The sequence below is a fragment of the Diadema setosum genome, chromosome 7 (assembly GCF_964275005.1).
Source record: "Diadema setosum chromosome 7, eeDiaSeto1, whole genome shotgun sequence".
Lineage (NCBI taxonomy): Eukaryota > Metazoa > Echinodermata > Echinoidea > Diadematoida > Diadematidae > Diadema > Diadema setosum.
In genome coordinates this window covers 23,728,556-23,787,798 of record NC_092691.1, presented here as the reverse complement: position 1 = coordinate 23,787,798, position 59,243 = coordinate 23,728,556, and the positions used below count along the sequence as shown (strand labels likewise).

At 39.1% G+C, this 59,243-nt stretch overlaps 1 protein-coding gene across 1 annotated transcript; it reads right to left on the bottom strand.

Annotated features, from left to right (window-relative positions):
• Positions 1 to 31,552: 31,552 nt before the first annotated feature.
• On the bottom strand, positions 31,553 to 58,660 carry LOC140230459 (uncharacterized). The gene is made up of 6 exons (XM_072310613.1): positions 58,559 to 58,660; positions 54,782 to 56,273; positions 53,540 to 53,656; positions 52,906 to 52,989; positions 52,286 to 52,419; positions 31,553 to 33,562 (listed from the first exon to the last, which is right to left on the bottom strand). Exons 2-5 carry the CDS (start codon positions 56,202 to 56,204, stop codon positions 52,346 to 52,348), a joined length of 1,698 nt encoding a protein of 565 aa, XP_072166714.1. The 5' UTR covers positions 56,205 to 56,273; positions 58,559 to 58,660; the 3' UTR covers positions 31,553 to 33,562; positions 52,286 to 52,345.
• Positions 58,661 to 59,243: the final 583 nt, after the last annotated feature.

Genomic DNA, 59,243 nt, shown 5'->3' with positions numbered 1-59,243 from the left:
TCTCATATGTGTTTCACTTCCCTTGACTAGAATTCGACAGACTGGATGCTTCGGGAATCCTCTGAATCGTCTAAACGGGGTGTGGAGACATCAGACCACCGTAGGGTAGAAAGTACGGGTGATGGTATTCAGAAGGTTCGTTATATTATATATTCGAAAGGTTCATCATTCCAAAACACACAATTCCCTCTGATATACCTTGATGTTCATTAATCCAAAAATGAAATAGGGCTCGTTAACGCGAACATTTATGGCGTTTTATTCCGAATGTTCGTTAGTCTATAAGAATTAAACTTTGTAAGGCTCGGTAATCCGAAAGTGAGCCCTAAAAAGCCCATAATAATGAACCTTTGGAATTATTCCTTATTTCAATTTCAATCTTTGGTTAAACGAACTACTCTCCCGGTGAGAAGAAGAAGTTAAGAAGAAAAAAACAAATACCTCTAGGGATTGATCGCATCTCGCACGTGAGTAGATTAGCTGGTAAAGTGTCAGGACGAATAATTTGGCGAGCATCAAATCAATGTTTTGCTCCCCTTATCATTAATTTTTGTGTGTATTTTTCTAGAGCCCCCCCCCCCGACTTACTGGTAGTACTCGGGCTGCAATGTCAATATTGATATGAAACCGATACCATTTTTGATGAATACCCTTCCCGCATACTGTACATGTCGTTGTTAGCTTCATGTACAGTACAATGTATGTATTTTAGAACTACTAGTGGAATCTTTGTCCCCATCGCGTTTTGAGTCATAATCCAAACTGTTTGATTTGTAAACGTGAAAATGTTTCACTCTATTGTTGACTGTTGTAACTGATACAATATTGTAGAGATTATTGTATCCACAGCGCCTCTACGAGTTGATATTAGTTTATCAAAATTAATTAATATGTTTCGTAAGGAATGTCACTCCTGAACGTTTCGAAAGAAAAGGATGTTCTTGCGTCAATACACGCAAAGTTTGGGATACACAAACATTCGTAGATATTACTCCTGCGTATCTGTTTCCCCATCTGGTTGCGGTTAACAGAGGAATGCGATTGTCTCGTATTCTATTGTGCCCCCTCCGTGGGAGAATTTTTCTGTTATTGTCTCCAGGTTACAGACGAACACAGTACAAAGGGAGCTATTGATTTGCAGCGGTGCGGAGCGGCGCGAATAACTACATTCTCTCTGCATTCTCACAGGTAAAAAATCTGACTCACCCACTTGCTCCACACTGCATGGTATAGGGTTTAATAGAGGAAACTGCGCATGAGCAGATGTAGGAAAAATACTGTATATCCAGAAACTTTCGCGGCATGAAAATTTCGCGAATTGCCACTGCCATTCAGTGCGCAAAAAAACTTTCGCGAGCGTTTTACTTTCGCGAATCTTGATTCTTCTCGAAATTCACGAGCTTCGTGCCTGCGACAATATTTCTGGTTTCACAATACGCGACAGACGGATATAAATGCAAATAAATACATAGGTAGCTAGCAGAAAGATAGATAGATAGATAGATAGATATTGACAGACAAACAGATAGGTTGATATTAGTAGATACCAATAAGTTATGTCCTCATTATATTTCACCTCCAAACTTAAAGGCTGAATCAGATTTTGTAGCCAGTTTCTATTACCCCGACGTCTTTTCTTTTCTTTTTTTTTACTTTTTTTTCTCTATCTCTTTCCCCAACATCCACCTGAACTAATCTTATCAATTGTAAGTTCCCGAGGTCATCATCAAGCGTTGGTCTTTGCGTAAAACATCAACTTAGTCATTCGATATTATATAATGTCCTGATCGATAATACAGGTGTGATAGATACCTTCTATCCTATGATGATTCTATCAAAGAAAAGAGGTCACTTGTTTTGTTTATTTGTTTTTTTCCAATTTTCCTCCAACTACCTTGGGAGCAATTTCCCACATGTACAACCCAGAAGACACCAAATACATGTATTTATGCATATATCAAAATCAATCGGAGCTATAATGACGTCCTCTATCGTTCACTCCACTTAGTCCCATTAAATCAATATAGAAATCATAATCGACCTTACATTTATCTTTCATTTGTGCTGCAATATCATAAAGGTGTCTTTCTTTTGGAAAAAAAAAAAACCCATCGGAATTAACATGTATATAATTTATCACGTTGTTTCTCGCGTTTATATTCTAGATATTCATCCGATTGCATTAAATAACGCAAAATTCAAAGTTACTGACTTAAAACATGTTGGATAGGCATTTAAATAGATAGATGGACATAGTGCTATAAATATATAGAGTACAAAAGGCATTCCATGTGGAACGGAGGGGGAGAGAGAGCCCAGACGTAAACGATATTTAGAGAGCTCGGTCTTATTCAGCCCGAACTTTGCTTATTCACTGGCCATTTTGCATCACATGGACGGTGAATTGAGACAGTGTGGGTCGAGGTAAGTTACTATTTCTGTGCTATTGTCCGTCCAGCCCTTCAATGCTGGACGGCGCATACCTGTACAGCAAAATACAAAGACGACGTTTTGTTGTCAAAACAGACCGAGAATATTCACGTCACAGCACCAACCAGCTAGGGCCTAAGAAATGACGACTAAAGTCCCTCATGATCTTCCCGATGTCTGGACCGTGAATTACCTAACAGCAAAAATCTTGTGAACAATATAAGCACACTGCATTTTAATGTCTGTCTTAAACAATCAAGTCGATCGTTTCATCTCAGAAATTCAAAGAAATGATGTTTAACACCTAATCATCGTCACAACTGGAAATTAACCATTCCTAATTCTTAAAACATGACTTTTTTTTTCCTCCCACACTTACGTTTATCAAGGCAATGCTACGGACGTCCGGTTGGATACCTTTATACACCCGTACTGCTCGTTGTCACGCCTTCTATTTAGGACAATAATGTTGGTAATGAGTAACGGTCGGAAGGCGTAGTTTGGTATGCAATCCTTAGGAACTAAGAGTGATTTTTTTAAGTGATCAGAACTTGAAGATGAAAATCAATGGCATGGGACTTTGGGCGAGATTGAGTGTTCCTTTGCAGCTTCAAGCAGAAACCAAACCAAAATATTATCCATATTTGGTTTATTTCATATGCCATCCTTATGTATAAATTGGGCAAGCAGAATTATATGTTATGTAATATGTATTTTTGAATTATGATGAATTTGTCAATTTGTAATATGTAATTGTATTTTTTTTTTCATTATGTGGACTATATGTAAAAAAAAAGAAAAAAAAACCAGTGAAAAGAGAATTTCCTTTACGGACAATAAAGCAATTCATTCAATTCAATTCAATTCATTCAATTTTCCTTTTCGGAATCACCGAGTCACCTATGCTACGACGTGGCGCATCAAAGAAAAAGAGGAAAATGTTAACATGTATATAACTTTTTTTTTATTGATATGTAAGGGCGGGGTAATGTTTGTAATTTGAACCACTATCTTCTCTATTCTATCTTCTTCTTTTTTCTTTTTTCTTTTTTTACGTTTCGTCTCATATTTTTCTCACTTGATTATTGAGTTTGTACACTGCAAAAAGTCCGGTGTTATATGTGAAACATCGAGCTGGTGTTCAATTTCCGGTGCTCATTTATGGTGTTAGATTAACACCTCCGGGTGTCATTTCAAATATATAAAATTGTTTTTTTTTTTGAATGGTTTCTTAGTTACTGCTCTTCTCGTTGATTTTGAACTTCAACAAGACGATCAAGAATCTTCCGATTAAAGTAGTTGATTAAAAAAAAAGGTGTAAACGTATTTACACCGCAGTAACATCAGTTGGTGTGATCTCCTATTACAGCTGGACGGATGTTATACCATTGACATTAACACCAGCAATATCAAATCAACACCATGCGGTGCCATTGTTGAATTCACACCAGCCCAGTGTCAAAATATCACCAGGTACAGTGTCAAATTAAGACCATGAAGTGCCAAGTAAACAACTTTCAACACCATCACAAGATACTTTCTACACCTGTGGGTGTGGTCCTCTATTGACACTTGATCGGTGTTAGATTTAACACCGATGTTTTGTTTTTGTTTTTGTTTTGTTTTGTTTTTGAATTGTAGCGTGTCCATATGGAAAACAAATCAATAAAAGCTTAAGTGAATTTGAATTCATTTGAGAACCTCAATTCTGAGGTTGCTCTTATTGAATTCTTGACTGGCTTACAGAGACTCGCTGCTCCGGTAAAGAGGAAAAGATTGTTTGGCCCGATTATACTGTGGCTAGTGTGGACATAACCGGGGTTGTCAGCACGAACCCATATGCAACAACGGAGGATGTCTCGGTTAAAATAAGTAAAGGATGAGGTCTGATTAATTCATTTGAAACCATTTAGGGCAGGAAATAGGATGTCCTGTGGATGGGTATTTCAATCTCATAGGTGAACGCCTCACCACAATTTTGAGACGATTATAATCTTCGGTCAAACTTCAGCTTCAAGCGACGTCTGGCCGATCTTTGCAGCCCAGACTTTTGTCGATCGACGAGAAACGATAGCTCGGGGCGCAGCGACGTTAAAACATGATAAACCGATCGATACAAACAAGGTTTCGCTCCAGTTGAAAGCAGTTATGGCAAGATCGATAAAGAAAATAGAAATGAGGATGGCGACGTGAGAGAATTATCAAGTAGAGGCCAGTGACATTGAAGTTAGCTGTGACTGTTTTATACGTATCGGATGTATGGATGATCAGCATCTTTGCATGTGTAGTCTGCTTCAATTTCTCCGCACGTTTGTCACTTGTCACTTAAGTGTAATTCGACATGTTCAAGTAATCTTCAATAGAATTATAGACAAACAAGTGTTTCATCATAATTTTACGTATGATAAAGAGAGTAAATGAATATCAAATTTCGCATGTTTTGGCGAAATGGTGCTATTGGTAGCAAGTACATCTATGCCGATGAGATGAGGTGCACCTTTATAATCAACCTCCAAAGACCAAACGAACAAACAACAGAGCAGAAAATCGCACCCTTCTTATCAAATTTGGGTTGTGTTGTTAATCCCAGCATAGTAACTTTAGGAAGGGGTTGGAGTTGTACAGACGCTAAATTATCAACCCAAAAGAAAATGTTATGATATTTGGCACACAAACCAATTGCAGAGTAATATAGTGAGATTATCATTTTAGCTAATTAGCATACATAGTTGCGACTTATATCACCATTCGTTGAATCCGAGCATTTCAAACTTCAATTCCGTTCGTCTGATTTAACTATGTGGTACAGAAGATAAACCGTCTGGAGAATCGGAATGGGGATTTCCCATTTTCATTCTCTCTTCCCTCTCATCTTACCGTTCTGCTCGGAATATTTTTAACAAATATATATATATCTTACGCTCAAAGTGGATGCAGGGGGGAAGGGTTGAATTCAAAGTGAAGTGTTTCAATTTCGGCTCGAATGTTTTGCGCCTTGTCACGTTGCGCACGTGCAGTATAACAATCAAATTGGACAGACTCAGAAAGCGGTGGTTTTACCAAGGAGGTACTAGGCGAGTACCTCCTTGGTTTTACCCGCTCCCAAAGCCGCGCGCTTGTCGCACAAAAGAATGGAATGCGGAAGAAGTCGACCGCCAAATTCCTTTTGTTGAAACAAGGTCAAGCGACCAAAAATCGAACTTTGCTTGGAAAGAGGGGATTGGCCAACTCCTTGGTTTTGGCATCGAATGGTGGGGACACACGTCTTATGATTATATTTGTTTGGTGTATTCTTTTTTCTTGACTCAAGAGTTGATGTGTAAAACAGCGCAAGGTTTATAAGAATTTTTGCATTCATAATAATTTCGTCAGTTATCGCTTCCCCTTTCTCTCTTCTTGCTTGTCACTCCACATTTTAGTGCCACGTCAAGCACTTGAGGTGGTGCTATGTCAGTATATGGTGTAAGATGAAATTAGGCATTATTTACACATAGTTATTATTGTTTTATCTATGCTGTCTAATCCTTATTTGCAATCATTTACCTCGCTGTTACGATAGTTCTTGCATTTGCTTCATGCCCTGTTGTCACAGTAAATTTTGGCTCATGTAATTAATAACTGATAACATCTCCCGATATATTCGTTTCAATGATCTTCACTTATCATGTTACCCTTGTATTTTTTTCTCCTTTTTTGTCCCATTATCTCGCGTGCTAAAAGTCCATACCTATGAAATTGCCACCTACATTTTAGATCCCTTTGAAAAGAGATGTTGTCTTGCCTTTCTCCCTATTGAGCAAAAATTATTGTTGCAATTTTTATGTTTTTCTTTTTCTTCCCCCTTCATGGTTTGCAATATTCACAGGAGGATTGTAAGTTTAGATCCTTATGCAAGCCGATGGAAATGTTACAATACGTTCTTTTCTTTGGCTATTCTTATGTCCCATTCAATAATGAGTCACGTATCGCATTATACCAGGAGGTATTAGTTTGCCTATGCCATATACCTCCTTGATTCACAGACAAACGCGAAAAATACAACATTCTTTCTAGTTTCGTTTTCGAGAAATAAACAACTGCCCTGCGGATTTTTCCTTCTCATCCCCTCCCCCCGCCCCCCCCCCTCTCTCTCTCTCTCTCTGCCTCCTTTATTTGACAACACTGTTAGGGACAACACTTGTTATTTCCATCGTTAAGACGTGATTTCGCAATCGTACGGTAGAATAATCACACAAAATCAGGTGGAAAGCCAATTATTATGTGGGAAAAACAGAACTTTTCAAACACGCACAAGCACACCCGGACACAACACACAAACACAGACACACAAACACACACCATGAACACACACACACACACACACACACACACACACACACACACACACGCACACACACACATACACATGCTCCTTTATACAAACCGAATCCCCTCTATTTTTCCCATTTTCAATTCCGGGGTTCAGCGCATAGTTTTGGTTACGATATTGCGACATGTAACAATGATTTGAATATACTGAAGTGGCTGGAAATTTACAGCATTTTTTTTTACAATATTCATATACATTACAAAGTCTCAAAACATGAACTACATTTTTTAACTCTTAAAGGCACAAACAGGCATGTTCAGTTAGATTCAGTGCATGAAGATTATACTAGTACTCTGATCGCTTTAATTGCTTCTATCTTCTGGACTATACACAGCTGTCGTGTCTGCATGATATCACTTGATAACATGGAGCTGATCTCTATATCAATTTCATCCAAATTTGGAAAAAGGGGACATCCCATAGTCATATCCCCTGTAAACATCATGCAGCATAGCTCAAGAGGATACAACGCATACAGTAGCTTGATTCGCAAAACATATATTATGTTAAAGGGATAGTACAGTTTCAGCTGAGATGGGGCTTAAGGTTTCTAATGTGTGATTTTTTTGTTGTTGTTGATGGGTTGTTTTTTTTTAGGTAATAAGAAACCTCTTAAGATATGAAAGAGCATATATTCTAAGAGGAATTTACAGTTTATTTGATGAAAATTGGTTTTGAAATGGTCGAGATGTCCAAAACAAAGCGATCATAATAAAGGTAGGACCCATTTTTTTTTTAATAGGATTGCTTTGTTTCACTTTGTTTTTGGATATCTCAGCCATTTCATATAACCGATTTTTCATCAAAGAAAGTTTGAATTCCTCTCAGAATTGTATGCTTTTCAACATTTCATGAAGTATTTTCTAAGTGTCTCGCAAAAAGTTAAAAGCTAAATTCTCACCTCAACCAATACTATATCATCCCTTTAAGAGATATTCTATGCAATTAAACTCGTATATAGGTCTATGTCCGTAATTTTCCTGTTTGGTTGAAAACGATTTTAATGTAAAAATTGATTTAAAAACAACCCATGTTTACATACATTACTGGGCAGACTTATTAGGATTATAGCCTTGTTCATTCCATAACAACAACAAAATCCATAAAGGGATCCACATATTACAAGGCATTGCTTTTTCAGAACATCTTACAGAACAATAACTGTTTCTTTGGTAACATAAGGTCAGGATGATTATTTTGCTTGAATATTTTATGTTGTGTTCTTAGCAAATATCGTGTTCACAAACTTTGCATTTTATCTCCTTTCATTATTTTGATGTTCTATTGAAAAGAAAAAAATCCAAGAAAAGAAAAAAATCAGTCTGATCACAAACACGGAAGAGTTCTCAAACTCATGGTATACGGACTTGTCACACGGTCAAGATGGTAGACAGATCGAGCTGCAACTGGTGCATTGTTCTAAACAGAAGCACCATTATCAGACAGAAGCCGAATTCACAATCCTGTGTCCACTTGCCTTTAATGTACTGAATATATATATGTATATATATAAATTTGATTTTCATGTGTCGTACATTACTATCTTACGTTCAGTCATTAATGATAGCTTCGAGATTTTTTAAAATCTGAAATGAAATGAAAATAGGATAAAATTGAGAAATTATGGAGGATATGTTGTGTTCTGATCATAATTATGACATTAAATCATAATCATCATTTTCGACTTGTTTTTTTTTTTACTCTAAGATTAATGAAATCGACATGAAAATAAAAGCTGACAAATTATGGAAAGTATTGCATCCTTTTTTGTGACGTTGAGCCATATGAACTATCAGCGTGGGTATTTCTAGTTTCATTTCGATATAGAATATATGAAATGAATATGAAATGAAAGTGAACAATCTGAGGCGGGATGTCACATTTATTATATGACGTAGATTCATGAATAATTATTGATAGTTCGGGTTTTTATCGAACATTAAACGAAATGAAACTGAAATGATATGAAATGAAAGTGAACAAACTAAGGCGGGATGTCACATTTATTATATGACGTAGATTGATGAATAATTATTAATAGTTCGGGTTTTTATCGAACATTAAACGAAATGAAACTGAAATGATATGAAATGAAAGTGAACAAACTAAGGCGGGATGTCACATTTATTATATGACGTAGATTCATGAATAATTATTAATAGTTCGGGTTTTTATCGAACATTAAACGAAATGAAACTGAAATGAACACGGACATAATATATGGAGAGGTTACCTCACAGGCCCGGGACACGAATACTGCACTCGTTGTTAAGGTGAAAAAAAAAAGTTTATAATGATACCTTATAGCAATACACGGTGTCTTTTGAAAATGGAAGAACCCTAGATCTATACAGCAGGGTAAATAATGGGGATTTATATCTTGGTCCCCCAAAGCATTCAGTCGTGAAATGCTATTCATAGCGTCTTCTTCATGGTTTCTCACAATTTTTTTGTTCGCCATTCATAAAAAAATAGTTTTTAACATAACATGAGACCAAATCAGTGCTGTTTACCAATAATAACGGCAGCGCTTGATAAGAAAACAGGGGGAAAGGATTGTTTATCCGATAATGATGTCTAGCCAACACTCCTGTCTGAGTCATACGATTGTTCGAAAACGAAAGGTGGAGGTGCTGAAGAATTTTCCACCTGACCTCACAAGGATCTCGATTGGTTTCTCAAACCTTTCAATCTCATCGAGATGGCGCAAACAGCAATCCAGAGGTGCAAAACACATCAAAATGTGGATGATTTCCTTCGCTATCATGTCAAAATCATCAAGCTAATGTCAATGAACCTAAAATTTGTTACCAAGCCGCTCTTGAAATGCTCTCCGAGTTCACGGACCTCAGGCTGTGTAGAGTCTGATATTATGGCCTTGTTTCATTCCGCTTTATTGCAGTGGACTTGAGTCTAGACTTCATCCGTAAAGGAATCATTTCAAGCTTTGAGCAAAAATCCTCCCACAGGTTGACCTACTGAGTTTTGAGGGACAAATTTACGGGGAATGTTCGGGAATTCGGGAATCATATACTACATGAAGAAAGAAAAAAAAGGGTTTGTATAAATCAAATTGCTTTCATCTTCTTTTAGCCGTCGAAAATGTTACACGTAAATCGTCATCTGCGGGGAATGTAAAACAAACACAATGTCAAGGTAGGTGTCGTGTAGTTCAAATATTTATTTCTGGTGATACATTTACACTTATCCTTCATACTTATACTTATTCATACTTATCAGGCCCCAAAATTATAGTAATGATACTACTACTACTACTACTACTACTACTACTGCTACTACTACTACTACTACTACTAATAATAATAATAATAATAATAATAATGATAACAATAATATGAATGAAATTAGATACTTTTTATTTTCCTGTGGAAGTTTGAAGGCACATTGAGCATATACAAGAGGTAATGTTAGAAAATGGTGAGTATAGGTTTAGTCCAGTCTACTAAACCTGTTATTACTGCCTCCTGAATATCAACCTTCACGCTGTGCTGATATCCTATATGCCATCTTCACACAACATTTGACTGACTTCGAGAAGACTAGGCGGACACTGAAAAAATAGAAGGTAGTCATAAAAATGCGAATGAGTCACTGTTTCATGTGCTGGTGCGTGAACCTATTGTTGTCCCAGACGCTTAACAAATCTAGAGCTCAAACTTCCCAAAGTTTGCATGCTTTGGTTTCACTTCAAGAAAGCGGAATGTTCTTCTTGTTTTTCCAACCAATTTCCCTCGAGCCTTGAAGGCGTCGCGTAGGCGATTGCATGAAAGATTCCTTTTCTATAAAGGAATGAAGTGGTACATGAAAATGACGAATTGAATTGATGGTGTGGCACACTCACAATATGTCGTCTCAATCTAAAAACATAAATAGCTACCATCGGTCTCTACAAAAACAAAATCAAGCAAACTTTTTTTTTTTTTTTTGCGTAAAAAGAAAACAACCCGCGTGATTTGCAAGCGTTGGCCTACCCCTTTCGGATGATAGCAAACAACCCCACAATCTTATTACAGATAAGTTTTAATAATATAATTATCATGTTTTACATATTATAACATATTCATCATGAGATATGACTTTCATACGGGTATCTCCACTGGCAGTGAAAGTGACAAGAAATACTTTCAAATATAGCGTCATTTCAGCAGGGATTTTTCAATCCATGATATTTGCGGGCAAATCGGGAAAGGGGGAAATCCCCTTCCGTATGTTATCGGACTTGGTGAATTCGCTTTCAGTTCTATCAAATGGGTGTTGCTTGGAGAGCTGAGAGTTTGTGTCACCATGGGAATCCAGCTCGGTTGGTGATTATGTCAATACGACCACCTGACATGGATCACGTTTTCCTTTACTTTTCTATTTCTCTTTCTCTGTTTTGCGCCTGGTTGAGCTCTGTTGTCGTACTTTTCCCAGTTTGTGATCTGGTTGCTGTAGTTATGATGCAGATTGCGACATCTCGTTCATCTGGAATGTGAGTGAATGTGAGTGACCATGACAATGAGATCCTGCTTTCCCGCAAACTAACGTAGTTGGAGGAGGGGGGGGGGGGGCAAAAAAGGGCCACCTGCTATGGATGACAAAGACTTGTCAAAGATGAATACGTCAATGGCAAGAGCTCCCCTGCAGCGACCAACGGGTCTCGAGATTTGACGTGGGGTCGCAAAGAATAGCTCGTCACAGAACGTTATTAAGCAAACACAAGCGCTTTGACACATGGAAAACTCAAATATGGCATACTTATGTTGTCAATTGTCCCATTGTCGTCACTGTGAACTAGTATATTATCACGAGCTAATTAAGCATGAAACGATGATTTACCATTCAACGTGTCACGGCTGCTTCGGATAAGAATTCAACGTCATTACTATTTTCGTCTGAAGAGGATAGCCTCTTCAATGTTAGTACTAGAACTGCTCTTCCTAAGGCATCTGTCACTCATCCACAGCGTTGCCAATCACCTATTTTTATTCTTTTTTATCTTTGGTAAGAAGGGACATTGTTGCTACAACATCTTATCCGAGAGTGGTAAACAGCTGGTCAGATTTGAATTCAGGACCCCTGTTCAAACTCAAAATCCTGCACAATTATAACGAAATGATTTCATAGGACGATAACATCCAAAGAACTGTATTTATACATGGAAAATACTCAATTATGATCGATCTACTGAAAGTTTAATACAACCGCATTACTGATCGTCTTTATCACTGTCAATTTTCCAATTGCTCAGCGTATAGCGCTTTGCCAAAATTGCACCAAAGTCTTGTCTGTTTTAATCTCTGAATCAAAGTTAATGAATACTAGTACGTGATGAGATATAAGAAAGTGCATATATGTTACAAATTACAATCTATGAATCATTCATCACGAATTCGCTGTCATTTATTCCTTATCACAAGGCCAAGTCTATGTGAAAAGCAAGGAATTGTAGGAATTATGCAGATTTACACGAGAAAAGCAAGATAGAGTATAATAGGTAGGAAAGCATTCCGCTGCTCGAAATCTGTCATGCTAAAAAAAGAATAATGATCATAAACGCCACTTTCCATTTCATAGTTTTTACCATTCACAACGTATGTCCCCTATGCACTTCTCAACGTCACTGCTAGAATCGCGGGACTTATTGGCCCGAATACTAGTACACGAAGGTGGTACAATCTCGTCCATGGCTTAAACCATGGACAAAGACCATGGAACGCCAAGTGTCGCATGGAATATTTTGTTACGAAATCAGTCAGTCATTTCGTCTACGAAATGACAACATTTCGTACACGAAATTACTGATTTCGTAAATATTCCGTGCGACACTTGGCGCCCATGGTCTTTGTCCCTGGTTTAAACCATGGACAAGATTGTACCACCTTCGTGAATTTGGGCCATTGAACTTGAACTTATAGTACACGCTCCCGACTCCATACCAGTCACACAGGCAGCTGCTGGGCAGACACTGATGATCGAGGCACAAACTTTTATGGCATGCAACCGCCATTAAGTGTTTGACTTTGTTGTAACCATTTATACATCTATTGTAGGTTAAGATGAGTATTGTAGCTAAACTGTTTAAAGACATTATGCCCTTAAAGGGTTGATTCGTCGATCTTCTGACATTTAGCTCTGTCACAGCCGAACATAGGCAAGACTTTCATGCGCAGTACTCCTCATGATAGGCGTTCTCTCGAGACAATAATGGTCCTTGTAGATGACCAAACGGTGACACGGTTTTCAGCTCGAACTTGTTTGCCACCATACATGGTTTCAGTAGCAAGGTTAAGAGTGGCGGAGGGAGATATAAGGGTATGATACCCTGGACTTACACACCTACACACATACATGAGCGAACACACACACACACACACGCACACACATGCAAATTTCGAGTTTCATTCGATAATATAAAAATCATATTCACGAACACAAATATACAAAGACACAATGACAGCTATACATTCACTTATATGTTATGATGGCATAAATTTGTATTTGAGTGTATGCAGATTTATACCAAAAAAAATATAAAAAACCTACGTAAAAGTCTGACAGTAAAGCACACACAGCATACACACTTTTTTTTTTCAGTGATCTTTTTATTAATTCCATTTCCTTTGAGAATATAACAATTCAAAAAAAAAATACACACATTCTACATAACATCTGTCATAAATCATGTAGATATTCCTACAGTTATGAGACATAATCCATAATCCATAAAACAAGAATAATCATTCAATTCATTTTAAGGCAGAAATCAAACAGAAGAGAGGAAATAGAATGAATTATCCGATCATTCCTTTTTAACTACAAAACAAACAAGCAGAATTCATATATGCAATTGTGAGCAATTTAGCCAAACACTAAAAAAACAGGAAATGAAATTTCTATTACATCAAAAGAACAATGACAACAACAACAACACAAACCACCCTCATTCCCACCTTTCCACCCAACCCTCAACTCATAACTTTAAACTTTAACCCCCCCCCAAAAAAAAAAAAACGTCCTTCTCATCTCTAAACCACCTCCCCACCCTCTACACCACATCGACCTCCTTACCCGAGACAGACACACTCCCTCTCATCCACCTCTCATCTCATCCACCTTTCATCCACCCACCCATTTACACACACACACACACACACACACACACACACACACCCTCACAGCACACACACACACACACACACACACACACACGCACACACACACTCTCTCTCTCTCTCTCTCTCTCTCCTGACTACGACGACATAAAATGTCATCTATACGAGTCCATCACAAAGTAACTTCAGTTCGTCGCAGTTTACAAGACGATGATGGTATTTTCGATGACCTTTCATGATCGATGCATTCTGAGCGTAACTACGCACTTCGATGCATCGTACTTTCTTCATAGCTGTTCGTAGCTTGGCAGCATCGTATTCTGTGACAGTACCCAATTTCCTTTGCTCGCGATTAGACCTCGTTAAATGGTAACGGTGTCGCTTGGGGTTAAGTGGCCTTTAAGGGAGAAATGCTCTTTTTCCATTTCCTTTTTTTTTCTAAATTAAAGCACAGCAATCATTGAAAAGATGCTTGCGTATATTGAAACTGCTAACATATTATGATACATATTTTATCTTTTGAAATCTTTTGAAATTGGCTTTATTCTAGTTTCTTAATGAGTAATGAGGACTGTGGAGGTCATGTGATCATTACGTCACATTTCTCTTTGCCCTCTTCGCACGGAAGGAGCGTTGTTGGTAAGCAGATTCTTGCCATTAAGTTCACATTTTTCGCTAAATGGTTTGTTTTGTCAACAAACGAAAAGCGATGAATGCAAGTTGCGCTTTACAGGAGTTAATAGGGGCTTATCAATTGGGACCTCTCAGATTAGCGGCTCAATTTCAAATCTGTAACGCATTCTACCAATACAGCTCCAGGGTGAGCAAAAAGTAAACCGACTTCTTTACAAGTGACGCGTGCAAAAGAATTCATGAGATGACATCACAGCCGGTGATATAAGAATTTATACTAATACCATCAATACTTCTCACATGAAATCATATTTATATCCCTTATGAAACCATTTCATAATCAAAGACATTTTTCATAACCATGAACACATTAAAAAATTTACGATCCAGTATACATGATCACTAATGATTCGCTTTCGGAATTTATGTCTTCTCTATAGAGGAGAAGTGATCGAAACTCGGCGGAAATTTCCATCATTGCCATTATTCCCGCGAGGCGTGATATAAACTGGTGTGTTGTCTGATCTGGATTGGTTTGACACGGCCTGTGTTGAATCGAAATTCACAGCCTGCCAGCATAACTTAGCATTTCGCGTTTTGCCAGGTACGCGCTAAGAGTGTGCGTGGGCGGAATAATCGATAACACGAAACGATCTAACCAGACGATATATTTCCTGATAAAGTTAAAGGCATATGTGATGTTTCCTTGCTGTTCCTTTGTTCTTCTTTTCCTCACTCTCTTCTTCTCCCTCTCTCTCTCCCTCTCCTCCTCCCCCCCCCCCCCTCGTGTGTAACGAATATTCACCATTAATGGTAAGTTGACGGCAAGTCATAAAATTTTACAGCTGTACAAACTAAATGAAAATTGCACACTGCATGCTGAATGGGGGTGGGGGTGGTGGGAGGGTGGGCATTTGTGGAAAGAGGGCATAGTTATTGGTGTGAGTGAATTGTCCATTCTTGTGTGATTAAATCCAGCATCGCTGACTGAACTTTGCCAGTATTATCTGCTGATAAATCATAATTGGTTCTGATCAAGCGCATCAAGGGAGAATAACACTAATCAATGTAGCACGCAGCGGAAATTTCACAATAAAAGACGGCGTCTATTGATGAATCGTAGGGTTCATTGATGAGCGTGGGTAGGCCTGTATAGATTTGTCTTGGGGATGATTCACAAGGCGTAGCAGACTAGCCTTTATACTTACATCGCCTGCACACAATAAGAATAGTACGGTTCTCGGAGTTGTTTTCCCTGGCAATAGCGTAAACGACGCCCTCATTGCTAGGTGGAACTACCCCTGACTCAAGTTTGTGTAATATCTGTCTATATCTCTTTCATTGTGAGTCAGTTTTCATTACCTGGTAATATCAACCAACAACGATATCCCATTTGATTGGCCGCACGAGTATAGCTTTCATGAATTGATATGAAGTTCGATATAGGTCTACGCAACCAACATTGTCCCAGAGTTATTTTGATTCTTGGTTTCGTGTTTTTCTTTTGACAAGCATGATATAAAAAAAAATAGAAGTCTCCGATAATTTGCCACATATCTGTACATATCTCAAATGTGTGAGGACTCCGTGAACAGTTAGGCAGATGTTGATGAATATTGTTGCCATGGTACCAGCATCACTGGGGGGCAGCAGTCATACGCCATATGAGTCTCCCAGGTCAGGGAAGGGGTAGTGACTAAACGGCTCCCGCCGCTACAGTTATTAACAAAAAGCGTCCAAGCGTGCGAAGTGGTTGCCGATCACAGAGATATTTTGAAGTGCTCCTATAGTACATCTCTACGTTGCCGATTTACTTTCCCCGTGACTTCGTAGAAACTGTGTTTTATGTATGAGCCGACTTGCTCACGATTGTTCCCCCTATCGTCGCTGGGGTGACAAGGCCTTGTATCTGAAATTTTGGTGAAAATAACTTTTTTGGATTAATGGTCAAATAATGGGTTAAGTGATGTCCTGGCCAAATCCCAACTGTCTTATTCCAAAAATGAAGCCACCACGACATGTCAAAGGAAAGGCTTTCCCATTCCCTATAGTGCTTTGGCCACCATGTTTTTTTTTGTTTGTTTTTTTTGTTTTTTTTTTTTGTTTTTTTTTTTTTTTGCTGTCCTGAACATTAGACTTTTTGTAGATACGAGGTCTTATCGCCTCAGCAACGCTATACGACTTCGATCATTTATTTTCTGCTTGTATCATAAGAAGGGGCAATTTCACTCGTCTGCAGATGAACAGTTGCCAAAGATAGTAAATACGAGCATAGTGAAATGAAAAGAAAATTAGGAATTAGGACAGTAAACTTAGTAAGAGTAGAAGGGAACAAGTCACAATGAGAGACATCGCGGCAGAGGATTTAATGGCATGGGTGCAATGGGTCAAGAGAATAATGTCGCTTGACATCGTAGTGTATTACTAAGAACGCAATAAAAAAGACGTGAAAATGACCAGCCAGATAATAGTATAGCTTAGATATGGTTTGGAATGAGATTGCAACCGCATTTATGTGGAACATTATGAAGGAGGAGATAGTGAGAGAGATATATATATAGTGAGAGATGGAGAGAGCGTCCACTCACTCTACTACAGAGGAAGATGTAAAGAAAGAAAGAGAGGAGGCGCCACAATACGGATCCGGAAAGAGAAAAGCAGTGGGAGCGATGTCAGTACATGAACGAGTGTGTGTGCGTGCGTGTGTGTACGTGTAGTGCATAATGCTTGTGTGTTTCTGTGCCTCTGTGTGTGTGTGCGTGCGTATGTATGTGTGTATGTGTGTAAAGATGGGCGTAAGCACGCGTGACCACAAATGCACACAGGTGGGCGAAGTGGGAATAAGGATGAAGCGCAGTTACCATGGAAACAATCTGATGTGAGGAGATGCCGCCGAAGCAAAAGGTGACGAGCGCAGACGGTGGTTGACTTTTCTGGCGAAGCCCTGGAGATGCTCTATCAGTTTAGCGTGTGGTAAACAACTCTACTAGCCTTATGTCAAGGAGTAGGACATTCTTTGAAGAAGCGATACAGTATATCATTTTGATAGTTTAATTTATAAGCATAAAAACGATTTGTTTTTCAACAACGTGGGCAGGTACATGGTGATGCCATCAATGTTGACTATTGTGTGCTTTAGTTTGATATTATCAAATTTCATCAGTAAGATTTTGACTACGTGTGAATGCTTAAATTTTTACAGTATATGATTTACATTTCGCCTCACCTCCCAGACGGGCGCACACATCCCGCACAACTGTTATGGATGTATTATTTTGTGTAGCAATTGGACATGTTGATTTTATAATCTGCAAATCTGTAGTACAATATCATTTGGTCGGACGTAAAGTGTATTTGTATGAAAAGATGAAGTATTATTCTCATGACTGAGATAGCTTTCATTGATTTAAAAAATGTAACTCAATGGTTGATGGAAAATGTTCTCAATAAAAGTTTTTTTTTTTTAAATATAGACATACAGTTTTCATTACTAATAACAAATATATATATATATATATATATATATATATATATATATATATATATATATATTTCAAAACAAGACAGATATTACAGAACAAGAACAAACTCCACAAACACAGAGACAAATACACATGGCATGACTGCAAAAATGTAAAGGTTTAAAACAAAATTGATGAAACCCTGTCGCAGATGTAAGGACGTATCTCAAAACCAAATCTCCAACAACCAAGTTCGACTTCTCCCTATATGTACAGAAATTTCACGTGCCACAGGCTCCCTGTCTCAGGTACCTGACCGATAGTTGAACTCATCTCATGATACGGGATACCTCGGGCAAGTTTTTTGGCAGAGGAGCGAGCGGATGTCCAGGTAAAAGACGAGAGGCCTCCGAGAAAAGGAGGATGACAGATACAGATCGAAGAACACTTGGGATTTTGAACTCGGGAAAGGAGAGAAACAGAGATGGGGGGGGGGGTGTGGAGAGATATCACGAGATAGTATTGACAAAGTGAGGTGCAGCTGTCAGCTGTTTGTTTCTATGCGAATGCATTGCTGGAACATTTTTTGTTGTTGTTGTTTTTAAAGATCACACGATTTTGTTTTTCTTCACGTATATAGACACCGATGCATTTATGCAAAGCAGTATTGTAAAATTGTGTTTTAGCTTCTTGTTCAAGGAGCAAGGCGCCTACCCGTCAATTCGGGGGGAGGGGGGAGGGGATTGTTATTTTCTTCTAGGAGCGGAATACCAGTGTCCGTTATTTTCGTGAGCATCTCAGTAAACTTATCGCCATTTAGATATGAACAGTTAGTTTCAAATATGAAACAGTGGTAGATCTGATAATCATATGTTAATGAAATAATTTCATGATATGTGCATTGTGACTATGATTCTTATATATCTTTCTCAGCATTTTTGTAATTTCCGCCATCATGTCTGGCAATGTGTTTCGCATTTAGGGCAGTTTCTAGCATATTCGGTGATTAGTCTACACTCCGTGTCATCTTGTTGATCAGGTCAATCCGAGTGGGACTGGAATTCGCCAGTTTCTCAATATCCAACGGCACCGCTGACTGCAGAGCGGATAGAAATTAGCCCGTTGCCACGCTGACCTTTTCTCACATGTCTCGATAAGGCGAATCAATATTGACAATATTATTCAGACAAACATGGGACAGTCCGTCTTTCTGGCTGTATGTTGGAAAAACAAACAAAACCAAACAAAGCGCACGTGTTTATGAAATTCAATATCTTTTGAGTGCAAAGGCACACACAAAGTCAAGATTGTTCCGCGAGGAGCAGTGGGTCATGTTGATCACCTGATGTTTTCATGTGACGATTGGCGAACTTTTGCCACTCTTCGTTATCAGTGGTAAAGATAGGAAAAGGGGGATGGGGGTGGGAGGGGCGAGTCAATATCAGGGCATGAACACTTTCGTTGTGGGCTCTACGTGCTGTTTTGAAGGTTGGAAGCACGTCCGAACATTGGAATTCCACCACACATTGTCTAATGTGTCGAATGTGGGCAAGTTGGCAACACTCGTCGGATTCTTGAATGCCTTGATTATTCTGTACATTTAAACCAATAACAGGATCTAATACAAAACGTTCGTGGTCCAAAGTCGTGAATTCAACCGATTATAACTGATTTCTGCAAGTATTATCATAAAAATACACACAGAACCCCACCAAAGACCAAAGCAATATGTTACAACGATTCTTTGCATCCACGATTGTATTCATGGAGAAAAAAAAAACATGCGCCTTCTCGCATGCATCAAAACGACAACTTGACCATCGGAAACGAGAATTGAGCTAGAGACAATAATGTCGAGAGTTTTCATAAAAAAGATGATTGATTGGAATTGGACACATTCCAGAGGACAGTAAAATAAGCAGGTTGTTTGCGCAATAGTCAGATCTAAACATTAACATTAGCGTCTCTGATTTCCGAATAAGGGTGCAAAACTGAATTAGGTCCGGTTGCAACACATAAAACCATAACCACTTCGTCTTTTGGCAATGTGGATGTTGTAATCAGCAATACGTATATAAATTGAACTCAAGTCACTTTTTTTCCTTTGAAGCTGAACTCTGTGTCAACTTGAAAAGTTAACAGAACATAGTAAACGTTAAACAACTACGATGGCAATCACTATATTAAAAAAAAGCGTGACGATGAAATCAATATTGAAATGAGAATGTCAAACACGCGCTACAAATCAAATAATTGTGTGTGTGTTATCTCTGTTTTTCCACTAATGCTTCCTTACTGCAACAATCACGGATCTACTAAATATCGAATTAAGGGTACGTTTGTTGCTTTAATCTCACATTTGGCGAGCGGCCAAGAAAGACATCTCTTGCTATTTGCACAATATGGCGTTTTCTCTAAGAACGTCGCATGTTGTGTGTTATTCCATGGACGTAGGTCCATGGTTATTCCTGTAAGCAGGTTCTTAAAATGTGGTAACAATAATCAATGTCTCTCACCCTCTCTCTTTCCCTTCCGCATTCCTCTTTTCTGTGTTTTCTTATGTTTTTAACCACAATATTCTCTCCCCCTCTCTCTCTTCCCCCGATCTTGCGTTCCGTCACCCCAGCAGTGATACACTACAAGAAGCCAGATCGCCATGACAACGAATGGATGTTGACGTGAGCGGGAGGACAGATTCGGGAGGTAGAGTTTGGAGAAAGGGGCAGATGTGGGATAAATCTTACGAGAGTGAGAGGAATCAACTATATGTGTTACTATTATGCATGGTGACTGTAGGGAGTTTGGTGTGCGGGGGAGTTTGCTTCAACTGGAGATAAATTTCTTGATTGATGGAGGAGGGAGTCTTCAGTTTTCATTCTTGGGGCTGTTTTATCAGCTGAAACGATGAAAGAAGAGGGACGTTTTCTTTTCTGCTCTGAATGAAAAAGACGAAGACATGTCTGAGGCGCAGATTGGGGTAAAGGCCTGGCTAGATTTCCGCAGCAGTGATGGGGCACGTCGAAAGGATTCTAATCCATAGCTACAACAAACACGCAAAAGACAAAACAAAACTAATACAGCATTTGCGAGATGAGAGAAGAAAAAAACCCCAAGAGCAACAACAACAAATACCACTGTTGTTGTTTAGTTAACTAATCAATAACAATGACAATTGACGGAGATGAAAGATTAGAATCTTGAACGGATATCATAGCCATGTTCATAATGGTCACACCGTTATCGGAGTAAGCTAATCACACGTGAACATATAAAGTCATGGCAGCTCAGTGCAAACCCAACTATCTTCGTGTATGTTGCTATTGATCAGAAGAAAGAAACATGAAAAATAAGCACTTGACATGAAAAAATAATACGCAGAAAAACAGTCAAAAAAAAAAAAGAAATCGGAAAGATCAGGATGTCAAGCTGATTAAGAGGTATAAAAAAAATATCGATGCTGCGTCATCGTCTCACTACGCCGTACGGATATGTGGAATCATGACGCTCCATGGTGGAATCAAAATATATGCACTAATGTTCGTCGACAGTACATACTCCCCACAAACAGAGGAATTTGCCAAGGGTGTATTCAGTGCGAGGACGTTCGCGTTACGTAACATGATAGCTATAAGATATCAGAGGAGTCCATTGTCAGCCATGTTGCTATGAGGGTTTGTATCAATAGCGGCAAGAATGTGCGAAGAATGACTAATCAGGAAGGGGAGATATATATAGCTACGATCAAGGTGTTTTTAAGGTCCACCAAGAACGAATAGAATGTCATTTTCGCGGTCACAAGATGGCGTTTATGCGTCGAATGGAGACCTGTATAGGCACATTTTATTTTTTTTTTTGTTCCGTATTCTATACGTTGTATTTCCGATCTCGTAGAAGTCCACCATTGCAACACATATTTATGAAGATACACCGTGAAATACCCATGTCCCTCCACGGTCTGGTGTTGTGCCGATGATGTTATAACTGGTAGCTTTGAGCGTATTCAACAGCCAGTACGTGATAGTCCTTTAAAATATGAGAAAAAAACTGTTCCCATAGCAACGAGAATCACGTGGGTATTGCTCGTACGATAGTCGGCCCACTCTCACCTGCTTGACACCTGGCTGCTACATACACCACTCACACCCACTCAGTATTTGCACTCTAAATTCGTTGATGATAATTCTGTATGCAAGTACCAGTTGGGGAAAGACAGAGTATGAGTATGATATATATATATATATATATTCAGAGAGATAGAGTGATGTGCTATAGGGGCTTACAGACATACTGACTGACTGACAGACGGTGTTAAAGAGAGAGATAAACTTAGATGAATAATAATAATGAAGAAAATAAGAAAAAAAAACCACACGAACCTCCTCAGTAACATAAACTCAATACCTAGCCCAGCATTCTTTTTAGCATTTTTCTATAAAAAAAAACAAACAAAAAACAAAACAGCAACTTACAATGCAGATGTAAAATATATCCTCATAAACACACAATATTAATGTGGAACATGATGAAAACACACTTGAGAGCGCATGTTTGTGTTGAGAAAAACAGAAATCATTTTTGGCTCCACCAATATAACATAACGGTAATACCTCTCACCCTTTCGCATTTGAAAAAGTAAATACTACAAACTGACTGATTTCCCACCACTCTAAACAAGAGAATTGCCTCCGATCCTATAAAGAATTGTTAAAAAGAGTCCGTGCTTCTCTGCTGGCATGTGGACTAACCATTTGAATTTAAGCGGCAACCATTTAGGAAAGAAAAAAAAAACTAAAGAAAAAACATGTTAGGCTATTTGGCAAATACAATGTTGCTGTTTCTGTCTTACTCGATACTGACTTAATCATTTTTCTCTATGATTAATTCGAAAATTCGATGTGGCATAGTGGATAAGTGCATAGTGGATGTTTTACCCACCATGTCCCTCTCGACCCAGGTGTATATAGGGGTACCTGGCAACGCTGGGTTAATAATAATGGCAGGGCCCTCTGTTAGAGCAGTGGCAACACTGAAGAGGCTACCCTGGGTAAATAAAACCTTATTATTATCATTATTATTATTAAAAACGTATTAAGCAGTTAAAGGTGTGACAGGACATGATATGTCATTGCAATCATAAAAAGAAGTATATAATTATAATTCATGACTCTTTTTTTTTACTTTGCTTTTTAAAGGCAAAACAAAGATCCTGTTTCCATACCTTTCCCTGTCTGTGTCATTGTGATTCTGAAATACGAGGCGGGATGACGCTGATGAACACAAATACAGTACATTGCAGGCGTCATCCACTTGTCATACAGACACCCACAGGTCGGTGTTCGGAAGTAGCAGGCACTTAGCCATCTTAGACACACACACACACACACACACACACACGCACACACACACACACACGCACACACACACATACACACACACACACACACACAGACACACATACACGCACACATACTCACATACACACACACACACGTGTTTGTATGGTTACAACAAGGTGGGCATGCAAACTACTGGTTGCTAATGGAAATCGCTTTCAGAATATTCCTCCTAGTTCATACTAATCTGTTTTCACAGATAGAAATTCACACATGCTTCTGTTAAAGATTATGTCGTGGGTAGTTACTTGTCAAAAAGAAAACAAAATAAGAATGACTCAACAACCAAAAGCATATGTCAGTTGACTCAGACACCTGTAACTACCATTACGAAATTTGATGGTATGATCACATTTTAAGAATGAAAATAAACTCTGGTAAACCAATAGAGATATCATTTGGCATTTCTCGCAATTCCTATGGCTACCTCATGTCTTAAACTATTTTGTAAACATTCGGAATGCATATAATGTCACATCAAATGAATATCACTGGAGAATGTAAATTCACATTTTAATTTGGGTTGAAATTGTTATTTGATTGTAAATTAATGGGTCGCAGGGATTTCTATGTGATCTAGATGAAGATGAATGAACTTTAAGCCATTTTCAGTTCGTATCGGTCGATTGCATGCACATGCAAGGCGGAAAAAAAGAAAGGAACAAAAAAATCCGAGCATCCCTTTTTATCTTTCTAAGAAAGGGAGGATCCGTACTGACACGATCCAAGCCGGGGCGAGTTCCAAATCTATGGTAAATGAATCAACATCAACAGAAAAATTAGGAGCAAGTACAAACGTTGGATTCATTCTGCCAAAGATGTCATCTGGAGAGAGAGAGAGAGAGAAAACCCCGCAAAAACCACGCGGGAATACGATTCAAGGGAACAATCTGTGTAGTTGTTTGCAAAAGCGATTGTTCCGAACTAGTTCTCCTTTGCCAAGGGTGACACCTCCCCCCAAAATCGGGTCGCATTCTCACAGCGGACGTTGCTCCTGGTGGAACACGACCTGTCCGGGGGATAGGAGAGAATGGAGGGGCGTTGCCAAGCAACGAGGGGATGACGTCCTGCTAAAATCGAGAATAATACATCCGACAGTTAGACATTTGCGAATTGATCCTGCATGTGGGAGAAGAGAACATAGTGAGAAGAATCGAAGAAATGCAGCACGAACGTGAGCGTGGAGAGTGTAGCAGACATTATGAGAAGCAAACAAAACAAAACAAAACAAAACAAAACAAAACAAAACAAAACAAAACAAAACAAAGCAGGATTTGTACGCAAAGAAATAATCATTTGAGGGTACTACTGCCTAGCTCGACACAACGGCCAAGAAGAAGAAGAAGAAGAAGAAGAAGAAGAAGAACGAAATATTACATCTCCTCTGCCTAATTACGTATTCAAGTGTTTGTGGGGGGGGGGGGGGAGTGGATGGTTGGTGGGATTACAACACTCGCCGCTTTGAATGTCATGCATGGATATGTGCTCGTGTGCGTTGGTAATATTGAAAATGTAATTGTCTATGAATTTCGCGCAAACGATTTCACTTGCTACTATTTGTTTTTCTTCTCAGACAGTGTTTATACATATTTCACTGAAGTGTCCTCAAAATCAATCCCAACCCACCCCCTTTTTTGTTTGCATATCTTTGTTATTGAATTCATCATGGCTGTATATAGTCGAATAGGATTACCTCAAAACTGCTCTTAAAATGCTAGAGTATGACATCCGTGTCTAGAGGCCCCGGAGCAATTCAAGCAACTGGGGCATGTCATACTCGCTTTACTTCGAAAAGGGAACACTCCTCCGAGCATACACCCATAATTCAAAACATTAATTTTGTATTCGTATACAGTACCACAACATTGACATGCAATATTCCTTTTATAGACTGATTGATGAGCTGGAAAAATGTGAAGACAGAGAAAGCTATGGAACTATGGTAGGATAAACAGATAGTAAGTATGGGAGAATTAGAGAATCAGAAAGCGGAGAGCTCGGGAAGGAGGATGAGATGTGAGTTAGAGCGAGGGGGAGATAGGGGGAGGGGGTGAGAGAAGGGAGGGTACGGGGAAGGACAGATAGGGGATGAGAATATAGAGGAGGAAAGAGATTGCCGTAAACAAAAGAATGAAAAATGAAAGGAGAGAGGGGGGGGGGGGACTACAGAAGGTCAGGCATGGTGACCCCACTTCACTGGCGGAGAGGACTTTGCCAGCTAATGTATGAAGACAGGTTCGGGAGGAGGGGGTGTTACGCTGAAAGGTTAGGAGGCACGCGTTGCCAGATCGCGTTACATTCGTGCACTGACAAGCGCACACACACGCGAAATGAATAGGAGAGTGTATGATAATGAGTGGTTTGTACGTGTCGCGCTTTACTATGCGGCTATACGGGGGCCTTCGTGCACGCATTCTCAAAGCATGCCCATACTACCATTCGTGATCTACGTTAGATGTGACATTTCCGCTTATTTTGTACACTGCAATAACACTACCTAATTCCGTTGAGATTTGTTACAGTATACAGTGGCGGATCATCCGCGGGGGGGGGGGGGGGGGGTCGCACCGGGCGCTTGCCCCCTCTTTATTTTTTGTTAAAACAAAAGAAATAAAAAGAAAAAAATAGCCCCCCCCCCTTTAATTTTGTAGAGGCGCCTCCCTTTTTCCTGAATTCCTGGATCCGCCCCTGATGATATACAGTAAAAGTTTGTAGTGAATTGACGAATGCGATTGCTGTGCGTAGGAAGCACCGACAGAGAATTATTGATGAAACAAATTAACGGGATTCCCTTTTAGTTATTTCTATACGATTCAAAACGTTGTAATGGTCCCGATTTTCACATCTGGACCGGAAGCTTAAAACCTACGCTTATTTAAAGTTAGAACAGATAATGGTTTCATAATTCGCTTATCTTGTTCGTTGATATACACACATAGTCAATATCATTAACAGTAAAGAATCAATAAATAAATAAACTGCGTTCACTTCCGTACTGGTCTAAAAGCAAATGACAAAATAAACAAAATAACGAAAGTACTTTTTAATTGCCAGTTTACAGGAATTGCGATGAATACACTCTAGAATGCTTTCGATTGTGGTTTGACATCACGAATTGCCGAACTCATTTGAAACTGAAACAGTTTTCAAGATGACGTAATCTAATCTCACAACAATTAGTCTGAAGTGACTTTTCGGTTTTATTATTTGGCAATATACCGTCTCAATGAAGTCTCATAAAAAATAGATCCCAATCAATAAACTCCAGACTGTTTGTTTCATTCCTTTCAATATTAATTTTAAGAGGTAACGTTTCGCAGAAGGCACCAGAGTTTTTTTTTATCCAATGTGATTTTGTATGCTGGACACTTCATTGAAGTTGGATCTGAAAGCAACCGGGGCGGGGATAAAGAATCTGTCATTGCGACGTTATTCACGCGATTTGGTTATACTGTGTCCATACGTTGTAACTTTCCTAACATGCACTCTTTTTTATCTCTCTCTCTCTCTCTGTTTTGTTTTGTTTTGTTTTGTTTTTTTGATGGGGAGGGGGGAGAGGGTAGAGGCAAGGGAAGGTTGAGGAGGGTCGTTTCCCTAACCTATAACTGACAGCCGCGTCATAGCGAGTGATCCTTGCGGCGCCCGAGTAATCAACGCATTCAAAATGTTGAGCTCCGGAGGGCTGTGGAAAGCCGATATCAAATTTATTGGATGTAAATCTTGTTTATTCCGAAAAGACATAAGGGGCCACTCGCATAATGATGACAGATTGTGGGGTCTCAGAATATTATAATGAGCATTTAAAGAATACCTATAATATGGAGCGGAATAATCTACGTAATTTTAGTGGTTTCTACACTCTGGAAAAGCGTATTTCATAGCAAAGCGCTCGCACAAGATGATTACTTAAAATTCATCCCATAGAATAATAACTTAAGCAGAAAACAGCCTAATCCTAATGACTGTATCAAACGTTTTGCGCATTGTACTCATCCGTGTGTGGTGTGTTTAACGGTCTTTCAAGCTGTCTGTGAAAGTGCATTAGTTTGTGAAAAACAGATATTTCTCATTCAATTGTTTAATTTCCGTATCTACGTTTCAAGTGCATACAGATTTTACATTTATTCAGTTGATAGCCCACGTATAGCCCAGGCAATAAGTGTATTCTTACCGTAGGTCCTCCGTGAGGTATAGATACGTAGAGCGCTCAAAAGAAATGAAAAACACGATGCGAATCAAATAGGATGGTGATACATCGTGTCGGAAAGGCGCGATACATATATATATATATATATATATATATATATATATAAACCGTTAATTTCATCGTCATTATTACTATGTCATCATCATTTTTACCATGGTACACATTATTATATTAGTAGAAGTACAATGTTGTAGTAGTAGTAGTGGTGGTATAGTAGTGGTGGCATTATTGTTAAGATTATTTAACATCGCTATAATGTAAATATTATGTCCACACACACATACACACAAATATATATATATATATATATATATATATATATATATATATATATATATATATAAGTAACAAAGCTGCAACAAAGTTCATCAGCGTGTGAAGAAATAAACCGTTGGTGAATACAGCATGAACTTTGTTGCGGCTTTGTTATTTATCTTTTTATCTTGCCAACACGTGGACTACCTTATCAACATATATATATATGTATGTATATATATATATATATATATATATATATATATATATATATCTTTATATTCAATTACACACTGTGACGGCAAAAAAATCTCAGAGAGACAGGGAGAGAGAGAGAGAGAGAGAGAAAGAGCGATGGGGAGGGAGAGAGGAAAGTTTCTTGCCCTTAACAGTGTATGCTACGACGGTAGAGTTATACATGTACTAAAGTACTTCATTCAGCAGTGATAGTGCAACGTTTAATCATTGTCTCGATGTTGGAGTAAGAACAGCTGTGATGACCAAGCGAAAGAGAACTTGGTCTACAGGATTCTATACGCGGTACATGACCCCCGCGAGATGCTAAAAATACCTCGGGAGAACACTCGTACCGGGATGTTTGGGATTCCTGGCCTTCTCTGGAGACGACTCACCCCTCACCGGGGATTCCCCGGGCTTCTATATTATCAATACCAGCCGATTCTGGTATTCTATTCATAACAATACGCATTAATAGAAAATATAGATAAAATCTGCTTCCATGTAAAATTTCTAAAGCTTTTTCGTATTTTCTTTTCTGTTCTTCACTCGTAGAAAACATTTTTAAGTTTGTCTCATATCAGGAACCACAATGTATACACGCTATAAGCATGGAAGGCATTCATACTTTGTCTTCTTATGTAAACTTTGGTCTGTGCCGAAGAAAAGCCCCCCCCCCCCTCCCCATGCTCTGTTTATAAATATATAAATATATAAACATATATGTATATATAATTATTATCATCATCACAATCAGTACACAGGATGATCTCCTTTATGGTGACAGGTTAACAAAATGTCACATTTTTTTCCCTTTACGTTTAGATACGACTTTTCCATTTACGTGCCTTGTTGTGCGATTATGATGTCCATAGCTTCAGTGCTAATAGGCTTGTAATTGTGCCGATGTGTGCATCGAGTTGTAGTCTGCCTAAACTGCTGTATATGTAAAAACTTTTAACTACAGCTGTATATAGGAAGATAATTCGTGCATCAGCATGATTTACCTTTACCTCGCATCCCACTTAAGCACCGCAGCATGAACTATGACATATAGTACCTGGGAATACTTGGGAGAACGCAGTCATATTTTATCATTGGTGCTATACACGTAGAACAATGGAGAGTGTCGCTATGAAGTACTCCCCTGCTATCACGGCGAAACGTTTGAGTCGTATACTTCGGTGCAATAAACGTTCTGTATTGTTATCATTATCAATATTATCGTTACTGTTTTTGTTACTATTCTCATTGTTATCATGTCTGCATCATCACGTGAGCGTTAGACACATCACACTTCCTGCGTCTCAATGGTAAAACAAAACTTCCAAAGCACTGGCCTATACAAATATGGATTTTATGACAGCTCATGCTCTAGATGCGAAGTGGATTTTCCTGGAACTAAACCAAACTTCAGCACGCACGCTGAAGATACACGCTTTCTCTCAACTTGCATCCATATAAGGTTGCTTGGTGCTTTTATACGCAACGACGCTACGTTGCTACTCTTCACCGAGCACGTAGTTGCGTACACTGGCCCTTATACTTTTTTTTTTTCTTTTTGTCTACGTGCGGAGTAATCCATCATAAGTCATTACATGCAGAAACCTCGTTACGGACAGCTATATTGGCTTCAACCAATCACCGAACATGGCGAGGGGGACGCCACGCTAATAGGATGCCTGGTGACACACGACGTTAATGAGTCTGATCGAGCCTTAAGTCTTCCAGGAAATGTGCATCATTAATCCGGAGATGAAAGTGATCTCCCTCGTAGGCCGACATCCAGCTAAAACGTTGGCAGGCTGGGGAACGACAATTATTCTTCCCTCTCACGTACAATGTAATCACTGTCATGTCGGAATGAATATGAACATTGTCTGTGAGTGCTCACAACCTTACCTATTAATCTATGCAATTGTCTCCAAGTACTAGTACTACATTCCTGTATTGCACATGTAATTCATGACATATGTTCCCATGTGAGGCTTTTAAAAAAAAGATGGCTACAGATAAGTAAAATCTTCTGAAGATATGATATAATTTCATTGCAGAGAACATTTTTGTGTGACAGTAAGGTTTAATGGTTGATGTCATCACAACCATCTCCATACCCATCATAGCACCACATTTCTGCGATCAACATCCTGTTTGTGTTGGTTTGGGTCTTGACAAATTGCAATGCCTTTATTTTCACCATTACAACTGTTGCTGTTGATGTTGTCCATCTCATCTTCCCCATCATCACTATGGCAACAGATGTCATCACTTGTATCAACATCACCATCATTCATCAATCAGAATCAGCACTGATAATAAAAGTACCATGACCAGGGTCAGCATCATAAATACTCCATGTCTTGCAATTAAAGGCATAATTTACCATTTGCAGATGAAAGCATTAGTGCTTTAAAATAGTTCTAAAATGTGAGTTAGGGATAGAAACAACCACTGTCAAAATTTGAATCCGTATAATCGATGTTAAGTGTTGTTAAATACACGAAATGTGAACAATAGTTATAATAAAAATGTTTCCAGACTAAACCGTATACAGTTACGGTTTATTGAGAAAAACCCTGATATTTCCTTATATTTTAGGTTTTATTACAAATATTTCATATGGTAGGACGTTTTATGATAGCAACAGACCTACACATACGCATCAAATGTGATATCTTGAACATTTTTGAAATCACTGCTCCCAAAGGTAAACTGGACCTTTAATGACTTTCTTTTTCTCACCATCTCATCACCACACAAAGCTGATGTCGTACATGCTATCATCATCACTGTCATCCTTCATTAGCGTCCACTCTTCTATCAGCATCACCAATGGTGATGTCATCCCACTGGTCTCAATCACCACTGTATAGAAATTGATACACTGTAAAAGCTAGGGTCGTAATTTGGCTCAGTCGGTAGCATGTATGCCTCCAGAGCTACAGGACCCTGGTTCGATTCCCGAGTCTATGTTGCATGTAATGTTCATCCCGTCCCCTCTATTAAGAGGCAAAAACACTCTGTCCCTCGGATAGGACATAAAATGGAGGTCATGTGTGTGAGAGAGTCACAACTGGAGCAAGTGAAAGATCACGCTTCATACATTCATTGCAAAGAGCTGGGTGCATAGCCCGTTGAAGTGGTCCCGTCTCTTGTCCAACTGGACCCCATGGAAGACCAGCTAGTGCAGCTGAATATGGGCTATCCAGCCATCTTCTCGGGCATTTTACACAGCATGAAACTAGTGTGAAAGTAAAATTGCACAAATATTTTGCTTGTTATATACAATACTATTTCAAATTTTGATTCTGCAGAATTAAAAACACATGAGAGTCATGCTGCACTGCCCTGTATGAAAAATTACTTGCACAAACATATCCACTTTTACAGTAACCAAAATCGTTGCTAATCTGATCACAACTACTATCATCATCATCATCATCATCATCAGCATCATTTTAAAAAAATCCATGATTTCTATAATTAGTGATATTCTCACTTTTTTGTCACTGTGATCATCATCATCAGCATTATCGCCACCACTAGGAATAGCAACACTGTCATATTGCATTTATGTGCATCATTAGTACTGTACAAGTGATATCATGATAATGGTGTCATCTGAAACTGCATGGTAAAGCCATACAGGCAGTTTAGATAAAACAATGAACAATAGACCAGACTCTAAAGTAAATGTTCTTTGATATGTCTTTGTTTTCCCCAAACATATGGATCATTAATACAGTAGTTAGATCCATTGACTCATACATGCGTTGTACGTTGTACAGAAAATTCAGAATGTCTAGTACATGTACATTTGTACAGAAATGATAAATAGGACACACAGACAGAAAAGATGCGCAGGAATACACTGTATGTACAATTGTTGGTATTCATATAGGATAGAAAAGTAAACCATGAATACCAATATTTACATCAAGGCACAGTATGTTTTATACACATTTTCAGGTTATACATTAAAAAACAACAACAACACACACCACAGGGCTACAGGTACTGTATTTTAGTATCAATTCAAGATTAGATTGTTATTGCCATTACTACAGGTGACTCCCCTTATAACAAAGTCCTCAGGACCAGCAGTTTTCTTTTGTTATACATGTATCATTTTTTTTTTCTATAGCCAAACAATAAAGTTGTATATAAAGATACATAATAATACTTTAGGGACCTGAATTTCTACTTCGTTGAAGTGACAGTTTCATTACAGTGCACTCCCGTTATAATGAACATGGTTATAACGAAATTCCGGTTACAATGAAGTAAAAATCCAGGCCTGAACATTATCCACCCTATGTGTTTTTATTGTTCATTCGTTCGGTTATAACAAAATTTCGATATAACGAAAGAAAACTGCCGGTCCCAAGGACTTTTTTTACAACGTGAGTCCACTGTATAACCATGTTTATTATAAAGGAAGTGCTTTGTATTATCAAGTATTGAAAAATACATGTAACATTACACACTGAAGATGTTTGAGCTTGTAAAAAGAGTGATCTTCACTGAATATCTAATCACAATAGTGTCCTTCACGCAGTGAATTATCACTTGAAAACAAACACATTTTTACATTTCAGACAACTTGAACATTTTTTTCTTCTCTTTTTGAATTACTGTATTAGACAATACAGAAGTAATTTGGACATGGGTGGACCACTATTATAGAAACTACAGTCAAATTTGCCCAAGTCGAATCTATTGGGACTGAAGAAATAGGTTTGACTTAGAGAAAATTTGACTTATGAGGGATTAAAAGCAATAGAATATAAAGAGAATAGGACTTGAAAAGACCTTCGATTTAGGCGATTATTTGACTTATGCGATGTCAACTTACACAAGGTTGACTGTATTTCATCATTGAGCTTCACCATGTGCTCTTCTGCAAAAGTCCACTTCAGTTGTTTAATGGAATGGAGACCCTCCTCGTGTTATATTTAATAAAAGGCTATATTCAATCATGTCAGAAATGCCCAAGGTGTAGTTAAGAAAAACACAGCACACTACGTATAATCAATAGCATAATGCAAGTTAATAATCATTACATGTACTGATATCTTAATGTGATCAGATATACTGTTTATGCTGAAAACATATCAAATTTAATCATATACGTATGACAGTTATAGTACATGTTATTCATTTAACATGAACCCTTCATGAAGAAATAAAACATCAAAATGCTCTCAGAACAGAAGCAATAAAGATTTACCGAATGAAGTTTTGAAACCATGAGGACAAAAAAAAAAAAATAACAATAAAATCCTAAAAAGTTATCAGTCCATGACAACAGGCAGTTCTTGCTTTCACGCCACCTCCCCAAGATTGCAAATTGTGCGAGGGACAGAGATGAATCCGTAACAGCGAAACTAGTTGAGGCGTCGATCCCGGAATAAATTGAAAATTTCCGCAACCCGGCACCTGCCACACATTCCTCATCACTCCTGGGGGAGAAAAAGAAAAAAAGATGAAAAGTAAAGAGAGAGAGAGATGTTGATGAACTGAGGAATAAAAGTACAGCATGAGGTCACACACACACACACACACACACACACACACACACACACACACACACACACACACACACACACACACACACACACACACACACAAACACACACACTAAACACTCTAATATTCTTTTCTATTCCAAATCCTCTGACAATTCCCTAAAGGGTTGGCAAAATTGCGATTAAGGGGCACCCAGAAAAAAAAAAAAAAATGTATGGATAGGCGAACACTCAAAGGTGTCCGACAGACAAACACGGGTGCCTTCCCAGCGGCAGGACTGCGCGGTAACGAGAAGAAATTTCGGAAGCGCATCAATTATTCAGCGGGAAGTCCTCAGCCAGGTAGCAGAAAGGAAACGATCAAGACCTTGGTGTGCATACTAATGAGATGACAGTAGTGTGGGGGGGGGGGGGGGGTTGCAGTGACAGATGCTTCTCAAAATGAAAACGTCAAGCCAGCACTGCTTCTATTTATAGCCATCCGACCATCGATTCATACCAAGGCCCCTTCTACTAATTGCTACTGGGGAGAGAACCTATGAAAAATGCTCCTTTCCACCGCGCACATTTTTTTTTCTTTTCTTTCATCTAATATTCCGAATAGGATGAATGAAAGCTTGCGAGTGTTGAAGCGGCTGCTACTGCCATTAGCATAATTACGCCTCCCACATGGTTTGGAGGATTAAAGGCCTCGACTAGGCATTTAACTGCAAAATACTAATGAGTACGCTTGCTGACATTTCCAACATTTTTTAGCGTCTGGATGGTGGGTGATGATATATGATATATATTTTTTGCTTTAAGCCTATTGCAAATCTCTTGCTGGAGCAATGTGCACGAAAAAAAGAGCAAAATTTCCTGAAATTTTAATCTAAACCACAAAGCTATATCAATGCTTTTCATTTCATATCTTTGGTCACTTTCTTCATACATACAAAAGTTACACAATAAAGACATAGATTATTTTGTGTGTAAATAAATGATGAGAGAGCTTGATACAAAAACATTACAATTTCTTATACATACACTTCACCTGAGTCTGAGCACACAAGATAACTTCAGACATGACTCAAACTTTCAACTATTTTGATGTATAATGCATGTATTAATCTGTCTGCTGCCCCAGGTTGTTCGGACTGACAAACCCTGTAGACCAAGACATATCGATGAGCAGTAGTGTATCAAATCTTAAAACATACCACATGCAATGGCAGCTATGCTGCAAGTTTGCAATATATGATCTATTACACCAATGTCTTTTTAACAAATTCCTAAAATGAATATTTCCAAGTTTTTAATTGCAATCTATCTTGTGCAAGATCTGGCTTAATGCAATGGTGCTTTGTAGGAAGCTATCTCCTTTAGTGCAATCAACTGCATGCTCAATATTGTGATATTGACACACCAGAAATATACTCCTCTTTTACGCTAACTCAAAATGTGAGCACTTTCGTGTTAACAGGAAAGTAAAATTCATCAATCCAAGGAGAAGCATACAACTCGTGTCAACATTATTGCTCCTCCTGCATTCCCCCCACCCCCCCCCCCCCCAAAAAAAAAAGAACAGTGTGAAAATTCAGTAAAGTGCCCAGGAAAACACACGTATGGAAAAAAAAAAAAAAAAAAAAAAGATGCAGCAAGCTGCAACATCACATCAAAATAATGGTACAAGGCCGATATATTCTGTGCATCCCTGAATAAAGCTCAGTGTGATATTTAAAAAAAAAATCCTGTGATAAAAATTGCTGATCAAGGATATATGTGTGATATTTTACAAATGACAATGCCTTCCATTATATCTGCATCTATAGCAGAGGCTTGAATAGGGGGCAACTCCAGAGCTAACAATTTTGAGATGGACTGAAAAATGAAGATGGGCTTTTGATTTGACAAACACACAGGACTATGTGCGTTTCTGTCGTGTGAGTTGAGGGGCGGAGGAGCTGTCGGCGGGGCGAAGGGAGTGAAGTGACCTTTAAAGTGAAATTGCATTAGGCAGGGGAGTGCGTCACACGGATCCGATCCTCTCGTGGTCTCCCCGCTTCACTGGGCAGCGGAAGCATTCTATTATTGCACCTCCCATCTCCTTGGTGATGATGAGGAAGTGGTGAGGAGAGTGGAGGAGAGAGGAGAAGGAGGAGGAGGAGGATGAGGAGGATGGAAGGAGAGAATAATGTGATGCACAGGTCGTGAGGTGGGTGGGGCCGGGTTGGGGGGGGGGGGGAAGGGGGGTCGGTAGGGGAAGCAGTGGGTAGAAGAGAAGAGACAGGAGGAGGGGTGGTCAGACAAAGAGCATTGCCACCCCACCAGAGCAGGCTGCTTTGAAGGTGGTTGGTGCTTGGGGTCGCTCGCACGTTACTGGATGCAGAACAAAGAGAAGATGAGCATCACAAGGTGTAATAGTAGTAGCAGTGGTGGTGGCGATGATGTAAGTGGTGGATGGCGACTCATTTTGTTATGATACCAGGTACAGAATGCCTCATACTAGTTTTCTTTGTTGCAATAACATGGTTTCAAATAAATGTCTAGCAAATCATATGCATATAAAGTTGATAAATTACACAAATAGACAACTGACTGACATAATATATTCATCACAAAATAAAGAAAAAGTAACAGCAAGAAATACAGCCTTACATGGACCAATCTGCATTGAAAAATTTATACTGAAGATGGGTAGTTTACCAATAGAGAACTCCCTCTTTACTTACACAAAGACACAAAACAGATGGAAGCAAATTTTGCAAATGGTAAAATAGATTGCCACAGTAAATTCAATGAATTGAATTTGAATGAAAAATATGTACAGAAAATAGGATCCCTTTGGGAAATTCTGAGCCATTTTTATGGGCCAAGCCCTATACATGTACATTGTATGTACGACAACTGAGGTTATGATGTCTTTATGTCTGTAAGTGCCTTGTCGATATCTCTGGCAAGGCCATTTGAAATCAAGATAATTGTCCTTTAGTCTAAAACAACAGGAAAATCAAGTAGACAAAAGGCTAATTCATGCCACCACCACCCCCACCACCATAGCATTTCCATTTTCTGATGCACACATTCAAAAATAAACATTTCCAAGAAACCTTTTTTTTAACATTGCCTGATACTGATAGTCATAAATATATGACTCCAACTATGAAATATTCAGAGGAAACTGGAAACCATGCATTGTTAACGACTGAAAATTGTTGAGGCATGAAAGTGATGTCAACTGCTAACCAGAGACTAAATGCACATAAGCCCTAGACTGTAAAATTTGCTTGCCACCATGCATGGCATGGATATAAGGAGTGGCCTTTGTTTGCAGCACAGCATCTCATTTGTGATTGATTACCATCATTTCATATCTCAAACCTCCTCTATAAATAGCTCATTTAGCAAGAAAAATATGTGGCAAGTGAATCAGAAATGATGCATTTACTTTCACAATGAATAAATTGGAAAATTCATTCCTTTCTTATTTTACACCAATTTTCTTTTTAACTGGTAGTTCTCTGATTTTGCTTTGTCCTTTATTTTTTTTCCATTAAATCTTCAAGATTGAAGAATATTGCATTGTATCCTCTTCCAGCGTATTGTCACTGCACACCTGATCTGCCCGTCTCTCCACAACTGTAAAACTTTGCTGCCCAGAGCTATGCGCCAGAGAAATTTCACATATCTCGTTTCGACTAACCCAGAAAAGGTGAAGTGAATGTGACTAGACCAATCTGTCAGAAATCGCCACCTTTTATATGTCCAATTGTCAGAGGGCAGAAAAGTCGGATCTGTAGATTTGTACAATATATTCTGGCATCAAAAAATGTGTGAGGAGGAGGAAGAGGAGGAGGAGGAGAGAGAGGGATAGAGGTGGAGGGGGCGAGAGAAAGATGGAGGTAGATGAGGTAGCAGAACTTGAGGAGACAAAGAAGTGGGTCTATTTTACTAGCGGCCAGATGGTTGGATTTGATCACAACAAAGACATGGGGAGAAGATATACCGGGTGGGGTCAGCTGAGGGGGTGGGGCTGGGGTGGAGGGGGGGGGCACCACCACAAGGATGACACTGTCTGTCTGTGCAGACAAAGAGGTATTCATGGATTCATTACTGACAGGAGTAAGTGGGGTAAGGTTCCTCTAGATGAGAGGGAATGCACCTTGGAAACATTAGGCAATGGCAATCACATGCAATAGAAAGGAAATGTGAGAAAGAGGCATTATTTTTTTTTTTTGTAAGAAAAATAGCACACACACACACACACATACACACATGCCTGAAATATGCACTTATAAAGAAAGGAGCACAAGCATGTTTCATAGTCTCAAAAACTTCCACTTCTCCCACTTGCTGCCTTATTGTGTTTATGGAATCCGATATTACTTAAACTGATATCATACTAAAATAAAAATCTTCCACCGATCTAAACATTTGAACTAGAATGGTGTGAGAGCTCAGTCCTCTACCAGAGCTTCTCCCTTATCCCACCACTCCTATCCCATAAACGCCTGTCTTCTGAGGAGCGAAAGTAACCTGTAGGAATAAATCTTTTATTACAGCCATCTGATCACTGTCAAAACAGTCAGAGTAACCTTGCCCTTGTCATGAAAATCTACTCAATGCTTTTCCCAGAACTGTCAAACATGCACTTTTTGCACCTACGCATGCTTTTATTTGCAAGAAAGGAATCAAAATAAACATGATATGGCAAAAGGAAAGACAAAAAAAAAAAATAAATAGAACATGGATAACCGCTTTGGTAGAGTTAACAAATGCAGGTAGACACATTTATGCGAGGCTTATCACATCTAAAAAAGATGTGTGGAATGCAAAACTGACAACATAGAGCGTGGTGAACAATGGGAAGAGTAAGTTTTTGGAACATGCGGGTACGAGATGTAACGACAACAGGAGCATCTCAATACAGCACCGATGAAAGTCCCAACACTTTGTATTCAACAGCTTCAAAAGTGCAGAGCATCATAAAAATGGAAGTTTTTCATCGCAAAACTGATCACGAAATGCTCATCTAGCGGTAGCTTTGAGGACCGACTGATGACTGGCAATAGACAATCCATACGACCATGTACGCTAATGTTCTGCATCGGGAAGCAGTGTCTGCTTGGACTAGGACAGAGATAACAAACACACAAACAAACAAAGATGTTGAACATTGCACAATGACCATTGCATCATCAACAGCAGTGCCAGAACAGTCATGTTTGGTTTACGGCAAGAGGAGAGGATGTTGTGAAGGAGCAAATAGACAAAGACGACAGGACAAACAAAAAAATAATGATAAAAAAATATGCATGGAGGAAACGAAGGTATCCCTGAGGAGACGGAACAGAATCTAACAAAGAAGATGAAGACAACGTGAATCATGCCGAAGAAGAAAAGTATGATTCACATTCAGGCATGAAGTTTGGGCAAAACATATAAACAATGAGCAAAGAAAGGCACATGCCCGTCAGACAATCTTTAAATTGCACCATGACGACAGTGAGTGGCGCATTCATTGCGCAAGATCGAGACGGAGAAAAGAATTCCCCCCAAAACGGAAACCTAGCGCCATCGTACGGAAAAACATGCGGGGGACGAAAGTGCAATATTCGCAAAGAAGAAGAAGAATCACCGTCTTTACGTTGCGCAGTCTTGCAGTGGAAGGGGAGGAGCACGTAATGATGAAAAGCGGGGGAGGAGAGGGTGATGGGGGAAGAGGCGACAGGGAACTGATGGATGAAGGGGAGACGGTGGATGCCTGGGAAACAGAGATGGAAAGAGTGAGTGTGTGAGGGAGAGAGGTAAGTTAGAGATGGGGAAAAACTGGCACAGAAAGAGAGAGAGAAGAGGGGAAGAACCAATGGAGAGTGCACGCGGGGACGGCGAGGGAATCCAATCAACAAAATTACAACTCATCCAGCAGACATATTATTACGACAGCCCGCGGTGGGCCCACCACATTGCCAATTGCGAGGCCATCTGCATTAAAGGGTGAGGTCACTCGAGACGGGGCGACATCCGGTGGTGGACGAAGGACGAAGGCAGGTGTAATTGAGCGAATGGAGGCAGCACCTTCTCCCGATCCGTGGTCACCTTGACATTATTTTGACATCATACTAAATGCAGTGTGACGGGCAAGCTAAAGCATCTGCTTTTAACATGAAAACTCCGCAACCTCCACTAGAGTTCAAAGATTTGTGAGGACCATTTTGTACATGTGTATATTTGCTCTGTACAAAGGAATGCTAAATTTAGGTGGCTAGATGGATAAACAGAACCCTATTGACTTCCCTTGCTTCATGCCTTCCCTGTAAATCTACAATGCTCCATACATGTGTCACTCTATGCAATCCAAAAATATAGGTCCACAAACGACATCAATCACTGAGGGCCTATATTACAGCATGCACACCTGTTTCTATGTCAAAGTGTCATCAGATCTCTGGTTTTCAGGTCTCTAGGGTTTGGACTTCATCGTGTCGTCCAATGCACAGGTATTTGCTTGTAGGTTTGCTTGATTTGTACAGGAAGTGTGAATAATCCCTAAAATCAGGGTAAATATAACATTATATATATTTACAGTGATCTGGTGTGATAAGTCATGATCTTGTTCCTGAATTTACAGTATGTTACCATAAAAGGATTCAATGTTAAACTCATAAAGCAACTGTGCATATAAATACCAAGTATTTCAGCTAAGTATGAGGACACCTATATAATTATATAAAGAAATCATACATGTGAGAACTAAAGGGCAGCAAGATTGCATGTTTGTAAAAAAAAAAAACCAAAACACACAAACGAACAAACATTGCTATGCATGTAGTTGAATGACAAAGAAAAAAAAAGATTAAAGTTTACTGACATCACAGGTTTAAGTACTAAGAATGAGAAAATCATTCAATTATGCAACGGGTGCAAGTTTATAATCATAAACGTTGAGGATAATGTTTCAAAATAACAATCAAAGAAGAGTAGCATTACTTATCAAAACTATACACGTAGCAAGATGCTTCAGCTCTAATTTCTACTGTCAGCACGATATGGGCATCTGCATTCAAATGTCAACCTCAATTACATGCAAATGTGCATGGATGCATACTCACATCACTTTGTAGACAAATACATTATACAGGGCAGCACACAGGAACATACATAATTATTGTCAGCACGCTACTCTTACATTGCATCTAGTTAGCAGTAAAATGCTTCGAATGATAGCATCAGATAATTGACAGTAAAATGACCACATTGAGACACAGTTCTTCTCTTTCTTTAGCCTCTGCTAACCCATGCGGTTTACTGACAAAAAAAAAAAAAAAGAGAGAGAAGAAAATGAAATAAATGATATTTTTACTGATAAAGATAATTTTAGGTGCTGGTTGTAGAGAAGAAAAAGACAAAGGAGGACAAGGATGAGAAGTAGAAGGAAAAGAAATAAAAGGAGCGAAAGAAGAAGAAAGTGGAATAGAAGGAGAAGAAGGACATGCAGAAGAAGAAGAGAGAGAGAGACTGAGAAAAAATTCACAGCGTGTCCTACACGCATCACCATGAAAATGAATGGCACCTTATGAATATTTCTGGCCTTGCATCTAAAATTCTGTGCAGTCATACACTCCCTCACTGCCTGCTACAGCCACTCACCCACGAAGGGAAAAAAATAATGCTTTCAGAGCTTGTAGTAATTGCAAATTTTCAGAGTCTGCTAGCTATAGGGGTTCTCTTTTTTTTCACGTGTACATGTCACACACTTTGAATGGCTGAACGTGTCTGCTGTTCGACATGTATGGAGAAGTAATTTCACTTTTCTAGCATTATGAAAGAGCACTAGACTTTCCTCTTTCAGAAAGCAGGGGGAATTACATTACTCTCGACATAGGGCCTACATGTATGTCGGTAACATGGCCGGGGAATGTGCTCTTGTCATATGAAATAATATTTTGGGGAATTTTCTTTACATTTTCTTTAAATTGTAGTGCATATGTGATGTCATGATCTGTAGAAGTCTTCTGATCCAGCGGTCTCGTCACCAAAATTTCAAAAATTCGTAACTCTTGAACGGATTGTCCGATTTTCCTTAAACTTTCACTGACGTGTTCTACTAACATTGCTGCATTCACTCAATCCACATGTATGTTTGGGTTTCATTTCCCTTTTGATGTGTTTCACGAATTTCATCGCGCATTGCACATTCATGAAAGTGAGGATTTTTTTTTTTTTTCTACCTGGAGGAGATTTATTGCTTTTCTGAGACACAAAGAGAGAGAGAGAAAGAGAAAGGGAGAGAGAAAAAATTGGCAGATGGCCAACATGGAAAAACCCATCAGTGCAGCCAGACAAAGAGGGTATATAGAAATAACAACATCAACATCAATATATGCACTTTTAGGTGGTTTTATTTTGCTTCTATTTTCATCAAAGTGAGTGGTAGACTTTCCATTCTGTTCCAGCTCAGACTGCCTCGTATTGTGTGTGATAGGAATGAGTTTGGGGGGGGGGGGAGGGGTAAGGAGGCACACAGGAGATGAGAGAAAAATTGGCTTGGTGCTTAAGTGCAATCGCTGGCTGAAATTTGATAAATCTACACAATTTCCAATGTCTGATTTCATGTGGGTGTAAAGTCTATTTTCATTTACATTTTCATTCTTTTCTTTTCTCCATCTCTCTCTCTCTCTCCCATTCAGCTGTAAGCAACTAATCTGTGTGTTATAAGCTACTAGCATGAAAGGAAAGATGGATTGCTGCTAATATCACTCAATGTCATAGTGATTACAGTCGAGACAGACACTTTGTTCATTCCTGCAAAACAGGTGAAATCGGTCCGCATGACTAATAGCAGCTAATCAATGGACCCTTTCCCCTACCCCCCCCCCCACCATATACACCCACATACATATTCTGTTATACAAGTCCTTCAATACAACAAGTTGTGATTAGTCTGAGTAGATCTACTATACTGGGTGAGATGGTGCCAGAAGAAGGTTGTATAAATGCAGAGTGTACGCACAGCGCCAATTATTGCTTGAGAGAGCTCCTGATATGTGTCTGTCTGTCTGTCTGTCTATGTGTGTGGATGTGGGTGTGTGTGTGTGTGCGTAGCGAGAGAGAGAGAGAGAGAGAGAATGTCACATAATATACTCCTATATTCAAAGTTCAACTATTCCAGCAAATTTTACTGACCATCTAATTTCAAATGATCACTATTACCTAACTTTTCTCAACAGCTTAAGGCATGTGATACCAGCCTTTGTTGTTGTTAATTTTTTTTCTTATCCTTAAATCCTCAATTAAAGAAATGAAGAGAAGACAGCTTTACCCTGATACCAACCGATTTAGTGCTGGTACCATTCTCACAGAAGATTGCCTCATTAACTCTGGTAAAGAGAAGAGGCTGTCTACGCAATTTAAAAAAAAAAATGGAAGAAGGCCTACGCAGTGGGAAACAATGACTGAAAAAGCTGGATTTCAGGCAGCCATTCATATAAATTTTTACGAGGAAAATGTCACTCTGTAGTTGACCTTTTCATTAGTTGACTGCTCAAGAAACGAATCTTCTTCTTCCTGCCACACTGAATATTATGAAAGACGCTGGGGATGTTATAAAAAAATATGGTTATGATATTTTACAAACATTTCTGCATTGGCAATAGCAATGAACTACTCCGTCATTTTCAGATTCATTGCTGCCAAGTCTGCCATCAGATAAGTTATACAACCCTGCTCTTATCAGTTCTCTGCAAAACAGCTCGTCTGACAAAAGAGATTATTGGTGATTAGTCAATATTGACTGCCTTTGTCTCCAGCACAGTCCCAGTCTCAATAATTCATGTATGGCCATACGGAAGCATGATATGACTTCAAAGACTCCACCCTCTTTTTATGTCTTATTTGTACTTTGATAAATGTCACGCATCAAACAGACATTATGTCATCAACATTCGCAGGCATATATTTTTTCCCTTCCTTTTTCTGTGTTCAAATTGGGTTCTCATTTCACAATGAGCAAATTTCCAAAAATTGCAACTTTCTCGGAGTATCTATATTTTGATAAAGCAGCACATAGGTAACAACAAAGCAGATGTTAGCATTGAGTAGCTGATGTGGCAACTGCAATTATGCCAAATTGCAAAAACTGCCAGCCTCTATGTACGAGAAGGACCCAAATCACCAGACTGTCTCCTGGTGTGTGTTTGAATACTGTAAAAGCGGATATTTTTGTGCAACTAATTTTTCGCGCATGGCTGGGCAAGTAGACTTTCGCATGTTTTTAATTCCACGGATTCAAGACATCAACTAATGGAACATACGGCAAGCAAAAATATTTGTATGCTTTTATTTTTGCACTAGTTTCTGGTTGCGCGAAATACTTGAAAATTTCAACACCACAAAAATTTCCACTTTTACAGTACAACATGGTCATAAAGATTAAAAGAATATCAATCAGCTATCCAAAAGGGGCAAGAAGAAATTCATGGTTCAAGCAAAGAGACCCAGTTCCTAATTTCCAGCTGCATCCATGTCTGAATAAAGCTCATGATCTGATGTCTCGCATACCTGGTAATTAACCCCTAAACTGCTGAAGGTATTCATGCTTTTCTAGTTTTTAAACTACTCCAGTTTTTGGAAATCATTATGTTTCTAGTATCCATGCAATGCTATACACCAATTTGAAGAGGTCAGATCAATTTAAATTTTTCTCTAACAAAATGTTACTTTATAAGTAAAATATTGAGCAAAGAAAATGGAATGATCAGAATTTGAATCTGAGACCTCAGGATTGCTAGCTCAGTGCTCTACCGAATGAGCTACAGAAACCCTTATTATAGATATCAACTATTATTTTGATATCTTACACCAAAAATAAAGTTCGTATTGAAAAATACTATAATTTCAAAGTTAAATTTTTCCAATTTTACTGTTAGGTTTTCCAAATTTTTACAATTGTGTAAACTAGCATCTTAGGAAAGGAATACAGAAACTTTTAGATATCTATCTCTTTTCATTGCCAAGATATTCGAATAATTGTTAAGCTTGACTGCAATGTCGATGTAGTCCTAAATAATTGTTTTTAAGTGATACTTTGTGCAAAAATGCTTATTTTGACATCATTTGTAGCTGTGAAAGTTCATTTTTATGATAAAATTCATTTTTCTGCATTACTTTGATGAAAATGAATGTGTTCCAGTGTTCATATTATGAGTTTTCACCAAAATACCAGCTAATATCATCAAAAAGGTACAAAATGTACTCTTTTGGCCCCTAAAGTGGCCGGAAGCAGTTTACCCGCAGCATTTTATAGGTTAATTTTACACACATGCAGTAGTAAACCCAGTTAACCGAGATATTTCCCCACTCATTAGGTGACTTTCTCTGCACGTAGGCCATCCACTTGGAACAAATTGAGGCCTTCGAGCACAGGACAGTAAAAGAAATTGGAGATTCAACTCTCCTCTGAAACTTTAGAAAGCATGTTGAGTTCAAGTGGAGTTCAAGCAGAGTTGAGTTGACTAGACTCCAGACAGAAGCCCACGGGTTGACGTACAGAGTGGGTTCTTGACCCTCACAAAGTCGCGTCATCAGGGGCGGGATAGAGGTGGGGCAGGGCCTTGGCTTAGGGCTGCGACCAAACCCACCTCGGCAACGAATGAACAAAAAATTGTGAGGGTACTTCCCATTTCACCACTCATGGGGGGAAAAACAACAACAGACACACACACAAAAAAAAGGTTAAAACACAGAGAGTCAATTCACACCCCCCCCCCCCCCCATCCTTCCACCAGCCAGCCTGGATCCACCCTTTAAAGGTCCTGTTTTCCTTTGGGAACAGTGATGTAAAAATGTTCAAGATATCACATTTGACACATATATGCAGGTCTGTTTTATCACAAAACATTTTATACCATATAAAATTTTCGCACTAAAGCCTAAAAGATATCAGTATTTTACTCATTAAACCATAACTATAGATGGTTTAGTCTGGCAACCTTTTTTATAATAACTATAATTCACATTTTGTCTATTTAACAATACTTTACATTGACTATACTGATTCAAATTTTTACAGCGGTTGTTTCTATCCCAAATTCACATTTTGGAACTGTTTTAACCCTATTTTAACTGGGGGGGGGGTCAAATTGACCCCCCTTCGACATTTCGTGCCACGATTCTGCAACGCGCAAAGATTTTGCCGCGTCGTTTCATGACTTTTTTCATTGAAGTCTCCCGCATATTTTGAGACCAAATTTGCGACGTCCGGGTACACCGTTCTGAAGTTACGCAATGTTTTGCATATGCATGTCAACCCGAAAACAGCTCAAATTCATGATTTTGTGTGCAAATCCAATGCAAATTGTGGTTTTTTTGCGTAATTGATATAAATTAGATTCTTTCAACTTTTGAACATTGAAATTAATCAATTCTAATATAGATAAGCTTGAAAAAGTGCCTGCAACAAATTTTGGCAAAAAAACAATAGAAAACAAAAGGTCAAAAAACAATAAAATACATAAGAAATTAACAAAACAATAAAAAACAAAAGAAACTGATTTTGATTGCGCTATTTTTTTACAAGAAAATTGTTTGATGTGTCTTGAGGAACTCTGACACAAAAATTTAGCAATCCTTCATTCTTTTTGATGGAGTTATAGGTGAAAATATGATTTCATGCGTAAATTTGCATAATTAATTTATTAAAAAATATAATAAAATGTAATCTTGTAGTTGACATCCGGCTCTATGTTCAGGCAAAATTTTGCGGCGATCATGTGATCGGCGGCCGAGATCTGAAGGGGGGGTCAAATTGAGCCCCCCAGTAAAAACTTGGTCTCAAATAGCCCAGTTAGAATAGGGTTAAAGCACTAATGCTGGGTTTTTGTTTCATCTTGTAAATGGTAAATTATGTCTTTAACCTAACACCAAAATGTGAAAGCCATAAAACTGTGAGCACAGGGCAAGGGCTCAGCAAATACAGCGTGATCATTGTGTGTGTGTGTGTGTGTGTGAGTGTGAGTGTCTGTGAGTGTGTGTGGGTGAATATGAGGGTGATCCCAGAATGATGAGTGGGTATGAGGGTGAGTGGGTGTGAGGGTGAGTGGGTGTGTGTGTAGGTGTGTGCCTGCAATATACCAGCAACTTCTGTGAGATTCAATAACAGGGGGAGAGAGAGAGAGAGAGAGAGAGAGAGGTGTTATATGTTAGCTTAGCAGCTACCAATGGATGCCCTCGTAAAGCCCATCACTGTTCCATTACTACAATCCTACAATCATTAGAGATGAATGATGACTTCCATCTCTACATCTAAAAAAAGAAAGCGGGGGAAGGGGGCAGGGAGGGAGAATTTGGAGTTTTGTGTGAATAAGAGTGAAAGACTTACGGGGAAATACTACTGTCACCTGTTGAAATGGGCATACATTTGTATGCCAAAGGAAGCAATTTTGATGTTTCAAAAAACAAAAACAAACAAACAAACAAACAAAATTTTAATGCTGTCATTGTCTTTATATGGTAACAATTTGATGGAATGCCGGCCATTCTGTCTGTCTGATCCTACTCTATTTTTAATGTCATCTGTAGTATGGAGTGGGCCTGCACTTTAGGATGCTGACTACACGTCAGCTAATGAGGCTGCACTCTCTGAACAGAAGTATGAATGAATTAATAAATGAATAGATGTCACCATGCATCGCACAATCATCAAAAGTCACTAGACATAGATTTTCAGATGTGGGCAAATTCTTCAAGAGCAGATTTAAAGCTTCAAAACAATGTATAACTCAATACAAATGGCCTTTCCTAACCTATCTGAATGATGGAAAGAAAGCACACACTCGGAAAGTATTTACTGGGAAAAGAGGCTTTGAAGTGTAGGGTCTATCCCAGTGCTTAATTAATCTCACCATACTGCACTCTGTGCAATGAATGGGACAAAAGGCAGATTGTGAAACTCTGTAGCAACCACAATGAAGGGATTATCAGATTAAATTGAAAATTGGCACAATCTATTAGCACATTCTATTCATGACTAATACTATCTCTCAAAGCAGTAGCACCATCCTTGCACAAAAGTCATTAGAGTGTGTAAAGGGTTTTCAAGAAATGAAACAGATCTCCACCTAATCGCACTAGTCTGAAAAAAGAAGAATGTGGGAGAAAACTGCAAAAATCACAATTTCCCATTTGTTTTATGATCCCAAATTATTAAAAATATGTAGAAAAAGAAATGCTCTTTCAGAAAGTAGTATACCTAGAGAATGACGAGGTTGACCCATTTTAACTATTTTGAGTCTTTTTTGTTGGTTTTGTGATACACAGTAACAAATTAATAAACAATTAAATGAATGAATTCAAATGAATATATACATTTATATATGATGATAAAAAACTTCAAATGCCATACAACCAGTGTGAGGGTAAATAGAGACAGTTATGGCTGGGAGGTGTGAAAGTGGAAAGAAAGTTCCATGAAAAGAAGAAAATCCTCATGCGCTGATTGGTTCACACTGATGCTGTTCTGTGGAACATTTTGAGACAAAGGAATGCCCTTAAACAGAGAAGCCTCTATTCTATTTTTCTTTTTTGACTGGCTGGTCCCAATCAAATTCGTCAAATGAAAACAAACAAAGAAACAAACAAACAAAAATCACAACATTTTCATCTGGTGGAGTAGTAAGTGGAATTTGTTATCTCTCATAAAGGTTCACCCCCCACCCACACACACACACACACAAAAAAAAAAAAATCTATATCATAATGAAACAAAAACAATCACCAAATATTTCTTGACTACAATAAGCACCTGCCAATCTTACTTAATCTTATTATGTTCCCATAATGCACTCAATAACAGCATGCATACAGCTCACAATATCCCCCTTGAAGCCCTCTCTCTCAAGTGTCATCCAGGTGTCCAAAACTGACCTATCCCTGGGCCTTTCCATTATTCATGGCAGTATAAAAATCACATGCATTTCTGAAAGGCTGCCGGCATATAAAGTGACCAGATAAGCATATAATAAAAAGACAAGCTGCCAATCTTTGATTAAACATGGCACTTCATGTATCAAATCGGCACCTCTGCTCCATTAAAAAAGAACAACAAAATACAGCCTTTATAACCAGGCCATTGCCCCTTTTTGGTAGATTTTCTGAGACCATTCCAGAATACCTTAGTCTGATACAACTGTGCCAAGAGGAAGCAGCTAGGTTTTGGTACTGTGCTGGCCTAACATGCACACTAGAGGGCAGTAGACATATTTCTTATTGGTCACCAGGGTAGAAGTTGTCAACTCAGTGGAGCTGAACTGTGAAGATATCGCAGAAATTAGCTGTGTTCATGCCACTTGAGAAGACACACAGACTTAGCACTGCAAAGAAAATGTATTTATACTGAGAGGGGTTTGTGGAATTACCCTTTCATTTAATTGGGACAAACAAAAATTCTGAGCTGAAGTCTATCTGGCTGTCCAAAGATTCTTTTCAAAGAGTTCTCATTGTCTCTTTCTGGTCATGCTCATTGGCTTTGTGGCATTTCTAAGAAGCGCTAGAAGTACCATTAATCTCTGCAAAGAAAAGGCCCCCTGCCTTGGCTACTGCTTCACTATTGTGTGTGTGCAATCATGCAGAGAAGCTGAGCAGAAGACACAGGTAGTTCCTCTTTATAATACAGTATTACAAATGAACAGCACAGATTTACGGGCACACTTAACCTGTTGAGCACGCACTGAGTTTGCTATAATACACATTACCCATAGACACCTGCTAAATATAATTGGGACTAGTCTTCAGCGGGTTAAGGGGCTATAAGTCTGAGGTCATCTACGGCTGGTCATTGATGATTGGTCATCTATGGACGGTCATTGATGGATGGTCATCTATGGCCACTGGTCACTTGTCTTGATCATTCACTAGGAAGGCATCTCAAAACCATTTTAGTTATGCATTTTCCAGTGGGTGATTCAGAGGTTTCTACTGCACAGTTAAATCCTTTAGTCAGAATATCTACCACTCACACTACCTTCTCCCTTTGCTTAATATTTCCCTTTTCTGGGGTGGAATGGTCCCATATAGTTACTGAATGATAGGCAAAACAACAACAGCAAGAACAAAACACAAATACACACTCACAGACAGTTGTCAGGTTACATGGAGAAAGAAGAATATTAGAATAATCACTTTTTTTTTCTAAAGCAGAGAAATTAGATACTGTACAGTATGTCCCCAAAAAATTACAACGGGGCCTTCCGCAATGATATCTTTAAAAATAGTGAATCAATCCAAATACAAATTCAGGGTATGGAACTATAACTCATTGCCCACATCTTACAGAAAACCCCACTCGATTTGCTTCAGTGGTCAAAGAGAAATACGGAATTTTGTAGAGGATGTCAGGAATCTCTTCTGTCCAAGTTCTGTCTATTATTCACACACAAGATCATCGAAATGCTAAACTCGGAAGAATCCGATTCATGACATGCTTTACAACAATCCACATTTCTCTGTGACCGCTTAACTAAATCGAATGGGGATTTCTGCAGAATAGAGCTAAAATGTTATATTTTAAGAGCCTGAAGTAGCATTTAAAGAATGTAATCATATTGGGCATTATCAATGCGAAAATCTGATTGTAATTTTGGGGGGACATACTGCAGTAAGTCTCCCCAAAAATTACAATCAGATTTTCGAGTTGATAACACCCAATATGATCAACCTGTCGAGGGGCTACTTCAGGGTCTTAAAATATAACATCTTAGTTCTATTTTGCAGAAAACCCCATTCAATTTGGTTAAGCGGTCACAGAGAAATGCGGATTGTTGTAAAGCATGTCATGAGTCTGATTCTTCCAATTTTAGCAATTCAATGCTCATGTGTGTGAATAATAGACAGAATCTGGACAGAAGAGATTCCTGACATCCTCTACAAAATTCCGTATTTCTCTTTGACCACTGAAGCAAATCGAGTGGGGTTTTCTGTAAGATGTGGGCAATGAGTTATAGTTTCATACCCTGAATTTGTATTTGGATTGATTCACTATTTTTAAAGATATCATTGCGGAAGGCCCCGTTGTAATTTTTTGGGGGGACATACTGTACATGCTTTTATTTTCATGTACAGATATTTTTGCGAATGAGGAGGTCATAGACATTTTTGCAAGATGTTGTTTTCGCGAATTGACACAGTGGCCTTCATAAGTGCACTATTACCTAAGCGTATGGTGACATTTTTGGATGTTGTTAAATTCGCGGTCCAACTGTGATTCGAGAAATTCACAAAAATTAAATCCTCGCCAAAATAACAGCTTAATACAGTAAAATTGTAGTAAGGACTTATTAGCAACACTACGTTTATGGGTGAGGAGGTTGTCGGTACTACATTGAAGACCAAATGAACGTTTCTTATAAAACATTACTCCTAATGCACAAACAAATATGAGAATTATGAGGTGATAATATCATCACTTCATCTAATTTGCATAGAGTGGTTGCAAATGACTTCACTGATGTGAGAAAACAGCTGAAGCTTTAAAACGCCAAACTTTACCAGGTACTGTACCTAGTTCAAGCCTGAATCTGAAGAAACTTCTACATATTTGTTTAGCTGATCTTAATGTAATCTTTAATGGCACCCTGAACAGGCGAGTGGAATCTCCCTTTCAGTAGGCACACAATATATGTTATAGTATGGCAGGTCAAAAAAATTCTGCCATCTCATTGGTCGAGAGCCATGTACTGATTTTCACTGGCCGCATGCTGCCGTACTGATGATAGCCACTGTAAACATGCTATTGCGCACTTGTAGCAAGAGTTTGCACACTAAGCAAGAATTCGCGCACTCAGTAGGAGACGGCCATTGGCTAACTAACCATGTATCTGGTAAATTACCACCAATCAGCCAGTAATTACTAGATGCATGGGTTTTCATGTATGGCAAGCCAAAAAGAAATGCATCCAGTAAATGTGCTATCACGTTTCATGATCAAAAACTGGATTTCTGGGGGGAAAAAACAACACAACAAATTGCGAATTCTATAAAAGAGATGACGTATGTGTCTTTTTCGTACATCAGTAGGAATAGTGTGCATGCGATAACTATGGAATATAGTCTAAACCCACAAGGCAAAGCTGAGTGGGTTAGACATTCCATAGTTACCTTATGCACATTATTTCTACTGATGCATTTCAGACCTGTGCATCATTTGTACACTATGACTGCATTGTAGAGATATTTCATCCATCCTTTTATGATGTTAAACCCTCTTCAGTCAGTACAACACATTCTGCGCTACAAAGAGCTTGCTAATGTAGCACTACAGTTGACTGCTGTGGAAGGAAAAAGGGAAGGATTTCTCTCCTTTTCTCTCATCGGATCTTATCGGAATGCTGAAACTTTTGCATTTTGGGGAGCAGGTGAACCACCAATGGTCAGTGGAAGGGGGTATTATGTTGTAATGGTGACATCACTCAGACACAATGACCATGAGTGACAATGATGTTACCCCATCGAGGACAAGTCCCAAGTATACTTGGACAAGTGTCTATGGCAAATGCATGTTGTGGCAAAATCAGCCCGTCCTCAACAGGTTAAACCCTTGATTAGTTACAATTTGTGCCAGAAATTTATATAAAGGTGTGACTCCTGCTCTTGTGTGTGCAGGTAAGACAGTGTACCAATACCCACTTATAGAACCCGGAAACTCCTCTCCCATGTACCGCCCACCTCTGATCGTCATGGCAATCATCACCTCTGGAGTTTGAGGGCCCGTAACTGGATCTCGAGCTCCTTGCGCTGACGCTGCTCCTCCTTGAGGGCATCTGGGTTTAACATTGAAGATAAACAGAGAGAAGCGAGAAATACCCAGATTACTCTCATGGAGAATTTAAATTATTTAATTTCTCATGTTTTAATGAAATCTTGGTCTGCTCAAGAGTCTTTGCAATATCTTAGCCTCCTCACTCCTTGAAAAAAATATATTGTTATCAGGACTTTTTCCAGAATTAAATTACAATGTAAACCAAACGTTGCTGCCCAAATTTAAAAAAAAAAAGAAGTTATTTTCAAATTGAAGAATGGAGTGGGAACGTGGGAAAGACTACATGAACAACAGGAGGGGGTCTGACCCGACACCCTTTCTGTCAGTTGTACAATGATGATACTGTGATGATGCTGGCAACAACAACAATGGTTTGCAATGTCTGTCCTGTTATAAAGACTATAACAACAAAATAGCCACCATCTCTCTAATCTGAAAGTTTAGATGCAATGGCAGATGGGCACCATGCACCAAGTTGATAGGTCACCTTGCATCTCCTGCAGTTGAGTCTCGTACTTCCGCCTCTTGGAGCGCTCCTCGTGGTAAAGCTGGAGAAATTCATTGTCCCGCCCTGCAAGGTGAAAGATAGGAGCGTAAAAGGCAATGGAATCCCAGCATTTGCTCTACATATACATCTTCTGTGATTCTAGACAAAAGCATGCATGGTCAATAGCAAGCGTGACTAGTCACCGTCAGAGCACATACCCAGTTGGTAACTAACAACCATTACCAGCATGTCCGAGTGGTGACCTCCTCTGCAAATTTCCTTTCCTATTTCTGCGAGTAGTGAAATCTCCACATACATGTCCCAATCCTTCTGTTGTGATTCAACACTTAATAATTACCCTTATTTTACAAATCTTACAGACATCACTGCGATGAAAATCAAAGTGAGTCTTTAACATTCGATAATACTGTTACTTCAGATCTGATTTTGATTAAACTACTCTTGCTCTGTTCATCAGATTTTACTCTTTTGATTTAAAAAAAAAAAAAAAAAAATTGAACCCCATGTGGCATTGCAATTGTAAGTATTTTTTGGTTTGACCGAAATGCCAGGGTAGCATTCCTTGAAACCAGACATTGCAATTTACATTGTTAACCTTGAAGACCAAACTCACCGGGACTTGGGGGAGTTTGCATTCCGTTTCCAAGGGAACCCTCTTCCTTCATGGCCTGGACTCGGTGACTGGCCAGGGCAAGAAGCTCTTGGGCAGTTTGCAGGATGAAGAGAGGATCTACGGGACACCATTTAGTAATTTCATCATCATAAATTACTGTTTCACAAGAAAATTGTTACTTCTGACACACTTTGTGATTCATTGTTATTGATAAAAGATCACTTGCAAACCTGCATTCTACTCCAGACAGAAGTAGTGAAAGTAGCAATAGTACTGATGATAATGAAATGATTATCATCATCATCATCATCATCATCATCATCATCATCATCATCATCATCATCAAATCTCATATGCCTACTGTACATTTAACATTGATAAAGCAAAAAAAAAAAAAAAAAAGAAAAATATGTCCCTCTGAAGAGAAATTTCATGCATGACTTTGTCATCAATCTATGCTCAATCATACAGCACTTCAAAATATTCTAGCTATCTGATTGGTTGATTGTTTATCATGCGACATGTAGTTAAAAGTAACAATGCATGCTGTTACTGTTGAGCTACAACTGTACTACTACTGTATGCAATTTTGTTCTTGAAAGCAGAAATGGACAGCACACGGCTGACGTCACCAATTTATATTGACTCCTGTGTTAAAATCATGATCAACTCATAGTTCTTGCACCCTTGCACATCTCTGATGTCGAAATAAACATACCTTTGCCACATGCACTCACTGCAAGTGAACATACAGTCATTCATTTTACTGTCAACAACTTTCAACTGATTGCTTTCATTTGCATATGACTGTACTGTGCCACGTACGAGTTAGTATTCGCCTTTCATTCAAAAATACAAAAGTACTTTGTCATTTCTGTACTGAATTAAAGAATTGGTGTGGACCACATTCATTGATGTCCGGGTCTTGTATTTTAGAAATCGAATACTGGTACTCTACGGTCTTTACTCATGCAATGGAATAAGATTGTGCACTTGGTGAAAGGTGAGGGGCACTATTCATCTATGCTTTGCCTTGTTGAATAGAGCGCCTATATCATTTCACCTCATGCGAAATCTTGCATCACACTCACAATCGGTATATCACTGATTAACTGTTATTCCATGACCCTTTCTATTTCTATTTATAGGGGAAAAACAAAGTAGCACATTCAGACGACTCTCCAAAAACAGATATGATATGCATGTTAAGTGCTACTTTAACAATTGCTGATTAGAGCTCACCTTCTTTCTGGTACTTTTTCAGATCATATCCAGTCTTGGGAGCTATAATACTGGGAGGAAAAGGGAACTGAGAGGTATTGTCAGGCTGAGGTGGGTGCTCAGACTTGACTACAGGTGGTGGATTGCCAAGTCCTCTTGAACCGTTTGGTCTATCGGAGAAGTGCCTATGCTGCGACCGTAACGAATTCCCAGAATTATGGCCAGCTGTGGATGGATCTCCGCCAGCAAGCGTTCTCGCATCCCTGGAGATGCCATCAGTGCTGTAACCATTATCATTCTCAGGGTGAGATGCAATGTCTGACGGCTCCAATGCCAAAGGGCGGAGTTGATCTGACTGGGCCGAAGCCGGAGGTTGATGAGACTGGGCTGCCGCGGGTCCAGAGTCGAAGAGAGAGCGAGATGCAAGAGGTTTGCTCCCAACAGGAGGAGTTGGTGCAGGCTTGAGATCCAAGTTGACAGAGCGATTCCGCCGATGCCGCGACTTCTGTGTGGAGGCGAGGTAGTGGGAGGTCTCTCTCAGGAGTCTCTCCGAAGCATCCACAGTGTCCTGGATATTTCTATTGAGTTCAACAATGGATGAAGCCTCTGTACTGGGAGGTCTCTGGGGACTGCTCTGCGAAGGGTACGAGGACTGAGGTGTGTGCGCTCTTGGGGGACTTCTGCGCACGGAGTACATGCTGGTTCGGGGACTGTAGTGCGTGACTGGGTGCTGTGATTGTGAAGGTTGCCCAGCCACGTGTGTGTTCAATGCCCCCTCGCTATGGTTCCTGCTTGGAGGCATCCCGAGTGTTGCAGTACCAGGATCAAATGATGATGTGCGAGGACGCTTGATGCTTTCTCCTCGCAACTTGGACAGGAACTCTTCCCATAACCTCATCTGCTGCACACCAGGATTCTCGATTCCGAGCTCCAACATGGTGGATTGGCACTCTCTGCGGCGCCCGATGTTGTCGTGGAGATGCCTCAAGAAGGAATCATGGGAGAAGAATATCCCACAGTCCCGACACATGATGCACTTCGACTGGGCATGAATGTGATATTTGGGTAAGAGGATGCCGACTTGCGTGCCGATCTGATTGGTGTGTTTCACCGGCAGCTGGAGGCCTCGGGCCTTAATGTTGAAGTGCTCAAGGGGAGTTGGTGTGGGCTGGAGCTTGGTAGGAGGGGGCATGTGAATTTCCCCCACGCTGCCATCTTCCAGCGTTCCGTTTAGGGACGGCTGACCTGACAGGAGGGAGTCCACAGAGCCTACTGGGTCGGTCAAACTCAAAGAATCCTGATAGCCTCTTCTTGGGGGAACCGAGGGGTACGGCTTGGACGGCAAGATGCTGTGAACAGACCTCATCCCGCTGAGCTTGTTTGGATAGCTCCCATCTCCCAAGTGTGCACCCATTGGAACTCTGTATTCCGAATACTCATCCATTCTGGATAGTAGACACTTACATCACCTCCATAAATGCATGCCTCTTTATCCAGACATTACTGTTGGAACCTGTGAAGAACAACAAAAAACAAAAAAATGACAACAAACTACCATAACCTTAATTGAAGTCTGTAGTGCCATTACCGCACTGCACATAGAGCTGACTCGAATAAGGAGGTATTTGTAATGCTAACAAAGAAAAAAGATACAACAAGTTAACAGTAATGAAAAAAAAAATACTGAAGCAAGAATTTTTTTCAAAATCATGCATGAACCAAGAAAGTTTTTGTATTTCATTTGCTCAAGTGTTTGTTTGTTTTTTGCATTTAGTATATGAATAAAGTTGCATAGTTTCACCATTCACAAAAAAAAAATGACAATACTGTATTTGGTCACAATCACATATAACTGAGTTGACCATGTCATTGCTTTTCATGAGTCTCTCACTGTCCACATAAATGAAGAAATCAATTTTAAGATGTTTAATCTTCTTCTTCTTCTTTTCTTTTGTAACTTGACAAGTGAACCATTAACATTCCACAACTTAAAGTTGTGAAATTCATTTTCATTTAAATGAATGAAATGAAATGAAATGAACACTACATTTATTTCTAATGAAAATTTCACCATATTGCATTATTCAAAATACCAAATATCGAAGTCAATGTATGTAATAAAATTTCTCTTTAATTACAAATTGGAAAGGAAGGTTTCTTTTAATTCATATACGAATTGGGGTAGGAGACTCTGCATATAGATTGATTAAAGATTTTAGATCAAATGGTAGTTTAGTGATGAGACTTTCTGACTATAATAGGGTCTTATTAGTGTTATCCATATAACGTCAAAAGCAGACTGCTTCTAGCGTTCACATCCCATACTTTAATCAAAGAGTCTACATGTACATGATCATGATGTATGCAATAGTATGTGGATCTGATCAGGGCAGTACTTACATTGTAGAAACTGTAAAAGAATCAGAGTCTAGAAGAAGTTAGAACAGAACAAGACCAAAGTTCTCTTGCTTAAATACAGCAGTGCCTGCTGGGCTGTGTGATGTCATCTCTAATGATTGTCAGAAATGCAAAGTAGACTAAACATTGCATGTTACAGTTAATATGGTTGGACCTCGATTATCCAGCCAGGTCGGGACCGGCATGCGTCCAGATAATCGATTTGACCAGACAAGAGAGCACTTTCTAACATGATCATGCCAGGGGTATACACATGTTATTTCCAATTCACTAATATTATGATTATCTGCATGATATTGCCATGTTTCATACTTCATAACTTGATAAGGAAATAAAGTGAAATATTAGTAAAATATCTCTTCAGGCATTGTTTGTTTGTTTGATTGATATTGACTAACAATAAGATCGATATTGCGACTCATCGAATACTGCTACTGCATTGTACTGTAGCCACTGCTGTGCAGTCAGTGCCAGTGACAGGCACAGCACCAGTCATTGAAGTTGTCTCACAAACTAAACAGCTGTGATCAGTAATGTTTCGAGGCTGCCGATGCATTTATCTCACTAAAAATAAACACACGTTAACTGTCAGTGTCATTATCGTGTGAATACACTACAGGACATATTCCAATTTCCAATCATTGCTGCAGATCAGGGGAAATGTCAGTCAGTTGACGTCTGGATAGCAGACCACGTTTTGGGGTCGCCGATGCGGTTATTGCAAATTGGTAGATTTTACATTACGCAGGACATCAATTATCCGGTTTGCGGTTTCTCTGTTTTGCAGTCGTCGACTGACTGATGTACTAACAACCTACTGAGCTGACCTTGGCTTTATTTTGAAGTGTAGAGAGGTAAATTTACCTGAGTTTGATTATAGAGCACTAGACCCATCTACCAGTACGGTAGTCGGTACCAGCATTGCCATTGCAGCAAAAAACGTAGTGTTACCAGTAATACCACGTCGTATTTGTACTGTAGTACAATGCATAATGGTAGTTCAGACTAAAGCTAGTAGTAGGAAAACTAGTACTAAGCCTAAGGCCTAACCGTTAGACCCTTAACCCCAGGGCGCTCCTTGTACACAGTTATACTGTGGGAGCTTCGCGTTCGTTCGGCGTTCGGGCTGTGTCTTCGCAGTTATATGATTAGATCCTATGTTAATTGCAGTAGGGCCTAGATCTAGGTAGGCCTACCCTAATGCAGAAACAACTACCAGCTTTCACATCACTCAACAAACATGACTTTGCACGCTTGGGACTGAGATACTGGGAGCTGCCCATAGCTATCCCTTCCGAGCATCGGCTTTGCGCTTGGAAACGAAGAGATAAGGCTGATTTAATCTCTCAGGATGTTAATTTAATTGTACTCATAACTTACCATCCTCTATTGACGTGAGAGTATTTGCTCGTAGGGACGCTTTAGAGGTTTCTTTGGTGAAAGTGGGCGCGCCATTATTTTGAACAGTTTCTGAAATTCGCTGAACCCTGTGCAGTGGGAGAAAAACGTGAAATACAGATGTACATACTATGTGCTAAATAAGTTTATGAAATACACCGCACTGTCACAGTAGTTACATCACATGTCGTGTCCACTCTTCCGCATCTTTCTACTCCTCTCTTTTCTTCTCACCTCCATCTAGCATGATATTGGAGGAATTGATTCGAATGCAGGAAAGCTGGAAAGATAGAAAGCTGGAAAGCTGAGTCGATAAATTTCAGGCATATGTAATGTATTTTATCTTACAGGGACTGTACAGTACTCGTTCAGGTGGGGATTCATGTTTTGAACATTCCTAAGTGAGATAATGAAAAGCCTCTTATGAAATATGAAAGAGCATGTAATTTTAAGACGGATTCAACGTTTATTTGATGAAAATTGGTTTTCAAATGGCTGAGATATCCCCAAAAGTGCTAATAATAAAAGGCAACATGCCACAACTTTATTAGGATTTCTTTGTTTCACCTTGTTTTTGGATATCTCAGCCATTTCAAAACCGATTTTTATCGAATAAACTTTTGATACCCCTTAGAACTGCATGCTCTTTGACATCTCATAAAGTGGT

Excerpts from the sequence above, each read along its gene's own strand:
- LOC140230459 (XM_072310613.1), bottom strand. The coding sequence starts at position 56,204 with ATGGATGAGTATTCGGAATACAGAGTTCCAATGGGTGCACACTTGGGA. Across the intron at positions 53,657-54,781 it reads GAAAAAGTACCAGAAAGAAG|ATCCTCTCTTCATCCTGCAA; the intron begins GTGAGCTCTAAT and ends GGTGTCCCGTAG. Across the intron at positions 52,990-53,539 it reads GCAAACTCCCCCAAGTCCCG|GGCGGGACAATGAATTTCTC; the intron begins GTGAGTTTGGTC and ends TTCACCTTGCAG.